This window comes from Fundulus heteroclitus, chromosome 14, assembly GCF_011125445.2.
Source record: "Fundulus heteroclitus isolate FHET01 chromosome 14, MU-UCD_Fhet_4.1, whole genome shotgun sequence".
Classification (NCBI taxonomy): Eukaryota; Metazoa; Chordata; class Actinopteri; order Cyprinodontiformes; family Fundulidae; genus Fundulus; species Fundulus heteroclitus.
The window spans coordinates 22,152,171-22,224,259 of NC_046374.1; the positions used below are offsets into that span (position 1 = coordinate 22,152,171).

The 72,089-nt window shown below is 41.6% G+C and overlaps 2 protein-coding genes and 1 long non-coding RNA gene across 4 annotated transcripts; 2 read left to right on the plus strand and 1 right to left on the minus strand.

Annotated features, from left to right (window-relative positions):
• Positions 1–1,269: 1,269 nt before the first annotated feature.
• ccdc149a (coiled-coil domain containing 149a) lies at positions 1,270–23,414 on the minus strand. Of its 2 annotated transcripts, XM_036146536.1 has the most exons (13): positions 23,258–23,414; positions 20,183–20,344; positions 20,025–20,063; positions 19,822–19,929; positions 19,622–19,738; positions 17,428–17,600; positions 14,411–14,483; positions 14,215–14,299; positions 13,522–13,666; positions 12,484–12,560; positions 10,750–10,782; positions 3,935–4,027; positions 1,270–2,054 (listed from the first exon to the last, which is right to left on the minus strand). In XM_036146536.1, exons 1-13 carry the CDS (start codon positions 23,306–23,308, stop codon positions 1,549–1,551), a joined length of 1,662 nt encoding a protein of 553 aa, XP_036002429.1. In that variant the 5' UTR covers positions 23,309–23,414; the 3' UTR covers positions 1,270–1,548. The 2 variants fall into 2 exon arrangements, with proteins under 2 accessions (XP_036002429.1, XP_036002430.1); XM_036146537.1 differs by lacking the exon at positions 10,750–10,782.
• Positions 23,415–28,393: 4,979 nt separating this feature from the next.
• Positions 28,394–38,157, plus strand: LOC118565714 (serine/threonine-protein kinase/endoribonuclease IRE2). Its single transcript, XM_036146538.1, has 7 exons — positions 28,394–28,474; positions 32,761–34,506; positions 34,609–34,772; positions 34,859–35,085; positions 36,060–36,189; positions 36,286–36,389; positions 36,696–38,157. The coding sequence occupies exons 2-7, from the start codon at positions 32,784–32,786 to the stop codon at positions 36,865–36,867; spliced, it is 2,520 nt and encodes an 839-aa protein (XP_036002431.1). The 5' UTR covers positions 28,394–28,474; positions 32,761–32,783; the 3' UTR covers positions 36,868–38,157.
• Positions 38,158–57,204: 19,047 nt separating this feature from the next.
• Positions 57,205–57,990, plus strand: LOC118565715. The gene is made up of 3 exons (XR_004932544.1): positions 57,205–57,325; positions 57,451–57,544; positions 57,887–57,990. It is a non-coding gene; the product is annotated as an uncharacterized LOC118565715 (long non-coding RNA).
• The last annotated feature ends 14,099 nt before the right edge of the window (positions 57,991–72,089 follow it).

Consider the following 72,089-nt stretch of genomic DNA (forward strand, 5'->3'; position numbering starts at 1 on the left):
TAATAAGTACAATAACTTAAAGCATTTGGACTAAATAAAAGGACACCTGGACTGGAAACCTCAGCTAAAGCAAACATTTCTTGTAGTTAATGTTTAAAAATGCGTGTGTCACCCTCATGTTAGGGGTATTGCAACTTGGCCCTTTTAAAAAAAGAAGCTATTTGTATCAAAAGCCCTGCATTTAGCTGCACCCACATTTCCACTTAGACCAGCTTTCCTTTCCTGAATAAAAAAAATCCCCACAGCATGATGCTGCCACCACCGTGGCTTCCTTTTTGCTTCTCTTCCACATAGGCCAGATTTATGAGAGTTCCCGACAATCTGTTTTTCTGCATGCAGTTTGCATGTTCTCCCTGTGCATGCGTGGGTTCTCTCCGGGTACTCCGGCTTCCTCCCACTCCAAAAGCTCGACTGTAATTGGTCGCTCTAAATTGACCTCATGTGTGAGCCTCTATGTTGCCTTGTGAGGAACGGGGATCCTGTCCCGGGTGTACCCTGCCTCTAGCCCAATGACCTCTAGAGAAAGGCACCAACAGATCAGCCTTTCACGTTATTATATTTTTAAAGCTGAGATATTGTGTATTTATTTATCATTGTATTTCTGAGACATTAAATGAGCCTTGCAATGGGTCCTTTCTTGGTTGCATGTGCCGACGACCCATGGGGTGCAGATGATGTTTAAGTATGTTTGGCTCAAGAGTGTTTTTTCATTTTTATTTATAAAACATGATACAAATGGGTGATTGCATGTGCAAAGTTTCTCTTTTGGGATAATAAAATGCTTATTCTATTCTTTTTCTCCAATGTGACAACAGAGTGTATTTTTTTTTTTTATATAATTTAGACAACCACCCCAATTTTACACCAACAGCACTAATGTATCCCAGCTTTCTGCACTGGAAATGAATGCAACCAACAACACAAGTTTTTTATTTTTTTGTGAATTTATAATAAATATTAAATGTTTTGACATGTAAGGCACATTTAGTCACATCCAAATACATCCCAAAAAAAATTAGGCAAGATTTAGATGAATAGACATTAAGTGAATTAAGGTGAAAACGACAAATTCAAAAGTATTCATCACACACATGTTACAAGTCTTGGTACACCACCAATTTAGATTCCCCCACCATTAAAAAAAAAATGCAGCATTGAGTTTATTGGCATAACTTAGCATTAGAAAGAGTAAAGCAAACAACTGGGATCTTCTCCGCACAGGGGAACGCAACAAGAGAACATAGGACACGCAAGTTTTGTTGTTTTTTTTTCCCTGCAGGGCACCGAGTTTGATTGGGAGACTTTCCGCTGTAGCGCAACAACAAGCTAGTCTAGATGCAGCGCGCACCCCTGGCTTTGTCAGCAGCATCCGGGGGGAGAAAAAAAAAAAAACGGTGTTTTCTCTGTTTTATTGACTGAAAGCGAGCTGCTCAGTGTGGAAGGAAGTTAATGAGCAGAGGCTAAAGCAGTGGGAACCCAACTAGGGATGATTAATGTAATCATCAATAACGACGACAGGAAGAGAAGTTCCCCCATCTTTTCATGACATTAGATCATGCCAGGCGCAGGCGGGCAGTGAACGTCCCACTCAGTGTTGCTCGGCCCCTCCGTGGCTTGACTCTTTGGAATCGGTGCTGAGGCTTCTTCGTGTTCAAGCGCATCATTAGACTCACTGTCCTGGCAGGGGAGCTCTGGATAGCCGACAGAAGCCTGCGCGATGGAAAGCCACTGCATCCTCGACTCAGTGGGACGGAGATCCAGAGCCAGAGCGGCTTCTTCTCCCTCCTCCACAGAGGACCCCAGCTCCTCGTCCTCCACGCCCTCCTCCTCCCGCCCCGCCTCCTCCACTGGACTCCGTCCATCCTCCGGCTCCGGATCGCCTCTCGCGGTCACGATTTCTCCCCCTCTGCCGTCCATCCCATCCGTCTCCGCGCCTGCGAGGGGATCCGGGCTGCTGAGCAGTGCAGGTGTGTCTTCCCTGCCGGCGCCATCTGTGCCAAGGTCACTGCCAGCGGTGCAGCATTCCCAAGATGATTCATGTGAACTTCTGTCATCTGACAGAAGTGGGAGAAGAAAAAAAATTGCGGTGATTGGTCATTGTAATTGCTCACTCGAGCGGCCGCCAAAGCCAAGATCAGAAAGCAAACCCTTTTTCCCTCATTTTGCCCTGATGGCGTTCAGGAGGGAGACCGTCTGCGCCGCAGACCAAGCGGCATCGCACATCAAAGCAACAGCAACGTACCGCATCTTATATAACCCGTTTCTACCTGGAAAACTGCAATTAAGCTTAACGCTAATTATAATTGTTTTATCATAGTTTCAGAACCAACTCTAATGTGCCAAACAATAAAAAAAGTAGGCAAATGGGGAAAAAAAAAATAAAGCTCTGTTAATGAATTACTAAGAGGTAGATGTACGAAGTTCGTTTAGTTTCATACAGCGCCTGACAAAAAACATCCAAAGCCACAAACATGTGGAAATTCTTTTGAGCTTTTATGGGACAAAACAACAGAAAATGGCTAATTGTGCAGTAGACAGTGAAGACTTCATGGCTTTCAAATATGATTTACAAACAATATTTGCATGTATTTGTATTCATTTACATTGAGAGCTGTCAGATGTTCTGATTTCCAACCTGATCCTGCTTTAAGGGAACTATCCGTGATCCCGCACAAATTCGAATAGAATAGTTTAGTTTGAACTGTAAGCCCCGCCCCCCAACTCTTTTTCCCATGAGAAACCCTCCTTCTCTCTCTCCTGGTCTCCTCCTAGTGAACATGCACAAGACTAAACATACGCCTTAAGCTTGTGCACAATCCTTTGAAGGAAACAAGCCTTCATCGAGGGACTTTTCTTTGTTTTCTTCAACATAAATAAACATCTTGAGTAAACTATATTTTCTTATGTGGATGGTCGACGCCCCTCGTTGTGGCATTGGCAGAGAAACGTTACGGGTTGTCCCCAATTCGCTGCTTATTCCTACTAAACAAAAAAAAGCCTAAACTCGCTCAATTGCGCAGTCAATTGTTATCATCCAAATTACATCTTTTAACTCATAATACGTCGTGTAAAAAAGCCTTTTTCTTAATCAGACACAAATTAATTCAGATATAGCTTCTACATCTGGTTGTCTGGATGCAAATGCACACCAAAATGTTCCGATTTGTATTTGCATAAAATCATAGAAACCCTTTCCTTTTTAATCATGAACAGCTTTGTGTTGGCTTAACACACAAAACCAGAACAAAACACACTGAAGTTTGTGAACGTAACGACACGAAATGGGGAAAAAAAAGTTCAACAGGCAGGAATAAATATGTAAGACACAGTATTTGACGGAAACAGGCTAAATATAGCAGGAGAGCCCCTGACAGGTGGAGCTGAAACAAGTGTGACGCCTCCGTCTGAGTAATAGCAACAGCTTAGTTCTGCTTCCTCCCCGAATATCTGCACACACTCTCTCTTAGGGGCTTACTGACCCATATTTGTGGATGTTCAGGCAAAAAGGTTAAAGACTTCACGCAGAGTCCCAGCCACATTTTCTACACACACACACACGGAGAGAGAGAGAGAGAGAGAGAGAGAGAGAGAGAGGCAGGGAAAAAAAAGGCAACATTACTGGAAGTGGCATCCATATTTATGGCCTCCTCTCCACCTTCTGTTAAAAAAAAAAAAAAAGAACATGGCAGAAGTTTCTGAATGTCAGTGGGCGAGAATTCGCTTCACATTTCCAAAATGCCATGGCATTTGGGCAGCTTGCACCAATAACGGGCTGAGAGGAACGGAGGCGGGAAGGGGAAGGACTCGGGTTAAACATGGCAGACAGAGAGGAGCGTCTCTCCACACTGTGGCTAATTGCTGTGCTAATTGAAGGAATCTGGGGTGCGGTGCGGGTCTCATCAGTAAAAAGGTACACACAGTTACACACATTTACCTTTGAGGGGCCGCGTGCTTGGCAGAGATGCGGCACGCGTTGGACGGAGCTCCGGCTGGAGGTTCTCATTTGGCACCGTGCTGTCCCTGCTTCCTGTAAGACGAGGTCCAAGACAGAAACATCCCCAACCCTCAGTTACTCTCGCATCCAAGGTGTTGGCAGAAGAAACACTAGCAGGGAGTGGATTTTAGGACATGATGGAATGGATGGACCACATTTAAGGCAACCCGCCTCCCAACAACAGCGTACAAACACTCACTCACGTATGCAGTGCAGTGCTCGCAGAAAGAGGATTTTCAGCTCCCTGTCATCCGTCTTCATTAGTGATGGCTGCACGCCTTTTAGGCTGACACCATATGCTCCTCGAAAGAGACTGTACGCCATAATCCAGACGTTATAAATATAAACACCCTTGTATACGCACATAAGCACGAGCACAGGCGCTTGTACGTGTGTAGGCCGTCGCTCTTGAGCTGGCAAAACTCTGACTACTTCTACTCTGTGGTATGAGGAGAAAAAAAACTGAGCAGAGTGGAAAACAATGGATGGCTGGAGTGGTACGATGCACAAGGATTATAAATGGTGAACAGGAATGGATGCTGTACTGTAATGCTAATGCAGCAGATGAATGCGAGGTCATGCGTGTTGAAACTGCGAGGCTCTGGAAATTGCTAGGCGGAAAAACACAGAAGAACAAAAACGCTGCAAGAAAAATTGCCTTTAATTTTTAGGGCTCTACTGTAAGACGTGTGTATAATTTAGAAACGAAAAACTTGTTTCTTCCTCTATGATTACGATATTTTTTTGTCACATTCTGCTCCAAAACACCAAGACGCATTTTTCTTGGCCCCACTTCCAAAAACTCAGCTCAGATCGGTTTAAAAATGTTGATCTGCAACTTTTTTTTTCTCTCCCTTTGTTTGAGTTGTGCCAACGTAGCCAGAAGGCAGGCATTATGCAAATCTGTTGCGTGTCGATGTAAACAAATAACGGGAGAAAAGCTAGGGCCACAAAACAAGGCGGCTCAGCTGCTCTGTCTTCTGAAGGACAGAATAACACCATTAACGGAGGGCTATGGGGTTTTTGTGACACATAGAAAAGAGAAAGAATCTCAAAAGCAAAATGTGACCTTTTAAAGTGACATCTTATAGGACAAAAATGCAAATTGCCAACAATGGTGAAAAACAATCGCTCCAGAGTTTAATTTGTCTCTTTTACTGCTGTAGCAATATGGGTGAGCGCTGATATTTTTTAGAGAACACTGTTTTCATGTCAGAATGTTGAATGAAAAATAAATAAATGAAACTGAATCCTTTAAATCTATTGAGACAAACAAGATAATTATGTTTGCTCACAATCTGACCTGGCTAGCTAGCCAATAGATAGATAGCTAGTTAGCTAGCTAGCCAGATAGATAGATAGATAGCTAGTTAGCCAGATAGATGGCTAGCTAGTTAGCTAGCTAGAAAAAAACGTTATTAAAAAATCCTTAAGGAAAATCAAAATATTCTGCATCTCCCTAGTCTGCAGTTTTTTAAATGTTTTTTGATTGGAAAGCATGAATTATTTACTTTAGGTGCCAAAAGGATTTCAGCAAATCAAGCAATTTTGACCACTTCTGGGTCAGTGTGGGTGTGATAAGATAACCTTAACGTGAGACTAGGGTGGCTAATCATGCTTCGCTGACAACAAAACCACACATTTGCACGGGGCCACACATCCTAAAGCTATCACCTCTGCTACCAGGTAACTCTCTCCTACACCAAAGATCCAGATATGCTGCCACCATGATAACGAACCGCCACAATCACAACAGTCATGGAAGACCCAAGCTCCATCACATGTAATGGTGAGCGCAACGCTTTCTTGATGCACCCAGGAAGACCTCTGCTCTACAGCTGTTTAGGCTGATTTTTAGCAATGTGGTGCAGCACTACGCTGTTACCTTAAGAGAGGAACAGACACTGGAACAATTAAAAATACAGCAGTTTAAAGCTAATAATAAGACTGTTCTTGTTTTTAGGCCATACATGCAACGTAGTCGTTTTAGGAGAGCCTTTTATTGAACTCTTGCCCTTTTACTTATTGTCATTGTTTATCTTTTTATTCTATTTTTTTTCATGATCTCCATGTGTTCTTTATTTAGCACTTACCTGTTTTACTATGTAGCACTTTGGGATTTGTATAAATATAAAGTGCATTACAAATCCAATGTATTAATATTAATATTATTATTATTATTATTATTATTATTATTATTAGCCTGAAGTTTCTATAGGAGGCAGGAGAATTTGCCTTATCAGACTAATGGTTTTCAACTACAGCAATTACCAAAAAGAAGTGGGTCTGTGGAAACCACTCTTTCCACGGAGCAACTGCGCCAGCTCCTGAAACTGTGGCCTACTTCACATATGAGTGTGCTATGGGATCTCCAGTTTCTGTTGCAAACCTGTACATGGAGGAGGTAGAAAAGAGAGCTTTAGCGTCCTTTTCAGGGACACCACCCAGCTGTTGGTTCAGCTATGTTGATGACACCTGGGTTAAAATTAAATCTCAGGAAGTCCAAAATTTCACCGATTACATCAACCCAGAAGATAAATATATAGAGTTCACATGAGAGGATATGAAAAAATACCAGGTTGGCTTTCCTGGACTGTGACGTCTCTGCCTCAGATGGAGGACAGTTAGAAACTGAGGTGTACCGCAAGCCCACCCACACAGACCAGTATTCTCGGTTTGACTCCCAGCACCCACTGGAGCACAAGTTAGGAGTCATCAGGACTCTGTATCACAGAGCAGACAATGCTCCCACAAACTCAGGAGCCATGGAGAAGGAGAAGTCCCACACAAAAAAGGCCCTAGAGCAATGTGTTTATCCCAACAGGGCTTTCCTCAGAGCAGACCAGAGACCTAAACAGGACTCCAGCCAGCGGGTGAAAAGGAAGACCCCAAACCGAGACCAGCAGTCACCCCCTACGTCGTGAGAATTTTAGAGAAACTGAGACGTTTATTTTATAAATATGACGCCCCTGTGGTTTTCAAACCCAAAAACACTTCAGGGCAAAGACCGCTTCAGCCCAAAGATCCAGTCCCGCGGCACAAACAGAGCAATGTGTTGTATACTGTTACGCTCCAGGAGGACTGTGACCAGGTATACATCGGGGGAAACGAAGCAGCCTCTGGCCGGTAGGATGGCCCAGCTCATCATCAGGCTAAGATCCTGCGGTCTGCACACATCTGCAGGTTGACGGTCACTCTTTCAGAGACGAAGATGTTCTCAACCTGGTCAGAGAGGAACGTTGGTTTGAACGGAGAGTAAAAGGCCATCATTTCTGTGAGGAGAAACCGCCCATCGTTAAATGGGGTGGTGGCCTCTGGGTCCAATCGTCACTGCATGAGCGTGACTCAGCCCCCCTGGGAACAATAGGTGGTCATCAGAGTGGTCAGGTGGCAGTCTTATGGTCCTCTTTTGCATGCGAACAACCAGTTCGTAACATTTAAACTTGTTAATTCACTATGCAAAAGTACTGCTTTTACGTCTAAGTTTACCTGTAACTCCTCAGACTGAAGAAGTCTGGGGAGGACATGTTTCAATAAAGAAGTCCCGTCCAGAGTACCTTTCCAATTGTACTTTTGTATCTGGATTATTAAGATGCATCAGGATAACACGCCATTTACTCATACCCTTAGCCAGCAACAAGGCTTATGCTGAAGTGAAACCACAAAAACACTGCAAAAAGAGAACTAAAAATAAGTAAAATATTCTTGAAATTAGTGTATTTGTCCTTGATTTGAGACGGTAATTAAGATTATCTGCCAATGGAATGAGTATTTTTACCCCTAAAATAAGATAATTAGATATACTGCACTTGAAATAAGATGATGGAGATGAATTGTTCCTATTTTAAGTGCAAAAATCTTATTCCATTGGCAAATAATCCTATTTACCTGGTCAAATCAAGGAAAAATACTCTCATTTCAAGAAAATTTTACTTATTTTTAGTTCTATTTTTGTAGTGAAGCCAGATTTACTAATACAGTAAAATGTTGAAAGCAAAAAAAAAAAAAAAAGGAAATAAAGAAGCCATTTCAGATACAAACATTGTCTAGAATGTTGTCCTTTGTAGCTATATAACATTTTTTTTGTCAAAATGTGTCACTGAAGCAGTTGGGAGTCCGTCATCAGGCTGAAATAAAGCTGTGGAGGCGCTATCTCTAGCCTCTAACCCTCCAAGGCTTTCCTTGGCAGTGTTACCGTTCAGCTTGCACTTATTTAGCATGAGGTTAGGGTGAACTGCGAGAGCCTATCAATCTCAACTCCATCTAACTCACTACATCGGTGTCATTGTTATTGTTTTCTGCTCCCTCTCATCCGTAGACAATGTAGTCCCATCCCGTGTTCTACGGGCTTCAGGTAGGCAGCCAAGGCCCTCCATCCTATCCCGTTTGCCTTTAATATCCATCAGCCCGACGTCCCATCACATCAAGGCCACAGACGCTCGCCTCTCTTTCTCTATATCCTTGTCTCCCTAACTGTGGTGGACAGCGTGCTCGTCAGGCACTCTGGGCCCTCGCCTACAAATTCCCTAATAACGGCACATTCCCCTAAATGTGTTTGTAATGTGGGCAATCATTTTCAGTAATGGATGCTTGTCACTTTTATGGCGGAGAGAATGACGGTCTCATGACAGCGCACCTCCATCCAGCCACAGCCCCTCCACCTTTCAGACTGGTTGGTGGACAGTGTAACACCGCCCTCCAGTGGAAAAAAGCAGGAAGTGTTGTTGTTTTTTTTCTTCTTGAGAAGCTGTTGGATCACCTGGATTTCAGCTGCGAACTCTATTTGGGATGCTTCTTTAGATATAATTGGCAATATTTTCAGTTTCTCAGGATTCGTTTACAAGAATTGAAAAGCTTTAGGTCTGACGTTTTTTTTTCCTCCACCAATTCAAATTCTTACCTATAAATCCTAAAAGATTATGTAGTTTTGACTTCAATTGAAAAATAATGCTTTTAATTTTATATATGACACCATAGTTTCCAAAAAGGCTATAAATGGTTTTCCTAGAACCGTTAAATGAAATCTAAATAACCTTTAAATTAACCTTAAAATACTTTACTGGGGTTTTATGTGATAGACCAACACAGAGCAGGGCATATGTGAAGTAAAAGAGGGAAATAATCTTTCCATCGGTCCATTGGCCGGGTCAAACGTGAGCAAGGCGTCAGCCGGCTAGTAAGGGCATATTTATATATGGATTAAGGGGGGAAAAAAATCTAAAATATTTATAATTCAAAACCTGAAAGGTGTGGCATGCCTTTGTATTCAGCACCCTGTGCTTTGATATCATTAAAATAAGATCGAGTGTAACCCGCTGCCTTCAAAAATCGCATTAGTGGGAAAAGAGTTCATCTGGGTGTTATTTAATCTATAAATCAGGCTGTTCTGTGAGGGCCTCAGAGGTTTTATTAGAGAACATTAGTGAACAAACAGCCCGATGAAGACCAAGGAACACAGCAGCTAGATCGGGGAGAAAGAAGTGAACGGGTTTGTAGCAGGGTCAGGTTAGGAAACAATACACAAGGTTGTAAAGCACATTTTATGCGGTATGCCTGGTCATCCACCTAAGGTAGCAGGTCTGGCAATTAAAGAATTATTTAGAATCGGCCAAGTGGCCCTCCGTTAACCATGGATGTGGCAGTACACTGCAAAAACGGATCTAAAAATAAGCAAAATGTTCTTAAACATAGTGTTTTTGTCCTTGATTTGAGCAGGTAAATCATCTGGCATCAAGATCATCTGCCAATGGAATGAGTATTTTGACCCCTAAATTAAGATAATTAGACATCCTGCACTTCAAATAAGATGATGGAGATGAATTGTTCCTATTTTAAGTGCAAAATTCTTATTCTATTGGCAGATCACCTTAATACCCTGCTCAAATAGAGGACAGATACACTAATTTTCAGAATATTTTACTTATTTTTAGATCCGTTTTTGCAGTGCAAGAAATCACACCCTGAATTAAAGATGTAAGAGGTCTTGTTCCCATTTTGCAACGATCCCTGTAGGGGGACACAGCAAACATGTGAAACGATGTATTCTGATCCAATGACACTAAAAGCTGAACTGTTTTTGAACTACATGCAAAACTGCTTTGTGGCAAGAAAACTAACCCTATAATGTGACCTTGAAGACATCACTGCCACAGTGAAACATGCTGGTGGCAGCATCATCCTGTGGGTATCATGGTCTTCTGCAGGAAAAGGAAGCTTGTCAGATTTATGGCTAAATACCGGGTCGTCCTGGAAAAAAAGCCTGAGAGGCTGCAAAAATCATGAAACTTTGGCCAAGGTCCACCTAACCCACCCCGATGTTTTGCAAAAAGATTTTAAAATCATGTATCCTTTTTTTCTGTACACATCTATGAACAACTCATCGTTGCCTATCACATAAAATCCCATAAAATGATATTATGGTCTGTGATTGGAAGGTGATATAATGAGGTAACAAGCAAAAATGGTAGCGGTAGGAATACTTTTGCCAGAACTCTTCCTCCCCCCCATCAGTAATGAGAGGAACAGGCCAGGTGGGACAGCACGATCGGCGTGTGTTGCTGAGGTGGTCCCCGTTGTGTCACTGCTATCATGAACAGACACATGAGCTTGTGGTCAATGGAGTCGACACATGGTAAAAGGTGGGCACGGGGTGGCATGTTTTCTGGGCGCCTGCCCAGATTTGTTCTGGCATGCTGACATACAGAGGAGGGGGGGGGGGGCATGGATGGGCTAAGTGGGGCAGAAGGAATACATACTCCCAATTCCCACAGATACGTGGTAGGTCAAGCCTGAGATGCAGCCAGAGGGGGGAGAGAGAGAGAGAGATACAGCGTTGGAAATACAAAATCTTAATGAGATATATATATATAAACACCAGATTTCCCACACTAAAAAAACGACAGGCAAACTAAAAACAGTAACTGAAATATAGTGAATAACTTCACTTTATGACAATGTGTTGTTTTGCTGGGAAAACCTACATTCAGTCGATCATTTAAATGTTATTCTGACCACCTGCCTAAATGTTTTTGGGAGACGATCAAACAGCAGCAGAGGATTTCAGCGTCTCGGCTGAACTGCGTTGGTATCATAAATGAGGCCTACGCCTTAAAGTGGTGATAATAGTACAACCAGACTTATAATATTATTAAAAAGCAGCAACCAAACCACCATCCTCATTGGCACCCCTGCTAAAGATGTGTAAAAAATAAAGCATATGTGTATTTTATGGCTGTGCATCATCTGCCAGTGAAAAACGTAGAAAAATCTACCTTTGAGTACATTTTCTTAAGGGGCAGGATCCTCTGCTTGATTTCTTTTATTTCAAACTTAAGTTACCACAATCCTTCTCAACTCTAATAAATTATTACAAAAGTTAAACTAACTGAAGCATTTCTTTAAAAAATATCTTCTGAACAAACAAGGCTAGATGAGAAGACAAGTTTACCCTGCTACCACACAAGGTGGGCTAGATGGTAGTTTAACAATTATTTCACCGTCATACATAAATCTATTTAATGAATTTTTAACAGAAGTGTCAATAAGTCTGGAGGGTGCTGTATTTTGCCCTGCCCCCTTACAAAAAGCATTCCCAAGATGAATGCCTTACCCTGAGAATAATGTCATAATATTAAGAGAATAAAGTAGTATTTTATAAGAACTTTAAACTGCATTTAAATGAGGAATATGCAGCAACTTGTAAAGTTACACTTTGGTAGCAGTTCTGCAAATAAGAAAATACTAAATCTTTTTAGCGCATCAGCATTGAATCATCTCACGACCACACAAGAGGTGTCTTGCGACCCCCAGGGGTGTCCCGATCCCCATTCTGGGAACCTAAATGGGGGTTGTTCTAGATGCATCATGTCGGTGCGAAATATGTAATATTTCAAACATATTATTTATGTTTTTGTAATATTTCAATAGGCTACAACTGCTCCATTTTGTCCATTCAAAAAGACACTTGAATGCTTCAATGCAGCGAGCCGAGTGGTGGAGTCAGCAGAGAGCAGCGTTACATTCATATAATTTCAGCTGCACTAAGAAAAGTTCTACGATAACCGCAATCACAACTTAAACCAAAAACTAAGTCTTGATGCTGAAAGTCTCTATTTTAAGTTCTCCATCGTCTGTGACGGCGACAGGCGATCAGCTGAAGTCGGGTCCAAACACAGGAACTGCCATACAACTGCGTTTGCTTATGGCGTGGTAGCGACTCGGTGCTGTCAGTCTTATTGAAGACGCACGAAGACGATGAAATCGATATTTAGACAGACCTGAAAGTGTATCTATAATACAAATCTTCAAAACTAAGTAGGAATTACAGTCATGTGACCCAGACTAGTGGCAAAAACCTTCAGTCTTGTTGCAACAGTTTAAAATAACGATAATGGACTGTTCTTATGCTCGCAGTAGGGGGATTATTTCAGGACTTTTAGTGCCGAGCACAGTCTATTCCCTTAATTATGCTTTTGTTTTTTCAAACCCACCTGGTAAACTCCACAAGCCCGAGACCTCCAAGGTCTTTAGCTTCCTTTCCAAGTCTGCAACTCTGTTTCCCAGGATCCTGAAGAACAGATACAAGAGGTGAGGTTCTATACACTCTTAGTCTGCGGCTGTGTTTGTCTTTGAGGAGGAGGACTGATCAAACAGCAAATATTGAACGTGTGTCAGGTGCGGTGCTGGAAGAAAAGCAGTCAGACGGATGCTTCATGCAGTCTGTGGGGGGGGGGTGGCTGCTAGGGCTTGAGAAAACGCTATTTATCGCGAGGCAGGGGGAGAATGATACAAGGGCTTCAACATTTTCTTACAAATAGAATCTGAAAAGAGGGGCTTGCCTTTGTTTGCAGCCCTCTTTACTGAAATACTGAGACATAAAATCCAGAAAACGCAATTTTAGGTTATAAGATAAATTTACTAAGCTTTATACGTCTCACGAAGCACCGCTCGAGCCATCACAGCATTACGCAGCCGAAAATCGTGTGAAACCATGTGAAACCGAACATTTTAACCTACGTGCAAAAACGTAAACACTGCATGTCATTCCCCATGTCGAAACTCGAGAGTGGCTGCATCGCGCTGCGGTGAAGCAGGAACGGGGAAGCTCAGGGGAGTTGATGCAGATCGTTATGGTCAAAGCATATTTGTGTGCTGGAGCTGCCCAGTCAAAGTTCAGAACATAAATTAGGAATCTGTAGCAGGAGATGGAAACTTTCTTTTAGGAAGTCTATTAAACCTGACCCAGTTTGAGGTGTTTGACCAATAGGGAAACGGAAAATAAAGTCTCCAGATGTGCAAAGATGCTGAAGACATAATCCAGAAGACTACCAGGTGTAACTGCAGCAATAATTGCTTCTTCAATACATATGAACGCATGCCAAACTCAGTTTTTTTACTTGTAAAACTGTAATATTGGTCAAAGTTTACTTCCACTTCAGCATCAGGCCCAATAAAACACATTAAAGTTCAAGACCACGAGACGAGCAGATGTGGGAAAAGCTGGAGGAAAGTGTCGCGAGGCGCCGCACCTGTTGGTGTGCCTCTGGTGCTGGATGACCAGATTCTTCTCGTGGATGGTTTCCAGCAGAGCGGTGGCGAGCGACTTCAGGTCGGCGATGGACTGAGGCGTGGCAGGCAAGCTGCAGCCCTGCTCCTCCAGGAGCATCTCCTGGACTAAAACAAAAATGGGATGGAGATGCATAAAAAGCAAAGTTTTTCCAAAACGGGGGAAGGAATAGCCTCAATCTACTAATAATGCATCGGGAAAACTTTTAAAAGTACAAATCAGAACGAGAGAGAAAGGGTGGGGGCAGCACGACAAGCGCGAGACGGAGACGGAGTGTTAGAAGCAGCTGTCTGCTAGGCGACACTTCCCCTAACTTTAGCTCCAGAACCCACTGTGCCGCTCCTGCCAGCGACTGTCACTCATCATGGCAGCCTCATTTCCCCGCCAGTGGCGCTCCGCACCGCTGAGAGCACAATTAAAAACACAGTTGGTGTCCGGGGCGGCGGCGTGAAGGATCGGCAGCGCACAAGTCGCTGAATAATTTAGCGAGAGCGCGGCGTGAGACGGGCGGAACTAGTTTCTCCCTGCTGACTGACAACGAAGACGTCGGCTCGGATTCGCCAGCCGGCTTTATCGGCCGGGTCCGATGCGTCTTTACGTGTCGCGTCCGCGCTAAAAAAAAAAAAAAGGGAGCGGGACAGTGGGCGTTTTTCACCTTGCTTGGCTGACAGCACTCCTGTCAGGGGAACGCTGTTTGATCGCCCGTGCGTGCCGGAGCTCTTCCTCCTCTCGAGGGCCGTCTGTGGGGAGAAGAGCAGACGACAAAAGCTTGAGGAGCCATTTGAATATATGCAGCGTCCAAAAAGGCGGTTTTTGGAGTTAACCCAGCAGCGGGTGGAAAAGAAGCTCGCCTTGTACTTCATGATGTTCGACTTGAGCAGGTTCACCTCCTCCTGAAGCTGCGAGAGCCGGTCATGTAAATACCTGCCGTGAAAGTGATTGAAAAGGCAATCAGTGTCAGAGCACAGATGGTTCGGAGGCGCTTTATATGCGAGGCGTGACAGTCCCGGGTCCTGAAGATGGACGTTAACCCTACTTTGATTTCATCTGGCTTTCAAAAAAGGCAACTTTTTGCGCAGTGGCGCAACGGCTTGGGTTACAAAGTTTTACGTCCACAAAACTCCACACCTTCTGGGGCCTTGGAGAAACCTCTGGTATCATTCCGAGCTTTCTCATCAGGTGGAGATAACCTAATGTGTCTGCTTTTATTTCAGAAGCAGGTTTTTAGCGATGCACACCACTTCTCAGTAGGGTTGAGGGTTAGGCCGTTCAGCAGGCAAATATAAGCCTGATCTGTCCGTCCACTGGGGAAGTTAAACTCGCCTCACCGTTGACAGTGACACACGTTTGGCCTTGGTGGTTTCTGGGCAATTCCTGCACACCCTAACCAGTATCATTGCTTAAAAAACTCAGACTGAAAATTGGCTTCTTCTTCAGGAATAGGCTTTGTTTCTCTTTTAAGTCGAAGAAGAGACTGGTAGCTGCAACGTTTTTACCCATTCTGGACTATGGTGACCTAATCTATATTAATGCCCCAGATCAAGTTTTAAAAATGTTAGACTCAATTTACCATGCCTCTCTACGATTTATCACAAATTGTAAGCCTCGCACACACCACTGTGAACTTTATATACGTGTGGGCTGGCCAGCATTAGAGACTCGTAGACTCACTCACTGGTATATGATCATTTATAAGGGTATTCTGCGTCTGCTCCCCTCATACCTCTGTGAGTACATTTAACCAAGAGCGGCTGGACTGTATTCTCTACGTTCTCAAGAGTCTCTGCTTCTGTCTGTACCTAGTATCCGCACTGAAGCTGGAAAGACAGCTTTTCAGTACTCTGCCCCCACAGCATGGAACAATCTTCAGAAAGACTGGAAGTTGAAGGATTTGATTCCGATCGGACATTTTAAACGATTGCTCAAAGGTTTGGAAATGAGATCTATGGTTTGTAACTGTTTTATGAAATTCTAATTTAGATAGATGTTATTGTAAACTGTAATGTAATCTTTTGCCGCTATCTTGGCCAGGACTCCCTTGAAAAAGAGATTGTTAATCTCAATGGGACTTTTCCTGGTTAAATAAAGGAATAAAAATAATAATAATAATAAATCATCATCTGAGGGTAACCGTTTATGTCAGATAGTTGTTATTGGGACACAACTAGCTGTTCCAAGAGGACAATGGTGCATAAATGTATCAAAAAATGGCCTCTTAATGGATAAAGCAGAAAAACTTTAAGGTTCAGCAAGTCAGCTTAAAATTTGAGCTTTAATAAAGCCCGACTCAGGCCATGAAACCAACCAACAGCTATGTCAAATAAGAAGAGCCAAAAGGGTTTCTCTGCAACTTACTGAAGACCGGTTCACACGGCAGGATTTTAAAATAGTCGGCCTGAGACACGCCACATGTAACGATAAAACACAGCACACCACACACGGACATATTTTACTCAGGATCAGATGTCAGACGGGAACTGTTGCAAAACCTCTCAAGATTAAACGTGAGTTCAGAGTAAATAAACATGGAGAGGACGAGGAAGGACAGTGGTGACAGAGAGAAAGCATTACAAAAAGAAAAGGTGTTGGTTGAAGGAGTGGAGACAGAGCGAATGGGGGGCTCTACGTTTGCTGCACTGTGATATGGAGGCGAGCTGTGTTTTTTTTTTCTCTGTGTTTCCCTCACCTCGCTTTCTGATTGGCTACATACCCGACGTTTCACCGAGCGGACAAGATCGCTCTTAACACACCACACACGGCAGGAATAGCTCTTAAAATAATCTTAAGAGACACGCCGATATTAGCGCCTCTTGGATGGGGAGAATTGGGGCAAAAATCATGCCGGGTCAACCAATCTTAAATGATACAGATACAAATGTTAGCGGGCTGCAACCAGCATATATATATATATATATATATATATATAAAAATGAAGTTGCTTGTAACCAAAAAAATAAATACATCCAAGCTGGCAAAAAAGGACCCCAACTTAGGACAACATTCAGTTTCATGGAGACCGCATGTAAATGTCTGACCAGAACTGAACATATAATTAGAAGACAGGATTTTTATAGTTTAGTAAAACATACATAAATATTTAACATTTTAGATTCTTTTGAATATGTTTTAATATAGTACTTTTTAAACTAGCTGAGGGAAATAATGTCTTTGAGCTTGGGGGAAAAAAAAAAGCAGCATGGTGTCTCTGGTACCTTCATCATTCAGCACAACAGTCCTTACTGGGTTCCTTATACTGGAACTTATATTTGAAGCCTTGCTCCCCTGAACTCTCCTATAAGAGGATTAGAACAGGTGGCATGACACATGTGATTTCAAACTTTTGGTAGGACCAGAGCACATGCAGTTAGCTTTGGGTGCTAACTGCGTAGCTTTTATTTGTTTAACAACCGGTCAAGGCGAATCTTATTCTCAACATGTTTCAGTGATAGAAATGATTAAATGTGAAAATATTCCGTTTAATTGCGATATTCTTATACTGATTTGAAGCTCACTTCTGGTTTAAATAAATAGATATTTCCCTTTACAGTCCCACAGAGGGGGGGGGGGGGGGGGGGGGTTGGTCCCTTAGGGAGCAGAGTGCTGCCAACGCTGAGTGGCGCCTGGGAAGCAACCTGCAGTCAAGAGCCTTGCTCAGAGTGACAGACAGTGAGTTTTGAACCGCTGACCTTTGGGGCCTCTCCGAGACGCCGCAAGGCCACCACTCCCACAGGGGGGCTACAGGGTAAACATTTACGATCATTGATGTTTTTCAGGTTTTGAGATCAGCAGCTTAACCCCAGAGGAAAGAACCCGCGTCTCTTATTCAGCGTGTCCGTTTGATGAGAGCCGTCCTCCGCTCTTCGCCCACCTGTTCTCCATGCACAGCGCGTCCACGTCAATGAGGCGCGACTCGTGGTTCCCCAAGACATGGTTGAGCTCGACGTTTAGCCGGTCGGCCTTCTCCCTGAAGACGCCGCGTTCCGCCTTGACGTCCTGCAGCTCGTCGCTCAGGGCTTTGATGCTGTGCTCCATCTCCTCCATCTACACACAAAAACGAGTCAGAAGAGGGGAAAAGCAGCTTCAAGCATGTCAAAGCACGGGTTGTCGAGAGTCCACGAGCAGCTTTTCCGTCAAGGGACGTTTGTCCACCACGCTGTTTATGTCTCGACCCTTTGAGAAAACTGAGGCTTTAAAGAGATTTTCTATTAACTACCTACAATCTAGTGAGGGTGTGTGCAACTCCAGTCCTCAGCTGAAGGCGTCTTCAGTGTTTCAGACGACTCTGGACGTTTCCAAAGCACATAGTAAATGATTTATTACCAGGACGTTACAGAACTTGTTGACGTAAGTCAGCTGAGGAGGAGGAGGGATGGACACTGGCTCTTCAGGACTGGAGTTAGGAAATGTGCCTATATGGCTCCAATTAACAACGTCTACCAGCAGGAAGCCTGAGTTGAATCTATGGCTACATTCACACTGCAGGCCTTGATACTCAATTCCGATTTTTTTGTGAAATTGGATTTTCCAAATATATGCGACTTGTATGTGTTCTCCTGTGTGAACTGCATTCATACAACTTAAGTGTCCCGCATGCGCAGTTGAGGACGCGATGACGTCACACGTAGCAAGCGTGCTCATTGTTTGCGGAAGTAAACATGGATCATAATCTTGCGTTCTTTAACGCAAGATACGCTGATACGCAGAGGCAACCTTTATGTGCACCTGTGAACGGCTCTCTTTAGCGCTCCTTACATAAAGACACACATCTTCGGCAGCCATAGCATTGAGTAAACGCGTTGCTGTGGGGCTGTATGGACTTGCAACAGGAGCTTGTTACCGCACAATAGTCAACCTCTTTGGCATAGCCAGGTCCACCGTTAGTGACGTTTGTCAAGTATCAGTGACGTGTAGGTCGGATAAACGTGACCTGGCCGTACAGACACAGGTCGCATTAGAAAAGATCAGATACGTATCGGATTCAGGACCACATATCCAAGCGACCTGGGTCGCATTTGAAAAAATCCGATTTGTGTTGTTCAGACTGTCATGAAAAGATCAGATACAGGTCGCATATGGTCACTTCAGGCTGCAGTGTGAACGTAGCCTATTTGATCTGGGGGTCATTATCAAATTGATGGAAGCAAGGTCCGTGAGGCAGACACCCTGTCTACTTTTAAGACTAATCTTAAAACTTTCCTTTTTGACAAAGCTTATAGTTAGAGTGGCTCATGTTACCCTGAGCTACCTCTGTAGTTATGCTGCTATAGGCTTAGGCTACTGGAGGACATCAGGGCCTATTTTTCTCACTCTACTGATTTCTCCAGTTCTCCAGTTTTGCATTACATTGAAATAACTGTTGTCATTTCAGCTTTTAACTTTTTGCTCTCTCTCTTTTTCTTCATAGTAGGTACACCTGGTCTGGCGTTCTGTTAGCTGTGACATCATCCAGAGAAGACAGATCACCCGCTACTACCATCTAATGTAGAACAGATTACTAGATCAATGTGTGCTTTTGTGCTTTTTTGTTTCTCTTGTTGTGTCTCTGCTCTGTCTTCTGTAACCCCCAGTCGGTCGAGGCAGATGACCGTTCATACTGAGCCCGGTTCTGCTGGAGGTTTTCCTTCCCGTTAATGGGGAATTTTTCTTCCCACTGTCGCTTCATGCTTGCTCGGTATGAGGGATTGCAGCAAAGCCATGTACAATGCAGACGACTCTCCCTGTGGCTCTACGGTTCCCCAGGAGTGAATGCTGCTTGTTGGGACTTTGATGCAATCAACTGGTTTCCTTATATAGGACATTTTTGACCAATCTGTATAATATGATTGATGTTGACTTTTTAAAGTGCCTTGAGATGACATGTTTCATGAATTGGCGCTATATAAATAAAATTGAATTGAATTGAAGGTCTAAAACAACTAAATGACGGTCAAATGCATGTATAGTCGAGATCTTTTATCCTGTGGTGCAATGGAGTGAGTCAGATACATGAGCGTGGAAAAAGAAGGTAAAATGAATCTATGTCAACGGCGCGAAATGATTTGAAGTCGAGGAAAACCCGTCACCTGTCGCCCTGCTCTTTCTAGCCGAGAGACCAGGTCCTCGCGTTCGTGCGCCGGAAAGTGGCGGACCCCCACCTCTTCGTCGCCCAGCCTCTGTCGGGTGATGGTCATCCTCAGCAGCTGCAGGAACACATTCATCTCAGTTCGTTCAAACCTGAGCGCCTGTTCACGTTCACACTGCCCGCGGAGCTGCGTGAGGGCACCTTGTTATCGCCCTGGGCCTCGGCCAGCCGCTGGCTGAGGTCCTTCGCCTCCTCGGCGAGCTGCCTCACCCGCTCCCTGGAGTCCCTCAGCAGCTGACCCAGGTTCACCTGAGGAAGGAGGAGAGGAGAACGGTGGAGCCACTTTGAGTCTCAACAGGTGGAAAACTAGCTTCCTATCATGTTACGCCCCCCATGGAGCTCACCTGGTTCCGTTTTTCTGGTGGCAATGAAGGGTCTCCGTCCTGAAAGGAGAAAAGTTTACCGATAACCAACATGAAATACATAAAAATATCTACCCGGCTCTGTTTTCTTTTTATCCAGAAAAGATTAATTGTTTTATCCTGCATGTTGAAGCGCTCACAATAAGCTCCCTGTACTTCTTCTTCAGCCCCTGGTGGCGCTCTCGCAGCTGATTGGCCATCAGCTTGTACTGGTCCCTCTCCTGCTGGCAGGTGTCCAGCTCTTTGGACAGGATGAGCAGCGCCTCCTTCTTACTCTCCAGCTTGCGTTTGCACACCAGAAACTACGACGAGGAGTCGACAGAGAACGGAATAAGTGGTGTTACAAAATACATCGCCGTTAACAAAGTGGGATCCAGGTAGCTGGACAATATAGGGGGGAAAAAAAGCATATCGATAAAATAGAAATCATATTGATCGATATTGATAATTATCAACAAATTCAACACATATATTTTAAGTGCAACCCTGGGCCTTTTATGCTGTTGCTTAGCGAGCTATTTTTAGGTAAAGAACAGAAAAACATTGAATTCAAACTCAACCCTTTATTCAACCAACTTTTTGGTTGAATAAAGGGCTCTGAACTCTTTGAAGGGGGCGGAGCTTGGTTCTTGGTTCTGTGTTTGTGATTGGTTAGGAGGATGTAATGACTATAATATTAACCTGCATGACTAGGATGCAAAACTGTTCTATTAAACTTTTTATTGACCCTGTTTTTTCCTATCATCGATATATACGTCTATCAATCAATATATATTGTTATCGAATTATCGTTCCAGGCCTAATATAGGCATGTCAAATGTAATAAATATCGTCATCGCAATCATCAGAACAAGTGTTGCAGTCAGTTGTCTTCCTGATATTGTGCAGCCCCACGAGCAACAGGTAGCGAGCATCGTCTGAAAGAGTCTTTGGGAATTAACGACAACGACGTCCTGCACCGACCTGACGCAGGAGATGAGAAAAGCGTTTTATCATTAGACCTTTGTGTGCCACCCGTTTGATGCTAAAATCATATATTGTGTCAGACTTTGTTATCTTAGTCATTTCTATATAGATTCAACTAAAAGAAACAAAGAAAAAAAGTGTCTTTGGTAAAAAACTAAATAAAAATGCATTCATCCCCTTATGTTAGGAGCCTGATGATTTATGAGGTGAGCAATTTAATATTATTATATTATTATTATTATTATTATTTCAACAGAGCTCCAAAAACATCAAACAGCTACTCATCATTAAATATAAAAATCTCACAACCTGGTTGCACATGTTAAAAGAATGGAGGGCAGACTGAGCACTTATGCACGGCACTACTAAACCATTAAGAGCAGCAAATAGCGCGGGTTTAAATTTGACTTCAGCATCTAGATTAGGCTCGGCGGAGCAGAGTAACCCTTATCCTGCTCCCAACCAAACCGCAGCTGAAGCTCAACCTGCAGAAGCAACGCAGTTTTCATTTTGTGGTCTTTGTAGCACCTTGCAGATCTTAAAGCTCCAAGCACAAACTTTAATGCATCTCATTAAGATGTTTTATGTTGGTTCAACACAAATTAATGTTATTATTAAGTGTAAGACAAATTATACATGGTTTAACATGTTATAAATCAAACTCTGATATATATTTTCACTCAAGAAGTAAATAGAATAGTCATCAAAAAAGGACTCGTCAGGGTAGTTTCCTCACGATATATGTATTTCTTAAGCAAAAGTACAAAAATATAGTTACTACGGTAAATGTAACTGAGTGAATGTGACTCGTAACGACCCACATCTGGTGATGCACGCCACTAATCTGGTATTTACCAAAGTGTGGGAAGTCCTGTTTGGAGGCACATGAAGGGGGTAGGGCTGAATAATTAATCGCATTTTCAATATAATCGCGATTTTAAAAAAAAAACGCAATTTCCAAATCGCAGAGGTCAGCAATCTTTGGCTATGTAACAATTAGTGAATCAGACCTTTAGGTGTCAGTAAAATGTTTAAAGTGGGTTTGCCTCCACATGGAAGGGAAGACAGTTGCAGCAGTGAGATAATATAATTTTATTACTTGTTTTAGAGTTTATATAATCATACATAGCATTAAGTACAGGTCAATCAGTTTAATACATAGACTTGTTTGTTGGTTGCACTTTATGTTCAACAAGGATTGATCAATTAAAAGCAATAGAAATATTAAAAGTTCTTGTTTAAAATAGTTCTTGTTTACAAACATCTTTATTTAGAGGCCATTTTTGTTGCTTGTGGTTAATGCTGAGAAAAGTCAAAATTGCAGTTTTGGTTGAAATATATCATAGGCAAAACGCAATCATCACTGCTCTGAGTTTAGATGCTGTGGGTCTTTTAGCAACTAATCCGCAATGTGAGGAAACAAATTAATTTGTTGTTTGTAAATGTTAAAAAGACATGATAAATTAAACTGGGGGAAAAAAATTGCACTATATCGCAAATAGATTATTTTCCCAAATTGTTCAGCCCTAGAAGGGGGCTCGCCAAACATGTCGAAGAAGGGGCTCCGGTCAGATGAGAGCAAAATGGACTGTTTATTTAGTCGTGTGGAGGAAATCTAGCACCGAACGTCCCCCTGAACGCACCACTCCCCACGGTGGTGGCAGCATTGTGCTGTGGGGAGGCTTCAGCAGGAATGAGAGTTAAAAGCGGATCAATTCCGGGGGGTGTGAACAAATGCACAACAACACCATTGTGTCAAAGATGTTGGAGAACAACGCATGATTTTCCTCCAACTCCACAAATGTGCGCTCCCGCGTTGGTCAATCACGTGACATCCCAATTAAACGCATCATAGGTCTGTGGTAGGAATAAGAGGTGCGATTACTTTTTAGAAAGCAACTAGCACTGTTGGTGCGGTAAAGCTTCCACTCCTATCATGTCCACGATCATGTAAACAGAAAGGTTGGTACTGCCGTGTCCACGCAGGCAGCATCGTGCCAGCATCCTGACGCCCAGGTGGGCCCACAGGTGGGTTCAACCTGGAAGGAGCTGCGGCTATGCTGCCATTAAATATCAGCCAATCAGAGCCCCGGCTAAAGCCACGGTGATGAGTCCATGCGTCGGCGGTGACTTTATGGGTCCGTCCATCAGACGCGCCGCTGCTGCTTCCATATGGACCAGGGCAGCGTCTGTTATCAAGTCCGCCCGCCTCACCAGCGGCGGTTCCCGGCGTTCATGGGTCCTCTTACCTCGCCGACCAGTCCCTGCCAGTCGCTCTCGCTCCTCTTGGAAGACTGCATCGTTGTAAAAATGTAAAAATGTCAGGAGGATACAGGCTGAACGCCGCCGCCTCACCTCACCTCGCCTCCTCCTCCTCCTGCTGCTTGGTTTGTTTATCCTGCAGCGTCACTTTAAGCCTCGGCTGCGTACGCGAAACCACTTCCGGTAGGGACTTTCAAATTAAAACCCATGAAAAAAAAACCGTCACTTTTGGTGAGTCCGTCAATAAAATAAAATAAATCAGTTTTTAAGAAATCAGTTTCTATAAACTATTCATAAATTAGCAGAAAAACGTCAGCAAAAACTAAAATAATAAAAAAAAAAAAATCCAAATATGATGATGATGAACTTTATTGTCCCAAAGGAAATTTGTCTTGGGTACAGACTCTGGCTTCTACATAGTCCAAACTATGTGTAACACTACATTCACACATAAAAACACTACTATAGAAACTCCATTATAAGAAAAATAAAGACATAAAAGAAGCAGGTTACATTACATTCACAATAAAAATAAATTAAATATATATATATTTTTTTTAATTTATAAATACCCTTCAATAAAGAATACATTCTAATATAAATGAATACATGGAAGAAGCATGTCAGTTTAGGTTAAAAATGTTGGATACCATTGCTTATTTCACTAATTACTGTTTGATACTGTTTATTGCTTTTATGGAAAGCGGAACAAATGAGTTCTTATAGCGGTTCAGTCTACAGGCAGGGACTCTAAGACGTCGACCTGAAGGAAGAAACTGATACTCTGAATAAAGAATATGAGTGGGGTCTGAGAATACTATTATTAAATATTAAATACTAATAAGCACAATATTAAAGGAATGTGGACCATATTAAACTCTAGAATCAATTATGGTTATAAACCAGTAAGTTACTCAAAATATTTCTCATTTAATAAAAATAATGATGATGGCATGAACTAAGTAGTTTATAGTTTTAAGCAATTAAGCTTTGGGCCTGAGCTGGTGGAGCAAATCCGTGATCCACCGCGTCTCATAGAAGACAGAACCTGAGCTCAATGTTCCTCACAGCACTGAGTGAGAAATAACTAATAAATAGTTATAAGTTATTTAACTGTCCTCTCTATTCCCCAGTGGGTTGAGGCAGATGACCGTTCATACTGAGCCTGGTTCTGCTGGAGGTTTTTCCTTCCTGTTAAAGGGGAGTTTTCCTCTCCACTGTCGCTTCATGCTTGCTCGGTATGAGAGATTGCTGCAAAGCCATGGACAATGCAGACGACTCTCCCCGTGGCTCTCAGGAAGAGCGGATGCTGCTTGTCAAGACTTGATGCAATATGCTGAGTTTCCTTAGAGAGGAAACTTTTTGAACAATCAGTATGATTTGACTGAATTGGACTTTGGAAAGTGCCTTGTGATGAAATGTGTTGTAAATTGGCGCAATATAAATAAATTCATTTGAAATTGTTTCTGAATGTACAATTAAGACATTCTCTGACTGTGTTGTTTATAAAAATGGGTACTGAGTGAATTTCTAAACCATCAATGTACATCTGCGACTTTTCATTTCATACCAGCACATTTCCAAACAAAATGAAGTTGGCAAAAGTCATACCTCAGTTTGGAACTGGTAATAAACGCCTCTTCACAAACCACAGACCTGTCTCACTACTACCTCAGTTCTCCAAAAATCTGGAAAATCTGTTTAATAACAGGCTAGATAGCAGGCTATAACTTGAAGGTCAAACTGAATTTTTGGACATTAAAAATTAGGCCTGTCTAGCCTATTGGGTCACTTATTTTGGATCAATTAATTTGCATCTCTGGTATTTTTCAGCATAAGTCCGGGAAGAGACAATTCATATCTTCTTTTTCTGCCCCTGAAAAGTATTTTTCTGGGTTCTACTTTTTGTGTTAACTGTTTTTTCAGGCTGGTTACCTGATGTTTGAGTCCTTTGGTGGTCTTTGAAACTTCAGCCATGAACAATTAGCATTTTCTGTTCTCCATGAAAATTTCTGCACAACATGTTTTGTCAATGTTATAACCAAGCCTTAGATCCACACCCACTTTTTTATTCTCTGTAATGCTCTCGTTGGACATCACAGTATGCTCCATTTGACACTTTTGATACGTGTCACTATATTCACAAGGACAGTATGCAAACCCTCTTCTGATGTTAATCTACCTAACCTTCTTGGATCTGGTGAGCAGGTCATCTGGTAATTATTGTTGCCCTGAAGACTCGCCTCATTTAAATTTTTGTGGTATCTCCATAACTAATAATTTCACTATCAACGGAAACCTCTTTTCAGAAAAAAAAATATGTCAGCAGTACAAACCTTAATTATTCTGATTTATTCATTTAGAACAGAGATAATTACTGGTTGTGGATAATGCAGATTTTAGCCAACTATTTTTAATTATGATCTGAGTTGTCTTTTTTAGAAGAAACATATTGAACTGACACTTACAAATGCCTTTTAGCTTTAACAATAAGAATATTTTGTCTTTTTCTAGCACCGTAAATAAATAAAAAGTATTTATTGCATTTTTTTGGAAATCGGATATTCCCATCAGAAACTATGTCATGAAAAACAACATTTTAAAAACACTTCTCATTGTTTTGGTTTTGAAGTACAATATATTTACCAGAAACAATGTTTTTTTAAGTTATTTCTGGGGTAAAAAAAAAATAAAAACAAGCGATTTGTTTTAAAACAATGTGTGATAGAAATACATTTTTCATATCTGTGGTTGAAAGTAGATTACTTTATTTTGACATATTTATAATATATATTAAAAACACAACATGTCTGGCTTTGAAGACAAACGACAAAATGAACCACATTGATTCACCCGTGATTTACACACGTTGTGACTCTAGGGGGCGCTGTTTCCCATGTGTATTTACCTTGCCCATTCTGTGGGAACAGATGCAGAGCATTAGTGGACAAAGCCCAGAAACACAACTATCTCCTGTTATGATTTTACACTACAAAGAGAAGTGGGACAAACAAATATAACTGAGGTATGCTCCTGTTTTCTGATGCCAGCCATTTACCTAGTCATCTGTACTTTAATTCAATACTACTGATGCAAGTAGTGGATATATTGTATACTAGTGCCCATTGACTGGTATGACAGCATTGTTATTGTGTTGTGGGTAATAATAAGTTCAGACAGAAATGTGACAGACTGGAACCATACTCAACCACAGAACCCTGATTTGACAGACTGTCTCTTCTTTCGACTCATAATGAGATTTTCTCTGTGTTGATCAATCTCACAGCAAACTGATGTCTGGCCTGGAGGTAGAACGGGATCAAGATTGTGTGATAATGCAGTCACATATATTTTAGGTTATAAGGATGTTTGATGCTAAATTGTGCTTTAAAATTTTAAATAAAGTTACAAAGTTGTTTTCTCAGCACACTGCAGTGGCTGCCTGATAATCATTGTGTATACGAGGGTCAAAATACATAACAGTTGTTCAATTTGATGACTCTAGACATATAAAAAAGGGTTAAATTCAACCAGAATTTTTAGAAATTTGAATCCATTTTGGCGCACCAAAGTGGTGTTGTTTAATTTGATGTTCTCTGTTTATATTTGCACAGTATCTAAAATGATAATAAACAAACCAGAAACTTACAACAAAACCTCATGAAATTGAGGTAAGATCTTAAGATGTTTGACAAGAGACCTGTCCAGGATGTCCTGGTGATTACTGGAGATGGATAGATGGATGATGGAAGAATGGGTGGGAAGATGTTTATAAGACACCCCCCTGTTTTGCTGAAGATCGCAGGTTCATTCCTTGATGATTATATGCATATTAAGAGGCTAATGTAAAAGCCAAAATTTAGCATGTAAACCTGTATTTAATACGTTCCTGGCGGGATTTCTGTAAGTGGTGAAGTTGAACAGACAACACCTACCTGTTTTCTTTTCTCGCATATATATTTTTTTCTCTCGCTGCAGATGAGAAAATATGTAGGTGCAGACCTGAGCTACCATCAGGGTACACCTGCAGTGTGACAGATTTCCTACTGTGTTTTATCAGATCTACGGCTAACAACAGGGATGCAGCACTGTTATAACACTTTTATAAACACTCTTTGTACATTTCTTTAGGATAGCTTGACAGACGACGGACGGGTTTTGATGCCATATTTGGTCATAAATTAAAAAAAAAAAACTGTGTATGGCCCGGTTTACACCATGGGCGTGCACCCAGTAGGGAGGAGGAACACAGACATAATGCATATGGGGAGGAGCATAGACATTATAAACGTAGACGCCTCATTGGGCGCAGCGCAGGTTTGTACATCAGCGTCACCGCCATATTGTATGTGGCAGAAAGTAGTGAATGTCTATGTTCCCTGTGTATATGTTTTAAGTATTCAGACTGAAAGATATAGATGGAGCTTACATATACTTGTAAAAAACATATATATAGAAACTAATTGATAGAGATTGGTAGCCAAATTGGCTTTTGATCGATGGGCATATAAAGATTTTGAAGTATTCTAAATAAATAGGTGTGTTTATATATAAGTATATAAGTATTTTATATATATATATATATATATATTTATATATATATATATATATATATATATATATATATATATATATATATATATATAATACTTATATATAAACACACCTAATTTTGGGGGGTATTAAAGAGATAAAATTACTAATATGAGAAAAAAGTCATAGGAGAATAAAGTAAACAAAAGTGACAGAAAAGTGGTAATATAATGCGAAAAACGTGATATTATGACAATTAAGAGGGAGCATTTCCAGAATACTCACAGTTTGCAAAACTATCTTAGTCCTGGAGTAATAGGGCCAGGTTAGATTCTTTTAATTATTTTTTATTTTTTACGAGAATAAAGTCAGGAGAATGAAGCCAAAGGGATACAAAAATAAACTCGTAATATTACAAAAATAAAAAATATTACGAATATAAAGTATATTCTAATATTAAAGTCCCTCTGATACTGTTTAAGTGACTGAGTCTAACTGCAGATTTGCCACATTCAACATGGCGGACGCTCTGACGCATCCGCAGCAGAGGCAGAACCCGCCCAACGATGCGTCTACTGGGCAGGAGTGACTGAAACCAGAACGGCATTTACTGACAGATTTAAAGACTGGAGGCAGATTTGAGCTTTAGTGCAAGACAGACGTCGGAACTGGTAAGTGTAACTTTACCTACAGACTTGTATCAATGGAGTTGGGGAAATTAAATTTGCTTGCTTGACTAATTGTGCCAGTAACTAATTTAAAAGTTACGCCTATGTTTGCCAAAGCAGAGAGCAGGTCTGGGTGTTTCGTCAAGGCTTAAATCAAAAAGATTTTGCTTGCCGATAAGGCTTTTCCGGTGAAAAAAAAAAAAAAAAAATCATGCCTGCCGTCTGCCGAGATCTGCATGCCCATTCGCGGGAACGCGCAGCGCTCTTCACAACTTCTGTTGCGTTTTCCCGCCACAGGCTGCCAGTTTCCTCATCTGGACTAGTAGGCTCACACGTGTCGTCGTGACAGGGGATACAAATTCTGGCGCGGATAACTCGTTTGGCACGACACCTTTCCTTGGGAGTGTCTGCGCGTATAGGGCCGTGGCGCGTCTTCACCGTGGAGAAGAGTCTCAGTCTTAATGTAATGTAATAATATGACAAATATTTAGATCTTTGATCGACATCTAGTGAAGTTTTGCTCGACTCAGCATCTGTCTTCAAAGCAGAAGTTGTTGACCAGAAATATTTCTCCCACTTGCCACTTCCGTTGTTCCCTGTTGGAAAATGCTTTTGACAAAAAGCGCTTCTACACTTTGTTTACGGTCGGGATTTAATTCCATTGTGCATTCAAGAGTCATACGACTGTCTCTGTTGAAATAGCAACAAATGCATTTATTTTCACTGTGCAACCGTTGTCTTACATCATACTATTTTTTAAATAAGTTTCCATTTGTCTCGTGAAATGATAAAATATATCCCATAAACTCCAGTCACCTCAATATTTGGTACTTTTTGGAATGCTGTGTAATGCAATTTATGTCAGAAAATAACAACATGGTCTTACATTAAGAATAATTTTATGCACACCCTACCCCTCCCCCACTTCCTCCTTTTGTTTGTCTGGCAAAACTTCAAAATATGGTTAGTTTTGTATAGTAATGTTATAATGTTCTAGGTTCCTTTGAATAATAAAAGTTCCACTTAAATCAAACTTTATTTCAGTTGGTGTTTATACTGCCATGGCAACAACCTTTTTACAGAGGTTAAAAATAGGACATAAGAAGAAACACACTACACTAGAAATGATCCGGAGAGAGGCGACTAGGTAAAGGCGAGGGAGTGGGTGTATAAGCCTCAAATCTGCAAGAAGTCAAAATAGGGGAAGACGTTGTAAATGACATCAAACAGATTGCTTCTTGGATTCAATATTTTTGTTTTGTTTTTGTCAGATCATTTGAAGAGTTATTAGTTCCCTTCTCATTGAAATTACTGAGTCTGAAGTATCAGCCTTTATAAATAAATTATCTAAGTTATTCTAAAGATATTTTCCACGTTGATGCTTCTTTTCTATAAAAAAAATACTAGAACCTCTAACTCATTTGATAAATCCTCCAGATGATTGGAAACAGTAGAGAGTAATACCTGTTTTTAAGTCAGGAAAGTAAACTAGGCTTGTAACTAGTTAGTATTTTGTTTTCCAAGGTGTTAGAAAAGATTGTAACAAACCAGATAATGTCTTTCTTTTACAGCTCTATGACATACTGCAATCACTGCAATTTGATTGCTGTCGACAATATTCTACCACGACTGCTAGTAGATTTTCTTTTGTATGCAGATTATGCAGTTGTGTATGTAAGTTGAAAAAAAACATTCACTACGTTACTACACAAGTTACAACAATGCTAAAAATGTTTAGAGTTCAAAGCATCGGGTCTAACTCTTAATTTAAGTGAAACAGTATCAAATTTTTTTTCTCTCTAGGGCTTGTCCTTAATTGCATATAAAAATCCTTGGTCAAGATAAAGCTGAGCGATATGGGAAAAAATACATTTATCATGATTATTGTATATCTCAGTAGCGATTTAAATGATGATATACCACAATTAAGCACATTCTCAGCTATTCTCCGAAAAATATGAAAAATAATATCATTGCTTACTTTATTCCAACGTTGTTTTGGGGATGACATTTACCGAACTGTCACAAATGAGGAAAAATATATTTTAGTGCTGCAATATATATGCATCAAATCACAACAGATAAGGCGGTAGAGCTACAGTAGCATTCTAATTTTTTCAAAATCATACAGGTATTAAAACTGGATTATCGAAATAAAGTAAATTTTACATTTTTTAAAGTGCACTAATGTTTCTGAAGTTGAAATAACAACAAGCAATGCAAATAGAGAACAGTAGGAGAACTCAGCAGAGTGAGAAAAATAGACCCTAATGCCCTATAGCAGCATAACTACAGAGATTGCTCAGTATAAACTTAGCCACTCTAGCTATAAGCTTTGTCAAAAAGGAAAGTTTAAGCCTAGTCTTAAAAGTAGACAGGGTGTCTGCCTTACAGACCAAAACTGGGAGGTGGTTCCACAGGAGAGGAGCCTGATAACTAAAATATGTGCCTCCCATTCTACTTTTAGAGACTCTAGGAATAACCATTAGACCTGCAGTCTGAGAGCGAAGTGCTCTGTTAGGAACATATGGGGTACTGGCAGACATACACTGTAAAATATTTTCAGTCGTTGTACTCATATAGCTCAATCTGTACAATAAAACTACAGGGTTTAAAAGTTCACAGCTCATGATATTTGATATCACTTTACGGCCCGATGCTCGGATGTGATCTGACTGCTCACACTGTACATCCAAAAACCACACGTCGAACTCAGCGCCATAGAGAGATGGCGCTTGTCAGAGTTGTTTATCCGGAAGCCAAAGAACAGTAGGTAGAAGAAAAAGAAGAATATGTCAATGCTCAGTTATATATGAGGCTCACTAGAACGAAACATGCTGCCTTGGCAATTCTACGAGTTGCTCTTTTATAGTTTGATACCATGCCACATGTAGCGCTGCCATGCCTCTCTCCACGATATGTTTATGTCTGAGAAGATGAAGAAGAATGTCATTGTTTGCACACAGTGCGCGAGGTTGTTGGTAACTGGCTCACTCATATACGGCTATGTCACCCTTCTCCTCCACAGGTTAGTTGTCAAGGTATAATGCACCACACTGTAAAACCTCCTTTTCTATCTTGGCCTGGCATGCGTCATATAAGCAACGCAACTTGACTTGATAGAAGTGTTTGCCACTGGGCATAACATACCTTGGGTCAAGGACTTTCTTAATGTCTCTGAAGCTCTCCTCAATGTCATACATGGGGATCTTGCCTTTACATATCAGAATCAGAAATACTTTAATACTCCCAGAGGGAAATTGCTGTTTCAGTACAACCGCCATCACAAATATCCAATGCGAGATGGCAACTGTGATTTTTTTTTTATAGCCCTGGGAAGTTTTCTCATATTGCGTGGCTTGTGCTAGCGACTCCGTTATCTTTGGCTGGCTCAAGTTGTTCTTTCCGTAAGTTGCTTTACCTCGCACTTTTCGGATTTGCATAAATTCTTGTTTGTGGTGTCGGGTGGGGGAACAGCCTTGTAGCATTTTTTGCAAATGACCATTTTGTGCTCGTGTCCGACTTCTTAGACCCAAAATGTAACCAAATCACAGACCTACCCACTCTTTTTTGGTGAAAGTTTCTTCTTCGGCTGCCTGCGTAGCTGTTTCTGTTTCTTGCGCGACCCCAGGTATGGCACTTCAGCCTTATGCGTCTCCAACTCATGAGTTAACTAACGTAAAGCATGTCGCAAACCCGCGTGTGAGTTAAATACCATAAATATCCTCGTTACGCAAAACCACAAGACAGAACTTATTTTTTATTCTTGTTTATCACTTATATAAACTGAGTATAGGCGAAGTGACAACACTTATATGTTTGTCGTCATCTATTTTATAAAATATTTGTGTAAATACATGATAAAATGGTGTTATAAATATAACAGTATAGCCACTTTTCTATCGTCCCGACGAAATGTATTGTTATATCAACCACCACTAGGTCAAGACGTGCAGATTGAGGAGGTCAAATCTCTTGGTCTAATTTCAGACAAGCACCTAACAATTAAAAGTCATATCAAAAAGGTTGTAAAATATGCAAAAGAAAATTTTGATCGTTTTAGAATGAAAGGAAATTATTTAACTGCGGCTGTCTGCCTTCCAGACAGCTGCTGTCTTCTACCACAAGAGGTGGATGGATGGACACCTCAGAGACAAAATGTAACAGCTTTCAGTGTGTAAAATTAAAACATTTTTGTTACATGTTAGCAGTCAAGATCTTTGCATTCAAGTTTGTAACAAATTTTACTTTTTAACAAAAAGTTTTTCACCCTTCTCTCACTTCCACAGGTTCATTGAATTGATGACATAACATGATGCCCAAACTGGAGACGGATCCTTTAATACAGTGCATAGTTGAAAACAATCCTGAGCAACTTAAGGAATTGCTGAAAAGCAACTACATTAATGGGTTATATCCCCTCAGTGGTGAGACAGATCAGGTTTCACCTTTAATTGCTTCTATTATTTACCAAAAATATGACATTTTCACATACCTTGTGTATCAAGGTGCAGATCCAAATCTACCTTCTAAAAATGGCTGGACGCCTTTGCATTTTGCCTCACAAAGGGAGGTGCCACTGATTTTTGTGGAAACACTGCTGGGAAAAAATGCAGATCCAAACAGAAGGGGACCTAAGGACCACACACCGCTGGCTATAGCTGCCCTCAGTGAAAGGCAGGATGTTATAGACCTACTCTTTGTTTACTTCAAATTAAAAGGAAATTACTCTGAAATAGAAAAGTTTTTGGAACTGGAACTTGCAATGCACAGCAAAGAACCTCAAGAAGTCTTTGGAGCCTTTCAAGATCACATGCTAGAAGAGCATCCTGAGACTCATTTGACCATAGTTGAATTACTCTTCACATTTACTGGGAACAATGAAGTCGAATTTAAAGAAAGAAGTATTGAATGGCTCAGCGAAGCCAGTAATTCACATAGCTACGTTGCAAGTGCGATCAGTCGCTTTGACAACATTCCAGAGGTGGAAGTGTTAAAGACGATTAAATGTTTGCATGCTGTTTTCTGTACAATGGAAAAAATACCAGTAGAGCTAGCCACAGACATAATTTCCAAACTTGGGGACAGGCTTCACATCATAGAAAGAGTCAGTACTCTGGTGGCAGTTCAACAAACGCTAAATGTGATAACACAAAAAACAGAAGACATCATTGGCTGGGCTTATGACTTCATCGACTTCCTCTGTAAAACCGGCGATGCTTTGGAAAACAAAATATATTCCTGTGGCTATAACTGCGCCGTATCTGAAGCAGAGGGCTTAAGACATTTGATGAATTCAATGTTTCAAAATATATTACCACCTCCTGCAGACACAGTAACTAATGACAAACCAAAAGAAGATGCCAGAGAATCTGAGCCAAGCTTGCACTATGAGGACGACAGCTTCACTGAGCCTGTGAAAAAGAAAGTAAAGATGGAAAGGCCTGAGAAACAAGAAGATCCCGGTGATGAAACAGGAAGGGTTCCTAACATGAGATCAAAATTAAACTCACAACAGTCTGCTTTAAGGCCCCTCAATTCTTCAAGATCTCAGAAGTGGCAGCCAGTCAGCATCAGGTGGAAGGATAAACTAGAGAAGCTTGCTGACACAGATGAAACCAAAGTGACCAAAGTTCGAAACATTAGTTATGTGAACGATGCCGAGTTCATCATAGCAAAGGGGAGTGATGGTACTGAAGTCTTCTTGGGACTGAGAGATGATGGCACAGAAGTTGCAATCAAAAGAATGTCTAAAAGCAACTATAAAACACTGAAGAACGAGAAAGGAATCCTGCAGCTGCCGTCCGTGGATCATCCGTCCATTGTGCGATATATAGACTTTGCAGAGGACGAAAACTTTGGATACCTTTTTCTTCAGCTTTACGAATACACCTTGGAGGAAAGTATCAGCAGCCTCAAAGATCCGAACATGGGAAAAAAACTTGTACGGGAGGCTCTTGAAAGTTTGAAGGTACTGCACTGCCATAACCCTCAAATTCTGCACAGAGACCTCAAACCACACAATGTTTTAACTGGTAAGACACGTTCAGTTCCTCTAAAATTAATTAAGCAAAGTTGGCAGTAGGTGAAGCAAAGTTGGCAGGTCATGTTGTTCTACATGCTTTTTTTTCCTGCAGATATTCAAGGGAAGGCAAGATTAGCTGACTTTGGGATCAGCAGATGCTTATCCAAAGATGAAACAACTTACCTCACGGCCAAGGGAGGAACAAGGTGCTGGATGGCCAGAGAGACACTAGAGGAGGAACCTGCTGTGCCCTACAAGTCAAAGACTGATGTACAGGTAAGCTTTTCCTGCAATACTAACTTGTCTGTTGGCCACTTGTGTAATCATAAGAGCACTGACCATGTTTTTTTATTATTATAAAGGTGGCAGGGATGCTGATATATTACATCCTTTCTGGGGGACAACATCCGTTCATAATGGGCAAACGATTTCAGTGTGATTCCAACATTTATGAAGGGAAGTACTGTTTGGACCACGTGACGGACATGTTGGCTAGAGATCTCATCGAGTGGATGATCAACAAAGAACCAGAAAACCGACCTGAAGTGGATCAATGTTTAAATCATCCATTTTTCTGGGACAGTGAAAAGTAAGGAAGAAAACACAGATATTCATGGGCTATTGTAACATATTTTTAGATTATGTTTTTTGTCTGGTGCTTATTAATTTTTTAGTTTTATCTAATTATTGATGCTTCTTTTTGAAATCAGGCCATCAGTTGTAGTTAGTCAAAAGCTGAGATTATTTTTCTTGACAACACCACTGTGACTCAGCGATAATTATCTAGGTATCTTGGGATAACAAAAATAATATTCTCATGAAATTTGCCTGGGGCAAAAATTGCTCCATTTTCTTTTTCATTTTGTCTTTAATTCAATTTAATCCTCCAAAATTTAAGAGTTTAAGATTAGTTGATCCCTCTTTGATCATGTACAGAGCTGTCTGTGGATACACGAACAGACAAGCCACAGTGTGTTAAAGCATTGCATATTTCATAAACTGTACAATCCACCATTACGCCTGAGCTGGGATACACCTATTACAAGTCGCCAGTCCATCACAGGACAACATAGACTCACAACCATATACGCACACAGGCTTGTGCTGCACAATGGCTGCTGGAAAGGACCCTTTAGATGTGCACCAGAGCAAGCAAAGAAGAGGAGGAATAGGGTTATATAAAGCAATTTTTTGTCCCAGAAGGGATTTTTTTCTCTGAATAAATGACAGTTGTTTGTTTCCCATAAAAAAATGATTTTCAGGTTCATGGACTGCTAGTCCTAAAATGCTGCCTATAATATAATTATTGAAAATTATGCAGCATTAACAGAGATTAATGAACATGTTTTAAATTACGAATGGCTGGCCTATCTACCTATGTATGCACACAAAGCTTGTATCGTTATCATGAAAAAACAACTTATGTTGTCCTGAGATAAGAAAATTGTCATCTTATAACAATGAGCTAATTTAAAGTTGTCTTGAGGAAACAAAAGAAAAAGAAAAAAATGTTTTTTTGTGGTTTGAAATTTTCCCACTTTCTGGATCTCTCTTGTTTTCCAGGCGAATGGAATACTTGAAAAAGGTTGGAAACAGGAATGAGATTGTATATGATCGCACAGCTGACCAGAAACTGATACTTTCACTGGAGCGATGTGCTGAAAACCGATCCTTCAAACAGTGGAAAGATAAGGTGACTTCAAAGTGATTACATGTAGCTTCACTATCCCAAAATTAAGGATTTTGGGATAGCAATTGTTGGTGTGTTTGTGTTTTGTTTTCATTATAGTTTGACAAAACGCTGGTGCAAGACATGGAAAAGAAAAGGAGAAGCTCCTACAGTGAAAACACGGTGGGATTACTGCGCTTCATCCGCAACCTTTGTGAGCACCGGTAGGTTTTATTGACAGACTAGTCCACCAACATTGGTTTATCATTAGCAATGCAAGGGTTTTAATGTTTTTTAACATTTTACCAGGATGTTCTCACACTATTTTCACACAGATTTATTCTGTTTTAGTGTGCCAGGAAAAAAGATGAGAATATATACACTTTTCTTGTTTTATTTAAAAATTATTACACTGTTACAAAAGTAAGTTATATTTCGGCTAAATTATCACTATAACAAATATCTTTTTTTTTTTTGCAAAAGTTGTGAGAGTTACATGTTTAACTCCTTTTTCTTCCCCCCATTAACAGTTACAAAGAGGCTTCTACAATCAACATCTTGGCTTTATTTCCTGATCTCTTCGAATGTGTTTACACATTTGCAAAAAGCCGACGCTGGAATGAAGAGGCACCTTTAAAGGAGATGTTCCCGCCTCCAGTAAAAGCTCGGCACGATGGAGGAAGTGTACCAGTTCAAGAGTGAAACCACGATTTCAAGGAAAGCGATGTCCATCCAGAGGGAATGAATCAAAAGGACCAAAGACAAACTGACCAGCAGTGAAAAAGTACCAAAGTTTTAATTAATGCTACTATTTGGATCTTTGATGTGCTCTGCTGTGAGAGCATAAGGAAAATTCATGGTTTTTATTTATTTTTTTATTTTTATGGATGATCAAATCATGTCTTTGTTGAAATTTCAACATAAGATGACTTGTAAAAATATAGATAAAAATCAATTGATTTTAAATGTAATCTTTTAGTAAATGCTGTCTGGTCCTTAACCTGAACCATGGTTTTAATGTTGGCCCCTCATTCAGTCTGGCACCCCTTTGGTTAAATACCAGCTTGATATATGTCATGGAGAAATGTCAGAAGTTACTATTTCATGCATTTTGGACCTTTTCAACTTTATTTCTTGGGGTAGTGACTCAACTTTTTGTCTGCAATGGACCAAATACTGACCATATTGTTTTATCAGAGTTTGATCATTAAGTGCAAAAGGTCTTCTTTGACATGCTGAGAGAAATTCTTTTAATATTCGCTGTTTTATTCCAAGTCTATCACTATGCAAAGCATTAATAATTAGGATTTGATATGTTCTGAACAACATACAAAGCTTTATCTTAATTGGAAAAATTGCTGGTGTTCTGTAGCGTGTCCTCACCTGTAGACAATAAATGTTAAAAGCATTGTCAAAATCAGCAGCAGTTTTAGTTTCTGTAAGAGGCAACTAATTTACCATATATGTGGATTTTTCATTTTCTTTTCTGTCCTTAAATAAGCTTATCTTTAGTATTAAATAACTGAATGGTAAACAAGTATATTTTTTGATCCCACTTTGTTCAGTTTTCTTTTCCAGTGGGGATTACTTCCCAACTATTACAGGTGTAGCCGGGGCATTCTGTCCCAGAAGCATAGTGCTGCACACTCTCCCTCCTGCCATATATGGAGGAGGGCACTTTAAACGTCTTTATTTGACTAGACACTGGAGGGACTGAAGTAAGGTTGGAGATGTTTGTAAATCAGTCATTTGACAATCCGAGGACATGGTGCAGATTGCAGCGGATCACACTGCTTGTGCCATTTAACTTTATTATACGTTAAGAACTAAAATGGGCCTAAAAGCACAGAGGTCCTCTAAACACCAACATTTTGAGTCTATTTAAATTGTTACCTGAAACATCAGTTGGTTAAGTTTGATCCAGCTTTTCTTTAGCTTTCTTTATTATGTTGGGGCAGTGTGTTTTTCTGCTTTTTCTGTTCCAATGTACTGTTCAACACTCTGGTCTTATTTCTGAAATGTTCTGTTTACTATAAATAAACTTCCATTGCCAAGTTTCTTTCAATTCATTTATATCGCACCAATGCTTAACAAATGTCATCTCAAAGCACCTTTCAAGATACACTGATAGCAGTCTAATCAAGAAATGAAAGAATACAGAACATTTAGATAGGCAGATTCAAAATCAGTCACATAGATTGCAGTTCAGCCTCGGTTAACACCGGGTAACAAATTCTAGTTTTAATGGAAATAGATTTTAAAAAGTAAAATGAGGAAGTCCAGCTGTTTTGTAAGAAGGCATTTAATTTGTATCAATCCCCATTTTCTGAGTAAGCATGAAGAAAAGAATTACTCACATATGTGAACGTAAGCAGATCCCAGCTCAGTGTCAGGGCCCACAACCAACTTGAAGCAGTAAAGGACAAAGCATAAAACCATGGAAACAATGATCCAGGAGTACTTTCTATTAGAGCTGCATGATATACCTGTGATGATCCAAAGTTGTTTTTGTTTTATAGAAATCGTCTTCCTTAGTTTCCTGCCTTTGCCACTCCCATGTCCATGGCTGGTTCTAGACAGGGGCCAGGCTCCCTGTAGAACTGGTCAGGGTCCCTGTTATAGGCAGTGGGCCAGAATCTGTACGGTGACTTTTCGTATGAACTGTCAGGGGGCAACTTTCTTCCACCGGGATAAGTTGCTACACATAGCAGTGATCTCAAAACAGCAATGTTCCCACATTTTCACTTGCGCATTAATAAGTTATAGCCGATTAAAAATATAAACTGTTGCGCTCCGGTCCAAGAGGTCACGTAATCCGATTTTTGCTGCTCAGCCAATCAGATCGCTGTATTGTCAGCTGAGCGACTTCAACTAGTTCATCATGGCTGCACACTTAAGATGTTTGTATGAATATGTTTCCAGACGAAGAAAGTCTAATAATAGCATTTTCTGGTGCCAGTTAGCAGAAATCTTGATGGCAAGGAAAAAGAAATAGCCCAGACCATCCATCCATTTTTTGACATGCTTATCGCTGCTGGGATCGTGAGGGGTGCCGGTGTTGTGCGAAACTCAGTTCTCCTGTGAAAATCTGTACCCCTCCCGTGTCGGGAGCGCGCATTGCAGCCGTTTTCACGGCGCTTCTAATTGATTTCTCAGTAAAAACAACATATAATCATGTCAAGGTTGTAACTTTCATTTTAATCGGCAGCATGTGTCATGTGTCGACTGACACATGGCATTTTGAACTATAAACATCAAGAGGGTCAGTGTACAGTCCTGGTTTTTAAATACATTACAGAAATAAAAAATTGTTAAATAAATTGCTGAGTGTGTACATATTGCACAGTGTCATTATTTTACATTATTATTTTTTTTCCCCCCAACAGTTTTTTCCCCACATGCACTGATAAGCATGTGGGAGTTCAGGGTGGTTATCGCCTTAGGAAAGGAGCTGTTTTTGAGTCTGTTTGTTCCGGTCCTAATGCACCTGTAGCGCCTCCCTGGGGGCAACAGGTCAAACAGTTCAAAGCCAGGGTGGGAGCTGTCTTTACTGATAGTTGTGGCTCTGCTGAGCAGTGGGTGGTGTACATGCCCATCGGGGGAGAAGGCAGCGATTGATCTTTTGGGCTGACTTGACCACTTTTTGGAGCCTCTCCATGTCTGCATGCAGACTGCCATACTGTATGGTCAGGGGCGCCTGCAGAATTTTATTGGAGGCTACGTACTAAACCATCACCACACCTGACCCACACAAGTGCAATTAACATGCTCGCAATGCGTGTGGCTCATGAATTATGCGCAGAACGCACAGCTTGCACCACAGCTTTGATTCAGCAAAATCACATTGATAGATCAAAATTGATTTTTTACTTACATTTTAATAACAAATTTTACTTAAATGTTATTAATAACAAATTAACAACTTAAATTTTGAACACAAATAATGAATAATTATTCTGAATATATTTTAACACTGAAAGTACAAGCGTAGACCATTAAAATTTGTAATTCTTTGTAATTCTAATCCAATAACACATTTATTTCCATAAATGGCATAGGTTTTAGGGTAGTTTTACTCTTGTCGGCCCAAAATACATAAGGAGTGTATTTTTTCTGTAAAAATGTAATATCTTGGGTTCATGTTTGTGAAATGAAAGTCAAGTAAATGTAAAACTTGATTAGTTTTGTTTCCTCTGAGGAAAAAAAACGCTGGTTAGTCTCAAGTGACACTTTTATTTTTCAGGTTATGGCAAAGCCGGAGGGGACGAGCACCAAGCAGAGCTCTCCCTCTGCTGGTCTCGCCTGTGCTGGCCCAGAAGATGATGCTTGTGATTTCTGCTGCAAGACCAGCAGAAACCTCACCTGGCACCTCAGTAGAGTTCCTGTGCTGAAGATGCACCAGTTGGTCTCTGTTACAGTCCCACTAGACAAAAGGATGTGCAAGGAGCACAACAAGCTGATGGAGGTTTATTGTCAGACTGACAAAAGCTGTATCTGCTATCTATGCACCATAGATAAACACAGGGGCCACCGTACTGTTTCAGCTAAAGCAGAAAGGGTGGCAGAGCAAGTAGGAACAGACACTCGGTGCGCAAGCAATGGTGGCTGTGAAGTGTTAAGAGATGTTAAAAGTTTAACTCTTTACATCAGCAAATGTTTCTTAATTTTAATCTGAATTTTAACTGTTATTTTTAGACGCATCTGATTGTGAATGAAACCAATGTCCAGAAGAGTCTCCAGGAAAGAGAACATGAGCTGAAAGAGTTGGTCCATTTTCGCATATTTTCACTGCTGTTTTGACAGTTCTTAGGGTGATGGCAGTGAGGACTTTCAACCTAAAAGACTTGAAGCTCATCACCCTAAGCTTTTTCTATGATCTTTACCTTGTAGCCCAGATTCTCTATCAGAGCAACTGTTAGTCTTTTGTTTATGTTCACATATCATGCCAGGCCACTAGGGGGCTCTGGAGGATAGCCTACGGTTTCCTGGTTCGTTGTTGGTGTTTACATGGCGGCGTTGCCTGTACGTATGTTGGAGTAAAAAGAAAATAAAAGTTTTCCTGGACTCATCTTAAAGTGGAGTTATCTTTGGATTAACACTGGTAGCAGAGGATGGTTAGTAACTACAGAGTTCCTCCAACATTTGAAGAAGGAAAGTCCTATGAAAGCTGGAAGAATGAAGTCAATATGTGGACGAGAGTTACCGACTTGGAAAAAAAGAAACAAGCTCTCGCAGTCGCCCTGGCGCTATCCGGGAGGGCGCGAGACACGGCGATGGAAATTCCGGTAGATGATTTAAATAAAGACACTGGAATGGTCACGTTGTTGAATAAATTGGATGATTTGTTCCTAAAAGAGGAAAGGGACATGATCTACGAAGCATATGCAGAGTTTGATCGGATCAAAAAAGATGCAAGCACATCCATGGTGGATTTTATTATTGACTTTGAACAGCGTTATTTGCGCATGAAAAAATACAACATGGAGCTACCCGATGCAGTTCTGGCATTTAAGCTTTTGGATACTTCATGCTTGGATGTGACAGACAGGCAGTTAGCTTTAACAGCATGCTCAGACGTGACATTTGCTTCAATGAATCCGCTTTAAAAAGAATATTTGGTGATAAGAAAAAAGGTGGATCAGCAGAGAGCATCAACCAGGAGTCAGTATTTGCAACAGAACAAAGACAAAGGGGCAGGACTTGGCGGCCCAACCCATGGCAAAAGACTCCACAGCCTGGCACCAACCCATTGGACAGGTATGGAAAACGATCTAAATGTGCTGTGTGTCAAAGTACGTATCACTGGGCCAAAGATTGTCCGCATAAAGCAGAAAGTGTAAAAATCACTGAAGAAAACACAGATGTGGAAGAATGTAATATTACTCTGTACACCAAAGAATCACCAACAGATGCAGAGATATTCATGACTGAATGTTTTGGCTCAGCAATTATAGACACTGCTTGCACTAGAACAGTTTGTGGACAAGAATGGCTGGATAACTACAGAACTACGTTGCAGCAAAAAGGGGTCAAGACTATGAGAGAAACAGAAACGAAAAGCCGCAGGCCATTCAAGTTTGGAGATGGAAAAATAGTCTACTCCATCAAAAAGGTAAAGATACCAGCCAAGATTGGCAACACACAGTGTAACATCGAAACTGAAGTTGTTCCTGTCAACATTCCACTGCTTTTGAGTAAAACGTCATTAAAGAGAGCAAAAACAGTTCTGGATATGGAAAGAGACAGAGCAGTGATGTTTAACCAGCCTGTGCAATTGGACTTCACCAGTTCTGGACACTACTGTGTGAACATTGTGGATAAAGAAAGTAAAAGTCCTATTCACCCTGAGCAAATATTGGTGGAGGAAGAAATACTGGCTATAACAGATAAAATGAACCCAAGTGAGAAGATCAAAGTTCTGGAGAAACTTCATAAACAGTTTGGACATGCTTCTGCTGACAAGCTGCAACAGCTTTTGAACAATTCTGGCAACAAAGACACAGAATGTTACAGTCTCCTGCAAAACATTATAAACCAGTGTGCAGCCTGTCAGAAATACCGCAAGACCAAACCTAAGCCCGCTGTTGGTCTGCCGCTAGCGTCAACATATAATGAGACTGTAGCTGTAGATCTACATGAGCTTGAACCTGGAGTGTGGTATTTACACATTATTGACCAGTTTACCCGTTTCAGTGCTGGTAGTGTTTTGACCAGCAAAAGGTCCTCTGAGATCATCAAACATCTTATTCATGACTGGATTAGTGTACATGGACCACCACAAAAGTTATTCAGCGACAATGGTGGTGAGTTTAATAACGAAGAACTGAGAGACATGGCTGAGAACTTTAATATTGAAGTCAAGACAACACCTGCTTACAGTCCCTGGAGCAATGGACTGTTAGAACGACACAATCAAACTCTGACTGAGATCATAATGAAAGTAAAAACAAGTACTGGGTGCGACTGGAGCACAGCCATGGACTGGGCCCTAATGGCAAAGAACTGTATGCAAAGCGTCCATGGATACAGCCCACATCAACTAGTGTTTGGACAGAATCCCAACCTACCTTCAGTGTTAATAGATAAAGCCCCAGCTTTAGAAGGAACCACTAAAAGTGAATGGGTGGCCAAGCACATTTCTGCCCTATATGCTGCAAGAAGAGCTTTTACAGAAGCAGAGTATTCAGAAAGAATATGCAGAGCTCTAAAGAAACAGCTGCGACCCACAGACGAACAATACGGACTTGGAGACAAAGTCTTCTACAAACGAGTGGACAGCCCAGAATGGAAAGGACCAGGAGTGGTTATTGGGCAGGATGGTGCAGTTGTTTTTGTTAGACATGGAGGCACCTGTGTCAGAGTGCACCGACTTAGGTTGAGAAAGGTTACTCATGAGGATGAAGGATCTCAGACCACTTGTGATGAAAACATTCAAGGACAACCTACAATGGACATTAATGAAGAAGAGACAGAAGGAAATCTTGGACATACAAGCACAGAGACACAGCATGCAGACATGGACAGAGACGCTGTGGATATGGAAAGACAGCACACGACAAACGTAAGACAACAGATTGACAGCATCAACATTAAGCCTGGTCAGATTGTGACATTCACTAATGAAAAGGGTGTATCACACACAGCAAAGGTGTTGGGACGAGCTGGTAAAACAACCGGAAAATACAAGAACTGGTTTAACCTGGAACAACTTGAGCCTACAGAGGGGGCTGGTAACTGTAAATCAGCTGATCTATCACAGTTGGAAAACCTCTGTATTCAGCCTAATGTTGCTGAAATGGATACACATGAGGATATTTTCCTGAGCAAAGATATTTCACTGGATGAAGCAAAAGAGGATGAAATAAAAAGCTGGAAACAAAACCAAGTGTTTGAAGAAGTTGAGGACAAAGGTCAAAAGTGCATCTCCACTCGCTGGGTGTGCACTATGAAAGAAGGTGAAAATGGATTAGTACCAAAAGCAAGGCTTGTTGCACGAGGATTTGAGGAACTACAAGTTTCTGACTTACAAAAGGACTCACCTACCTGTGCCTCAGAGTCACTGAGACTCCTAGTGGCAGTGATATGTCAAAAACAGTGGAAACTTCACTCCATGGACATTAAATCTGCTTTCCTACAAGGAATGGAACTGTGCAGAGACATTTTCATCAAACCACCTCCGGAGGCTCATAGCACAGGTGTGCTTTGGAAACTGAGAAAGTGTGTGTATGGTCTGGCAGATGCTTCATTGTATTGGTACAACAGAGTAAAGAGCATCATGTTAGAAGCAGGGGGTGTTGTGTCTAAGGTTGATCCTGCAGTTTTCTACTGGCCTGATGAGAACAACAATGTTATGGGTGTTCTTGCTTGTCATGTTGATGATTTTATATGGGGAGGATCCCAATTCTTTTCAGAGTCAGTCATACCAAACCTTAGATCACGGTTTAATGTTGGTCATGAAGCTCATGATACCTTCTCCCATGTAGGTGTGGACCTTGTTACTTTGGGTACCAAGGTAAAAATACATCAAAAGACATACATTCAAAACCTGCAACCTATCAACCTCTCACCCTCTAGAGCAGCAGAGTCAGCTTCCCCCCTCACTGAGGAGGAGAGAGAGCAGCTCAGGTCAAAGATAGGCCAACTGTTGTGGGTGGCATGACAGAGCAGGCCTGATGTCATGTTTGATGCAAGTCATTTGGCATCTAGTCTCAAACAGGCCACAGTACAGACCATATGTGAGGCAAACAGAGTTGTGTGTAAACTCAAAGCCAAGTCAGTTGAACTGAATTTTCAGCATCTTGGAGAAAACAGTAACTTAAAGATAGTTATGTTTACTGATGCGTCTTTTGGAAACCTTTCAGATGGAGGTACTCAGGGTGGGCATCTCATTGTCTTGATGGGTGACAATGGTCGATTCTCTCCCATTTCATGGCAATCAAAAAGGATTAAGAGAATTGTCAGAAGCACACTTGCAGGTGAAACATTGGCAATGTCAGAGGGGATTGATAATGCTATTTTTATCTCCACACTGTTTTCTGAACTAAGTGCTGGTAGTACCACGCATCCTTTGCCAATAACATGTGTCACTGATAACTTCTCTCTTGTAGATGCACTTAAGTCAACTAAGTTTGTTGCTGAGAAAAGGCTACGCCTGGAAATCAGTTCTATTAAAGAACAGATCCAAACTAAAAGAGTTCATCAGGTTTTGTGGTCACAAACAAAAGAACAGCTCGCTGACTGTTTGACAAAGAAGGGAGCATCCACAACGTTGTTACTTAAGGCTCTTTATGAAGGCTGTTGGACTGTATCATAAATTTAACAAGAAGCTGTGTTGTTCAACTATGTTGTAAAAAAAAGGAATGTTGGCTTCACAGTAGCACTAAATAGCTGTGCTTTGCTATGTGTTGTTTTCATGCATACATTCTTTATTTGATTCATTCATTTGTTTAAGTATTTATTTATTTTTTTTAAAGAAGAGAGTGAGATTGTTAGTCTTTTGTTTATGTTCACATATCATGCCAGGCCACTAGGGGGCTCTGGAGGATAGCCTACGGTTTCCTGGTTCGTTGTTGGTGTTTACATGGCGGCGTTGCCTGTACGTATGTTGGAGTAAAAAGAAAATAAAAGTTTTCCTGGACTCATCTTAAAGTGGAGTTATCTTTGGATTAACACAACAAATCAGAACTTGTTAATGGATCACTTTAATCCTTTGACAAGAATATGAATAATTCTTTGCACAACTGTTGTGAAAGGGGGTGAAATCCATATGAAAACACTTTTTTAGCTGTTTCTTACTTGCTCACACCTGTTATTGCCGTGCTTAATAATATACCTTCTTTATGCTTATCTTTTTATAAACAGAGTTGTAGCCAGAACGCAGTGGAGGACATTGACAACATTGTATATATGCTGATTTCCGCCATAAAAAAAAAAAAATCACGCTTTGGCAAAGCAGATGATCAGTGTGAGACAGAAAGAGGCTCTTTCTGAGGCTCAAGAGCTGCAGCTCCAGTTAGAGGAGGTGATAACCAAGCTGGGGAAACAAAAAGAGGACCTTCATAAGCTTTCTCTTACCAGCGATCACATTCATTTCATTCAGGTACCAGAATCTTCATAATCAGTATTGTATTTATTGTCATTATGCATACAGGGTGCACAATAACAACACCATTTTATTTGGGAACTCACAGCTTCCACAGCTTAAAGAAGTAATAGCACCTAATTAGATAACGGCCAAACCAGTTGTGAGTTTAATAGGGTAGCATCTGAATTGTCGTTTTTAATGTATGAGAGTTCATTTGTTTGACTTGGTGCAGTACTCTTCAAGATCTACATTACTTTGGCAGGAGTTCTCTGTAGGAAATAGTGTCATAAGAAAACCCTGGATTATTGTAGACCTCGGTCTATCGACTGATTTAGCCATTGGGGTCTCAATAGTAGCTAATGGCCAGTCTATAACCATTGGCTTTCACTCCTGGCCTGCTGCCATTAGGCCTGCTTGCCTGTCTCCAGGCGTCACTCTGCTGTAGCCCGCCGATTCAGGTATCCAAGCCCTCCCGAAACAAATTACAGCCACCGTGTAAATTAAATGGCAGCTAGGCATTACATTGACCCAAGACAACCAACAGAGGGTGGTATAGGCTTTTAAATTTGACTTTTGGAGGCGGCAAAGGATTATGGAGATAAAGCAGAGACAGCTTGCAGTGACATTGAAAAGAAATTTGGCATTGTAAAATTAGACATTGAAAAGTCAAACATTGTTAGGAAGTAAAAATTTATGACGATATACTCAGTTTATGCTACAGCTTTTATTCAATAATTTAAGAAACACAATGTGTCCATATAATCTCTGTTATGTTGTGTGTCTCTGCACATCATCACTAATTAAGGAGGGCCACGATGAGCAAAACATTCCAGGGCTATTTTTTGGTCTCAGGCCTGAACAGCCAGATGGTTTCCTTACTCATAAAAAGGTTCTGCAAATTAACCTGTTCAATGCATTCTCACCACAGAGAGACAGACAATCCTAAATAAGAAGGGCTGAAAAGTGTAGCAGACAGACCCCCCCCCCCTCCTTAGGCACAACATCAATTTATTTCATTTTCAACAGCTCATGCAGCATATTGACAGAAGCGTGGCTACAAAGGGATGAATATATCCTGTTTTATTGTAGTTTTATAGATTAATTTAGGGATAGGTGCCCTTTTTGACTTGAGCACCTGTGCCCAAAAATGTGTGCATATTGTGACCAGATCCAATTGGGACAGCAAAAGACTTGACGCTTGGAAAACGAGACCTGTATTTACCTGTACATCTTTTTGTATGCCTTCTCAATGACAATCAAAGCTCACACCATCTGTTAACTTCTAAAGCATAAACTGGTTCCTAAATTGCATATTTTCTCTTTAGATGAGTTAAAAGTGCTGCCCCTAGGTGATATCTGATTTCCTTTTTGAATGTCCTTTGAATTTGAATTTGAATTTCCTTTTTGAATAGACCAATGATTATCTTCCTGCAGGCTTTCCCAGTCCTCTCCACTTCATGCGAGTCTCCAGCCTGGCCAACCAGTGCTGTTGTTCGCCCTCGTGAGTCAATGGAAGCAGTCTCTCGGTTTATAAGCAACCTGAAAGATATGATGGAGGATCTTCTGAATGACATCTGGTCCCATTTTTTTGCAAAAGGTACATGAGATGTATAAGAATCTTATATTATATATAGATGGTCTCTTTAGGACTGTGTGGAATTAAGGATGACTTTTTTTCTTTTTCTTCAGATGTTCCTATATTTTTACATGATTTTAGGGTTTAGTTTTTTAACCATTTATTTTAAAACTCTGATTTGATTTTCACATAGATCAAGTGATTTTACTTTATTTATCTTTTTGCGTTCATTTTTGAATGTATTTTTTCATGTCTTAAACATTGTTAGCCAAAGTTTTAAGGAGCCATTGTGGGTTGGGGGCTGCAGGTTTCAGACCCTTGGCCTACTATACTGTACTATATTTTACAGGTAAAACACTGTACAGCTTTACCTGACTGTGGCCAGTTCATTTTCTATGCACAATAAAATGCTGTTGTATGTATAACTCAGATATAAAAAGAAAAGGTTTGTTGACGAACTGGTTCACTTTAATGAAGTGGGGGAATCATGATGGCAAAACTAAAGTTTCACTTTCCAGTTGTCAGCCTTAAAGGTTTGTTTGAGATTGTTTTGGGTGAGGCTGTGTAGATTAGTTGTTTCTAGAGGGCAGGTCCGGAAATAAGGCAAGTCAAAGCTAGGCAAATATATTTGTATAGCACATTTCAGTACAGAGACAATGCAAAGTTCTTTACATGATTCAAATATAGGAAAATAAAATATAATAAAAGCAAGTAGGAATGAAATGTAGAAACAAAATTAAACATGGGAGAATAGAAACTAAAAGCAAACATTGAAAACAGTTGGATTACAAAGTGTACTAATGATGTTTTAGTAAAAAAGTTTAACTAGAACAGTTGAAGGCAATCCTAAATAAATGTGTTTTTTTTTTATCTTGATTTAAAGGAACTCAGGCTTTCAGCACTTTTACAGTTTTCTGGAAGTTTGTTCCAGATAAGTGGAGCATAGGAAATAAATGCTGCTTCTCCATGTTTAGTTCTGGTTATAGATATGCAGAGAAGGCTGGAGTCAGAAGACCTTAGTGGTCTGGAGGGTTGATACACTGATAACAAGTCTGTGATGCATTTAGGTGCTAAGCCATTCAGGGATTTATAGACTAACAGATGTATTTTAAAGTCTATTCTCTGAGATACAGGGAGCCAGTGTAAGGACTTTAGAACTGGGGTTATGTGCTCTACTTTCTTAGTCTTAGTGAGGACGTGGGCAGCAGCGTTCTGGATCAGCTGCAGCTGTCTGGTCCATTTTTTAGGCAGACCTGTGAAAACACTGTTGCAGAAATAAATTTGACTGAAGATAAACGCATGGATTAGTTTTTCCAGAATAGATTTGTCAGGGTTCAGTTTTGATTTGGGTTTTTATTTACTAATTTTCAGTTCTTCCTCCTGTCTTGGTTTAGTTAGGTTCTGGCTTTTGTTTTGGTTAGTTCAGTTTCCTCCTACCACTCCCACTCAGCCTTCCCTTCACTCCTGCTGCAGTTAGTCACGCCTGCCAGCCACTAATTAGCCAGACTCACTTCACCTGCCAGCCTCACTACTTAAGCCTCACTCTGCTGTCACTTCTTTGCCGGTCTGTCATCATTCTACACCCTCTCCATGCCTGTTTGCCTTTTGAAACCTCGCCACCTCTGCTTCTCATTCAAGGTTAGTTCTGTTACCATGCTCTGATTGACTCGATGCCGAACTGTGGACTCCTGCTGCTGCACTCTGGCTAGCAGTGGCGCAAAAAGTGGGTATGCACTATATGCAGCGCATAGGGGCGCAGCACCAAGGGGGTGCCAAAGTGATGGTAAAAAAAAAAAAAAAAGTTTTGCTATTTTCTATATGTAGCTGCTATTGTGCTTTTCTTAATCATTTCTGAATTTCCTCAATGTTTTAAATAACATTTTAGAACAAAACATGTTAGAGTAGACGCCCTATGTCATAAGATTCCACCGTAGAATTTTGACACAAGAGGGAGCGGGGAGAAGCATCCCGCTGCAGCCTGCGGGAAGGCGGGGCTTGATGTCAGGTCCCGCCTTCCCGCAGGCTGCGCCGTGAGCGCTGAGCGAGCAGATAGAATAGAGTAGTGAGTTCAGTTGTCTATGGAAAATGGATAAATCAAGAAAGCTGTCGGGGGCGAAAAATAGAAAAAGGGAGATGGCATGTCAAGGGATGCGACAGCAGTTATACAAGTGGATGGTGAAAGGCAACAGGTAGGAATTAAAGTTTGACGGCTGTGCTTGGAGGCTTGCAAATAATTTTATTCACGTTAAGAGACTAGCTGGCGATTACTAACGTAGCAGCCAAATGGGGGTTCACCGCAGGAATCTGCTTAGGCGAGACGGAGAATTGGGGGGGAGGGGGGCACAAGTTTTGCGCGGACGGGGGGGGCGGACGGACTACGACGACAAGTTTTGCGCGGACCGACTGGGGGGGTTGTTGCAGGCGCGAACGCAAAAACAAAGAACCGCGTGTTAACGTCAAATAAACATGGAAGCATATCGAGTTAGTTTTTATTTTGGAATTTTAGAATGAAAGATAGCGCTGCGGGAAACACGTGTAAGGTAGCAGGTACAATACAGGACAAGAATCTGGAAAACAGATACATAAACTGGTTTATCATGGAATCATTAATATATTTTGTTTTACTATTAGCTGTTGATGTATATAACTAATGCAATGACTTTGGTTTACCATGGAATCATGCATAGATTTGCTACCGTTACTTAGGCTTGTATATTCATACAATATTAATATATATGAACAGACTAGCTAGTGTTTGCTAACAGTGGGAATGTAGCAGCCAAATGGGGGTTTACAGCTAGCTTCTAGCTTAATGCAAAACCAATGTTGCTGCGCTGACATAGTGGAAAATATAAGGTAGCATGTACAATAAATGACAAGAATCCAGAAAACATAACTTATGCAGTGACTCATGCATAAATAATATGCAATAAAGATTTATTTTTACCATTAGCTGTTCATGTTAGCTGTGCTGTCAGACATGTAGGCTGCTTTACATTTGTTGGGTGACATGGAAGCTGTAATTACAGGGTCACATCTCTCTCTCTAAAGGTCTGTGCTAAGGCTATCCATATTTCTACTTTTTAAAATCCAAAATGTGAATGTAATTTCAACAGCAGCAAAACCTTACTGCATAATAGTTGTCTTATCTGATGCCATCACTTGGCTGATTTAGAATTGAATTAAGGCTGCTATATTTAACAGTGAGTTCATTTCATTCAGGTGTGAGGATGGTGGATCAGGAAAGACAGAGGAAGGCAGGTAGGTCTAACATTAGGTGGAAGTGTAGGGTGAGCCACTTGATACCAACAGACTGATTTCTTACATATCATTAATATGGAAAAAACTAATAATGGAAAATCTATTACAAATTGTTTATTTGACAACATGTCTTAGTGGAGAAGAACACAGGCAAGGAGAGAATGAGACAGACATGAAGTCGGTGATGGCATCAAGTATAGATGAGACCAGTGAGGACATCAGGTAGGAGTTCTATTCTTTAGACCACACAAAACTAAATGTCCAGTATGGTTTAAAGTTATGTTGACCAACCTATTTACTGTGTCCTTTTTTGGGGGTAAATAGTGCAGACAGAGATAGAGAGCCACTCACCACTGAGAAGGAATTGGAGGAGAATGTGAAAACGAGAGGTGAAGATGAGGTGGAAGAGTATGTGGAACAGAGAGGTGAAAAGGAGGACTCAGAAGATCCATCTGACTGGCCACCACCACACCAAATTGGGGACTCATTTAGGCAGCGTATGGTTGAGAATGGCCCACAGGAATGTCCTGATGGGCCGTATCCAAGATCAGACAAGAGTAGAAGGTGTTTTTCCAAAGCATACTGTTTTCGTTTAATGTCCAATGGAGAAAAAGTGCAGCGGGATTGGTTACTGTACTCTAAAAGTACGGATAAAGTGTATTGTTTTGCATGTAAGCTTTTTGGAGGAGCTAAAGTTGTTGACATGCGCTTTGTTGTGGAGTACAATAACTGGCAGTGTCTTTCAAAAACACTGCAGCACCATGAAACCAGTGGTTATCACATAACTGCTTATCTGTTGTGGAAAGAATTAGCCTCCCGCTTACGCCTTGGTAAAACTATTGACAGAACATTGCAAAGAGCCATAGATGATGAAAAGGCACACTGGAGAAGTGTGTTAGTGAGAGTGATCGACTGCATACTCTTCCTTGCAGAAAGGAACTTGCCACTGAGGGGGAAGAATGCTAAATTAGGAGATCCTAAAAATGGAAATTTCCTGGGTTTACTTGAAGTCATAGCACGATATGATGTCACACTAGCAGAGCATCTTAGAAAGGTAGCATCTAAAGAAACCACAGGATATCTTACCTGGTGCACTCACAATGAATTTTTAGATTCAATTTCAGAATGTGTACTTGCTCAAATTTGTGCCCAGGTTAAAGCCTCCAAGTACTTTGCAGTGGAGTTGGATTGTACACCTGACATTTCAAAGCAGGAGCAGGCCTCAGTAATAATCCGGTACGTCCATACAGACGACAACAAGAATGCCACCATCAATGAGTCTTTTGTTGGCTTCACAGTCGTGAAGGACACAACTGGTAAAGGCCTCACAGAAACACTGACTGGGGTGCTGGATAACCTGGGGTTGGAGTTTGCTAACTGTAGGGGGCAGAGTTATGACAATGGCTCAAATATGAGGGGTATACACAAGGGTGTGCAAACATTGGTGCAGCAGAAGTATCCAGAGGCACTATTTATCCCCTGCTGTAGCCACAGTCTGAACCTTCTGTTATGTGATGCTGCATCATCAAACAGAATGTGTCTAAACCTTTTTGGCACTCTCCAAAGACTGTACACCATTTTTTTGGGTTCGGTGAAGAGGTGGGATATTTTGAAAGAATTTGTGGACATTACTCTGAAGCCTCTGAGTGATACCAGGTGGGAAGCAAAATTAGACTCCGTCAAAGTTGTACGTTTCCAGTTAGGGGGGATTCTTGATGCTTTGGAAAAGCTTGAGGAAGTGGAAAAAGATGGCAAAACTGTCTCAGAGGCAAAGTCGCTCTCTGGCGAGATTGTCAGCATGGAGTTCCTCATGTGCCTCTTGGTTTGGTATGATCTATTGTCAGAGATCACCTATGTCAGCAAGGCAATGCAAGCAGTGAACATCTCGATGGACACCGCCATTAGAATGATAGATTCTCTTAAAGAATTCTTGCATAAGTACAGAGTGGAGGGCTTTCAAAAATCCCTTGATGTTGCACGCAGAATAGCCATTGAGATGGATGCTTCCCCTGAGTTTAGAGAGAGACGTTTCAGAAAGCAAAAGAGATTTCATGGTGATGATTCCAGCACTGGCCATTATGAACAGGAACCCGAGACCCATTTTAGGTGCATGGTGTTCAATGTGATTGTTGACACAATAATTCAGGAGTTGTCTGATAGATTCAGCAATCTTCACCTTGTGTCCGAAAAGTTTAAATTCATCTTTAAAATTGAACACATGACAAAAGCTGAGTTGGAGGAATCAGTGACAACATATGCGCTGGCTACCAATGATGTTTCAAGAGATATCATTCAGGAAATTTACCCAGCGAGCCGTCTACTTAGAGGTCATGAAAAGGCTCTGGATAAATGAAATTTCCTCCTACAGGAGAACCTTGATTTGGTTTTTCCAAATCTAACAGTAGCCCTGAGAGTTTTCCTGACAATGCCTTTGACAGTTGCCTCTGCGGAGAGATCGTTCAGCAAGCTAAAGCTGATAAAGACATACCTTCGTTCCAACATGAGTAATGATCGCTTAACCCAATTAGCAGTAATTTCAATTGAAAACAGTGTGGCACGAACTATTTCATTTGATGCAATACTAGATAAATGGGCAAGTGCAAAGGCACGCCATGTTACAATTTAGTAGGATCTAAAGAGGGCTCTAGAATCTGGTAGCAACATTGTTACATTGAGCTACATTATAATTTACAGAGAGGGTTCTAAAGGATCTTTGTTTGTAGGCTTACTTTTGCATTTTAAGGCATGCATTAAGTTGCATTGGTTATAATGATAATGTTAATGTTTGTCAATTTGCAACTGTTTATTATGTGTTAACATTGTTAATAATATACCATATAATTATTATTATGGTAGGCCTACAGTGGCTGATATACTTTAAAATAAACCTTTATTATTTAAAGACCATACATGATGATGTCCGGCACTTATTTTATTTATTTATTTTAATCCGGGGGGGGGGGGGGGGGGGGGGGCGCCAAAACTGATGCTGCATACCCCTCTTATACTGGGTAGTTGCGCCCCGGCTGGCTAGTGATGGAGAGATGAAGCCTCATGAGGCATTGAACCACTTGAGCCAACTGGTTCGAGAAAGGTTTCATTTCTTGGAGCTTCGTGTGCACACAACACCACCTATCTTGGCGAGGCGGCTGCCTCGCCAAGATAGTGCTGCGGGAAACACTGCTGTGGGGTTTCAAAAGCTGTCAAACCCCACGCCAAAATCTGAGCCACTTCCCGAAGCAGTCACGTGGTACAGCCGGGCAGCGAGGCTTTGGACGTCATCGTTTTCGGCTCCTCCCCTAAATGAAGCAAGCTTCGATACGCGCTTTACGGAAACGCCCCCTCCATTACTCAACACACACCTCGAAGCCTCGGTACATCACGTAACATCACTAGCTCTGGCTGACTCGGTGCCGAACTGTGGACTCCAGCTGTGGATTTCAGCCGTGCTGTGGATCCGTTACAAGTATTCCGTCGTTCACATCATGCCTGTCTGTCCCTGTCCTTCCGTCTTGGTCTCCGCCCTGAACCTGTCAGCCAGCTCCTGCATCCTTCATCTCCGCCTGATAACAGACTCTGGTTCATCATGTCATCACGCATTCTTTCAATAACCTCTCTAAAGACCAGCTCTGTGTGTGCGTGCTATGTCCGGGTTCATCCATAAACTAATCATGACAACAAGCGGTTGGCAAACAACTTTTGGTGCATTACTGCCACCAACTGAAATGGAGTGTGGATCGGGATGACCTAATCTAATCTACTACCACTACTACTAATAATAATAATAATAAAGAAGAAATAAATCACTAAATCATTTTTATCAAATTAGTCTTTTTGAGAAATCTCAACAATAAAGAATAACCCTCTGATTTAGTGTCCATGTCTAAAAGATATTTTATGTTTAACTTTAATTTACTGATTTGTAATCTATTTATCAATTCATTCCTCTCAATATCATATTTACTGCAAAATAATATAACATGCTCCACTGTTTCTACAAAACAAAAATTACACTTTCCTGTATCATGAATTCCCATTTTAAATAACATGCTATTTAACCCTGTATGACCAAAACGTAATCTTGACATTATTGTTTCTTCCCTTCTATTCCTTGATGTTATCCTCATTAATCCCACTTTTCTTTGAATATTATAAAACCATCTTCCATTTCTTTCTTCTTACCACTGTTTCTGCCACCTTGCTCTAATCCTTTTCTTAATCACTGACAACACAGACAAAATTACATAAGGATTGAAAGATATGAGGTGGATTAGGAAAAAAGCACTATGAACATTATTATTATTAGTATTATTATTTAATTGTAATAATAAAATAAATCACAAAACCCGAAAGGTCAACGGTTTCATGATACATCAAGCTTAGGGACTGGCTAATATACAGCAGGTGTAAAAAGACCATATTCTGGCTGCCGTGCTTGCTGTTCTCTTATGAAGAAAAGATCAAGTAGTGCACTATATTCAATAGATGGGTTTAAAATATCCAGTATAAAATACAGAGATTTCCAGGGCATGAAGTACACAGTTAAGTTGACTCTTTTTAAAAATTAAAAAAAGCAGTTCTCCATTCTTAAAAAAGAAGTTTTATAATACCGGTAAGAACTTAAAACTATTAAGTGATTATTTTGACATTTGGGTCTGTTTCAATTGATTCATTCATACAGGTCTATCTAGAAACAAAATGTTTTTTAAAAGCGGACCACTGGAATAGACTTAGGAAAGGGGAGTTTTGGTGTCAGCAGACAGAATTCCTGGTCAGCAGGATTTTCCAGGTATCATTTTTGTCATGTTTCGGACGTATTTGGCCCACATGCAGAGAAACTTGGGAGGACAATGAGCAGTTCAGATATTTTATTTAACAGATGCTGAGTCGGCCGAACACAGGATCCTAATGGATCAGAGTCCGAGGCAGGACGGAGCCGGTGCGGCGATCACAAGGCACGGAGACCAGACGGGGGGGTGGAGCGGAGGCGAGAACTCAGCGTTGTCAGCTCTGATGGTGGTCGGTGACTAAGCGACGGTGAGCGGCAGGAGCGAGGATGGGGTCCGAGCAGCGCCTGAGGTGGTCGTGGACAGCCGGGGGAACCAGATGAGTCTGATCAGACTTGGTCTGATCAGGGAGACTCCAGGAATTAACCGATGAGCGATTCCGGGCAGGACAGGCACTTGGGAGCCATGGAGGGAAATCAAAACATGAGCAACCACTGAGGCTAACACTCTGGCATCCACCGGCTGTCTGAGCGCTGCTCTTATGCTCCAGCGCTGACACGCAGAACGAGCCGCAGGTGTGCGCGCCCCGCCCACCAGTCAGCTGCAGTCACCTGTGGAGAGAGCAGAGGGGACAGCGCCAGCAGAGAACTGCATGGCGCTGCCAGCTGAGTTCTGACCATTTTTTTCTTGAAACGTTTCTGTGCACTGTACTTTTAACCACACAACGTAGCATAGCCTATATTTTGCTGCATAAGCCTCTTGCTCTACTGGCATATTCTTCTTTTTATTTTGTTTAGTTACATCAAATACAGTATCTCTCTTCCATAGTTTAAATGCCTTTTCATTTTGTTTGGTTGCTGTTTTACTTTTTGCTCATTTTGACATTTTTATTTATCTATTTGCACATTTATGGTCATTTACTTGAGTTCATTTATTTGATGTAATGTTCATTATAAATCATATATTATTACTTTTGCAAAGGTTCATGGCTCCAGTGTCTTAATCACTGATGACACCAATGTTGCCATATTTCCTGGAAATGATGGTCACTTCAGCACCATTGACATCATAGTAAGGGGGCATTATGAAGTGCATGGAGAGAGTGACGCTGTGGGTGAGCCATCCAGTGTGCCTGGACCACTGAACCCTGCCCCCTTCGCCTTTCGCCGGCCATCTAGTGCTGCTGCTGGTTTAGGTCTAACTGCAAGGCCTTCTCCAAGAGCACCCGTGACAAAGACATTCCAAAGGTGACAAAACTTTAACACATCATGAGTATCTGTCTGTCTGTCTGTCTAAATTTCAAACATATTGTAATCTTCAGGACCATCTTTGTTGTCGATCTTGTGGAAGGCATATTGGAAACAAGCAACACCCTGACAGTTCGATTTTCGGAATTTGAGGCATCTGCCATGGGCATCACAAGTAAATTAAATGATGCCCTTGATCATGAGGACTCATTCATCCTTACCGATGGTCAGGGAAAACAGAATTTGGATACAGAAGGAATCAGAGGTAAATTAATAAATAAAGGAGCATGTATAACTCTCTGATTTTAACTAAAATACTTTTGCATTATTTTATTTCTGAAAAATGTGATATATTTTATATAATACAAAATCAACTATTTTCCTTTTAAGGAGCCGCTTTTTGGAAACAAAATGCTAGGAAGGTGTGTGCTGTGAAGGAAGGAGATTTGCAGCTGTTACAAGGAAACAAAAAAAGAAGACTGAGGTATTTAAAATTGATTTGTTAGTCATCGATGGTATAGTATGAATGTTCTTAATTAACCGCTTAAGAGGATGTTTTTTTGTGAGAATTTAAGCCAACATAAGCCATTCAAGTCTGTAATTTGCATGGCATGAGATAGGATCACAATGATTATATTAACGTGTAGAATGTTTAATTATAAGGTATGAATTGGTTTGACAGGTCATTGGAAGCTGCAATGGTAGAGTTATTGTATTTAGAGTGGTCGATTTGAAGTAACACAGGCAACAGGAATACAAAGCTGGTAACAATAATTGCTATTTTTACCAAGTAGGTTATAACTTGTATATTCTGCCTGCTTTTCAGTCGGCGAGATGATAATGGTCTAGGTGCAGTGTACGATACAATTGAAGAGGTGGTCCTGGCAGCACAGGGTCTTTGGGAGGTGTCAACTACAATTAAGAAGCTGCCACATCTGGCAAGTTCCAACCGAAGAACAACAGTGTCCTTGACTGAGGCTGAAGCAGCTGCTGTTAAAGATGCCTTTTCCTGTGTTGTCTGCAAGGGTAAATAAAACGTTTTGTCTTCTGCAGGCAGGAGTCAGTATAACTCGTACCCAGGTTCATGAAGAGAATTTTTGTATTTTTCTTTTCTCTTTTTCTTTGATCCACTGTATGAAGATTCACTGTATATAACTGATGCACCTTTCCTACTTTTGCACCTTCTCTTATGAGCCGATGTGGCAAGTGAATTTCTCCAATGTGAGATCAATAAAGCCTATCTTATCTTAGACCTCAATGCAAAAAATAATGTAACCACATGCAGTTACTGAATTTAAAATATATATATTTCCGAATCAAATTTGCAGGTCCAGTGGTCGAGCCCATGGTGTCTTCGTGTTGCCATAGCATTGTTGGCTGCAGGAGCTGCATTGAACAATGGCAGCAATATTCTGCATTTTGCCCAAAATGCCGAGCAGATGATTTTGGTAAAAATGTACAAAAACTTACTGGACTGTCTGATGCACTGGACAACATACTGTACCAGTAAAACTGTACAGCATTTAGTTTTGTTCATGCTGTTCTTCATCTTTCTGTTTTCATCTCTTGGAACATTTATTGATGCATTCAAAGCACTTTTGACTGTTTACAGATGTCTATGCAACTTCAAAGCGTTATTTTATTTTGCCAAAACTGTCTTTCAGTTTTAAGACAGTGCCTTAAATTTGCACTATTTTATATTGTATATTTGTGCACTGTTTTTAAAGTACAAATGTAAAAACACTAGAAATTAGGACTCTGTTGCTGTGACGTTGAGTTTTGAGTTCAACTTCAAACTACATCCTAAGCTTTTGTATTTTTTCTATACCTTTGTAATTCTAAAAAGGTTGAATAAAACAGTTGAAAGAAATAGTTTCCCAAAATTATTTAACAGAAATCATGGCAGCTTTGTAACATATGAATAACTACAGAGTTGTTAAGTAAAAAAACTAAATTATTTGCTTTTCCAGTAATTCAAGCGGACCACAGGCTGTGAGAACACAACTAAATTTCATTTTTTCAGACATATCTTGTGGTCACATTCATTAAACAGATTAAAGCATCTTGAAAAGGAGTATCATCATTGTTTACCACATGAGAGAGATGTCAGGGTAGTTCTCTGCAAAGATCTGCTCTGCATGGCATCTGCCTTCTTCAGATGAAAATGGATCAGCTCCACATACAGAGTCCCAAGTTAGTGAGGATCCCAAGTCTTGCTCATACAGGTTTCCCACAACAGAAGCACATGGCAGCAGCTCCTCGGACACTTTAGCCAGGCAGCCATCTGCTGCTAGTTCATTGGGTATTCCACGACCTAAAACATGTAATCAAAATTGGTTGAATTGGAAAAAAATAAGCAATAATTCTATAGTGAAAATAATCACCTAAGCATATCTTGTGTGAATTCCATGAACACACAACTCTGTCAAGTCCAATTTGGCTTACTTGACATGTCAGATTTGAGATGCAGAATCTAGTGAGGTTATCCTTCATGTTCACAACCTCTTGGTCCAGCAGGTGCACCAGAGCCCGTTTAAGTGGGTAGTTCACGTGATTTTCAACTCTGGCCATAACCTCTCCACTCGAACGTTCTGTTGATAAAGTCCATGATGTTTTTAGGTTAAAGGTAAATACAAAAGCAGGAAATGTAACACATAATTGATTTTTCTTTTAAGATCAGAATTATCTTAATATTCTAAGTATGTGTGTGACACAATAAATCATGTCAAAGCACAGATGGGATTATACAAAAGTAAACTAAAACAAAAACTTGAACAAAACGTGAATAAAGATTAACAATAAAAACATACAGCACACCATGGAAAGGTAATTGCACATGTACAGTTCCACTGGGTTTATAGGAGTGTTCAATCATGTTTAATATTTAAAGGGAACAATGCATGAACCACAAATAATTCCTTTAACTTATCGCCCTTGCTGATGACCTGAGTGAAGTTGGCCCCCCCCACCCTCTTCAAATCAGACAAAATTGGTGCCAAACGTTTGTGCTACGTTTGTGCAGCAAAAATTTTCTTTTGTGCCGCTATCATTTTAAAGATATAAACAAATGTTTTAGAGGTAATCAAAGGTCAACCAGCCCCCCCCCCCCCCACCTTCTTCAAATCAAATGAAATTGGTGTCAATCAACAAACGAAAACTTTTGCTGCACAAACGTAGCACAAACGTTTGGCACCAATTTTGTCTGATTTGAAGAGGGTGGGGGGGCCAACTTCACTCAGGTTTGTTGATGTGGTTTGGAGGAAGGTGGCCTGCTGAGATTGTGTCTGTATGTTGACAGTCTCTCCTGCATGTAAAGACACAGGTAGAACTCCCTGCCGTGATCAACCCGGACTTGGTCCCACATGCCATGGTTCACTACTGCAGATCTGACATAAAAAAAATGTTACATCACTGCATTGAATTTAAGTAATTCACCGACTGTACATGTTTTAAAGGTAATAGACAATTATGACAATAGTATTTGTGAATATATTCACCTGTATACATCCTCGTAAATCACAAGGTTATTTTTGATGGGCATGGTTGAATGTGCAACAATTTTGCTGCTGTAGCCATCAACAGCAAACAAATGTGTAACTCCAAACATCCCAAGCTTTTCATTTTGGTCTAAATCAGGGGTCTCAGACTCATGGCCCGCTGTCCAACTGCGGCCCTCGGGACGATAGTTTGTGGTCCCCGCCTTAATATGAAAGTTTAATGTCAGTGCGGCCCGCGGGTTTGATATGATTGGCACTTTTCAGTGTTGTGTGTGGAGCTGAATGAACTTACTAATCACGGTAGAGTATATTGCTCTCAGGGGCAGGACATCCGCCAGGTGTATTTGCATTTTCTATTTGTCATTTGCATGCGGCACATGCGCAATTTCTGTGGTTACTCCCGCTTCAGTGTCCAGTCTAGACCCGGAAGTTGCTGCTCAGTGTAACGTAATTAAGGCTAGGGCCTGACTACAGCCAAATATAGGCAATCAGAAAGGTTGTCTGAAGAGCCCGTGTGTGAATAAAACACAGACAGGGAGTAAGTTTAAGTTATTGTATTCAAATGTATATTTTTGCATATATTTAGGAAGGCATTCAATATTTTCCTATAAGCATACACCACAGGAAAACAAAAAAATAAACTCTAACACCCAAGAGTTTTTGTTCTGTTCAAGTCCGTTTTTTTTTTAAATGCAGAGTGAATAATGTTTCAATCAGTAATCTGACTTTTTAGTCCATGATTGATCCAGAGCAATAGGTCCGAAAATTTGAAGTAGTTTGGTTCACTAAAGTCCTACCGCCAAGCTGCGGTGATCCGGTAGCTCGCCATCATGGGTTGAAATGGGGTGGGGAAAAAAACCTGACCCAAATAATGTCATAAATATAAACAGAAATTAGCATTTATACAGGGTTAAACTGCTAACCAAAACTGAACATTCATAAAAAAAGCTTTATTCCATATAGCATTTGTCATGTTTTGTATAATGTATTTGGCCCGAATGCAGAACATACTCGGTTACACAGGACACAGTTTTAAGTTACAGAAAACTAACAAATGCACAGGAGGTTCTGTCACACGGTGGTGGCGACAGAACCTCCTGTTTCAACTTGTAATGCTGCTGTTGAAGATGTTTTAAAAGCTCCAGTACATATTGTTAAAGCCTGATGTTGAATAATATTTAACTTATGGAGGTTTGTATCTGCTGCTGAGTTATAGACTATACATCCATAGTCAAGTACTGACCCGATTAACCCAGTATAAATTGCTTTTAATGATTTTCTATCAGCTCCCCACTCTGTTCCAACTAAACACCTCATTATATTTAGTACCTTTCTACATTTATCGATTATTTTCTTAATGTGCACACCCCATGTCATTCTATCATCAAACCACATCCCAAGAAATTTTAATTGTTTAACTCTTTCCAAATCCTGACCATATAATTTTAAGTTAGCTTTTCCATCAACTCTTTTCCTTATAAATGGGGATTCAAATTTTCTGTAGAGAAAACTAAAATAATGTTTTTTACATGACCATTTTTCTACAACTGCAATTGCTCCCTGAAGTTTCTTTACAATAAATTCTAAATTTCTTCCCCTTTTTCACATTGCTCCATCATCTGCAAATAATGAGAATCCCATTCCACCCTCTATTTCTTTAAACGTATCATTAACCAGTGTGCGACTTGCAAAAAAAAAAAAAAAAGAGGGGGGGGATCATTTCCTCGATTAATCACATAATGTCGATAGGTAACTCGAGATTAATTGCAAATTAATTGTATGTTTTATCCTTTTATTTCTGAAAGTGTAATAGCCTGTTTGGGTATTTTAATATACAATTTTGCAATAAATGACACTAATAAAATGCATGCTTGTACAAAAAATATTTCTATTTTGTTATTTTTCAAGCACTTTTGAGAATTGGAATGAAAACATCCTAGTGACAAATGTTAAACTCTGGACTATGATGGCTATATGACTAATCATGACGCCCTGATGTTTACACAGAATAAATTTGTAAATAAATACCATGCCAATCTATTTTTTTGCCTCTTAGAACAAAGATAGACATGGTATTAGGCATTAATAAAAATTTTACATTTCAATAAAGTCATAAGTTATATTGTTCGTTTTGTCACTCTCTCTCACACACACACACACACACACACACACACACACACACACACACACACACACACCTAATTCTGAGCTTTCATACCAACAATAACTTCTTTGAATATTTTTGCTTGCTGTTTATATCCATATTTATACAGTTTAAGCCTGGAAAAAGGTTTTAAATTTCCAGGTCATTCCAGTCTTACACTTTGCTTGCAACTGGGCAGGAGCTTAATACCCTGAAAGAAACTGTTTAGCAACTGTTTAGTAACTCCAGGTCCTTCGTTTGGCAACGTAATTCAGCCTTAGTTTGTCAAATACAGAGAAAACAAATTAATAAGCATTAAAGTATGGTTTATGAGTTGGGTTTCTGCAATTTAATCAACGTGTAAAAGCTCATCTTCAGAACCAATGTCTGATAACATGGTGATCTGCACCATGTAATCTACTTTCAGCAGTTATCACCGGCCATTGCACTGTAAACTGCAGAAAATACGTGCAGAGTTGCTCTGTCTGCCTTTACTACCGTCGGCTCCTATGGCGGAGGGATATTACAGCTGGATACAAAGTGTCTAGTGAAGGCAGGTCTCTTAATAACCACTGTTTCGTCACTTATTTTAAAGCCCAAATAAGCGATTTCACTTTCAGAAACGTGCCCAAAAAAAAGCAACCCGTGACTTATAAAATTTACAAGCGCCTTTAGAATAAAACGAGTCTAAAGTCGCATGAAATTAACAGTCTGTGCAACAGTGAGCGCGGGTCTGTTTTGCTACAGTTCTCTAGCTCTCTTGAAAGTACGGAAAGCGCCGAGGGTAAAAGAAACACAGTCCGGGAGCGCGGTGGGAAAAACATTAGGAAACGGTGTGTTTTGACGCGCGATTAACGGCGAAAAAAAAAACAAAATGTCGGCGTTGTGGTCTTACGCGTTAAAACTGACAGCCCTAATTTATATAAATTTTTAAATTCAGACCAGAGGGGGGGAGGAATGTATCCCTCCCAGGGATAAAACATGAATGACCAGAGGGGGGGACGTCACAAGCAGAGGGGGGGTAAATCCTCCCCATCCCCTCCGGCAAATCGCACCCAGTCATTAACTATCACTGAAAATAAAAATGGACTTACTACACTTCCCTGTGTAGTAAGTCCACTTCCCTCATCTATGGTCACGAGCTTTGGGTCGTGACCGAAAGAACGAGATCCCGGATACAAGCGGCTGAAATGAGTTTTCTCCGTAGTGTGTCTGGGCTCTCCCTTAGAGATAGGGTGAGGAGCTCAGTCATCCGGGGAGGACTCAGAGTAGAGCCGCTGCTCCTCCACGTCGAGAGGAGCCAGTTGAGGTGGCTCGGGCATCTGGTCAGGATGCCTCCTGGACGCCTCCCTGGAGAGGTGTTCCGGGCACGTCCCACCGGGAGGAGACCCAGGGGAAGACCCAGGACACGCTGGAGAGACTATGTCTCCCGGCTGGCCTGGGAACGCCTTGGGATTCCTCCTGAGGAGCTGGCCCAAGTGGCCGGGGAGAGGGACGTCTGGGCCTCCCTACTGAAGCTGCTACCCCCGCGACCCGACCCCGGATAAGCGGAAGACAACGGACGGACGGACTTACTACACTTCCCTGTGGTGTCCCGTTTTCTATTTTCCAAAACTCTCAGAATAATCCTTCCCTATCCTCACTTGTATTTGTCTTTCTTCTAGAAATTTTTTAACCCATCTAAACATATGACCATTTTTACCCATTTTTCTAATTTTAATTAATAAGCCTTCCCTCCACATCATATCATATGCTCTCTCAATGTCAAAAAATACTGCCACAACATTCTTTATTCACCTGTGCCTTTCGGATTTCATGCTCTAAGCATAAAACTGGATCCATTGTACCTCTACCTGTCCTGAAACCACTCTGATAAGCCGATATAAGTCCCTTGCTCTCCATATAATATATTAATCTTTCATTTATCATTCTCTCCATTATTTTACATAAGTTGGACGTTAAAGCTATCGGCCGATAATTTCCTGGTTTTGTCTCATTTTTCCCTGGTTTTCTAATTGGAACAAAAACTCTTTGGCAATTCCCCATCTTCCCATACCCTATTATACATCCATCCATTTTCCAAACCACTTAATCCCTCATGGGGTGGCAGGGGGGTGCTGGTGCCTATCTCCAGCGTTCACTGGGCGAGAGGCGGGGTACACCCTGGACAGGTGTCCAGGGTGTACCCTGTCACAGAGAGACAAACAGGACAAACAACCATTCACACCTAAGGACAATTTGGAGAAGCCAATTAACTTAACAGTCATGTTTTTGGACTGTGGGAGGAAGCCGGAGTACCCGGAGAGAACCCACGCATGCACAGGGAGAACATGCAAACTCCATGCAGAAAGACCCAGGGGTGTACTCGAACCCAGGACCTTCTTGCTGCAAGGCAACAGCGCTACCCACTACGCCACTGTGCAGTCCACCCTATTATACATTTCTAATAAAAGTAATAAAATAAAAGTTTCACTTAAATTACTAATCATAACATAATAAATTTGATCTTTTCCTGGAGCTGATAATTTATATTTTTTAAAAGCCCTATTCAGTTCTGTTATTTTAAAAGACATGTTCAACGGTTCGTTTGTATCTTCTATTTGCTGTAATAAATCCTTGTTCTCTAAAATAGTCTTTTCTCTTCCTTTTTTTCCTTCTTCACTAATATTTTCAGAGCTATGAATTTTAACAAAAGTATTTACTAACATTTTTGCCTTTTCTCCGTCGGTAACTGCTGTTATTTCTCCATCATCCAATATTGGATATCCACTCACTCTTTTAATCCCATTCGTCCTTTTAATTGTTGCCCACAACTTAGAAATATCGGTCTCCCTTCCTACTGAATTACATAAACTCCTCCAATACTCTCTTTTTGCATTTTTAAACATTCTTCTTACATTTGCTTGTAATTTCTTGTAGTTATTCAGATTCTGAAAGTTGTAATTTCTTTTTAATAATTTGAAAGCTTTATTTTGTTTCTTGATAATCTCCTTACATTCTGATGGCCACCAGGGCACCAACCTTCTTTCCCTTGCCCCACCTTTCTTCCTTATAGCCTGATTAGCAGCTTCTAAAATAGCATTACATATAGAAAAATGTATTTCATCAATACTACTGCTGCACTTTTAACATTTTCATTTCACTACTGTTCCTAAATGTTTCCCAATCTGCTGACTTAAAACACCATTTCTTTACCCCTTTTATACAATACCTTTCTATATTTAACTTTATTTCAATCATAATAGGATAATGATCACTTCCTTTGTTTTATTAATTATTTGCCATAAACAAACACCTGCTATAGAATTTGAAACTAATGTTAAATCAATTGCTGACTCTGTATTATCTCTAAAATTAATTCTTGTTCCACTTCCATCATTTAGACAAATCAAATTTTTAACATCCATTATTTCTTCTATTATATCCCCATTTTGATCATTATGATGACACCATAGTGTACTTTGCCAATTAAAGTACCCACACCATATAACCTTACCCTCTAAATACAACCCAAGTTCCTCCATTAAATCTATTGAAAGTCTTTTACATGGATTATAGAAGTTGATTATTTTAAATGGCCCAGTTACTGTCCAAATTTCTGTAACAATGTATTTTAACTCTCTTCCTTTAGCCAGTAGTCTAAAATGAATTCCCTGTTTTATGAATATTATACACCCTCCTCGAGATCCTCCCTCTCTGTCTCTTCTAATGCTTTCATATCATTTTAGAACAAAATCAAGATTTGGTTTAAGCCAAGTTTCCTGAATACATAAAATATCTAGATCTTCTTTAAATTCTCTAACAAATCCTTTAAACTCTTGTCCGTTTGCAATAAGGCTTCTAGCGTTTCATTGTAAGATGTTCAGTTTTTTTCTTCCTGTCCTCCTGCCTTTCCTTCCGCCCGTAGTCTCTTATTTATGTGCTCCCAAGATATGTCCTTTATACCAAAAAACCTCTCTGCCCCTTTCACAATTATTTAGATTTTTTCTGTTTTTTGCTTAACTTCATCTGTACAATTAATGACATATGCAATGAACAACAATATCTTTTCAACTGTTAGCACATTTTCAGTTCCACCCTGTCTTTGTTCTGGTGTTGGATTTGGTTGAACTTTCCTTATCACTTCTTTTGGCTTCACTCTTTTAGCAGCTTCTGCATAACTTATATTATTGGTGACTTTAACTTGTTCGATTTCCATTGCTTTTCTTCTGACCTCACATCCTCCATAAGTCACTCTGTGTTGCCCTCCGCAATTACAACAAGTATCCTTCCCATTTTTACATTCATCATAGCTATGCTCTCCTCCACACTTTGGACATCTTTGTTTTCCCCTACATGCTGCTGCGATGTGTCCATATCTCTGGCATTTATAGCATCTGAGAGGGGGAGGGATATATGGCCTCACAGGAAAGCACATACACCCAACTTTTACCCTTTCAGGAACAACATTTGTTTGAAACTCCAACATTACTGACAGACTTTCCACTCTTTCACCTTCAACTGTTCTTATCAATCTTTTACTTTTGCTTACTTCTCCTCCATAAATACTTCGTCTGAACCGTCCGTCCGTCCGTTGTCTTCCGCTTATCCGGGGTCGGGTCGCGGGGGTAGCAGCTTCAGTAGGGAGGCCCAGACGTCCCTCTCCCCAGCCACTTGGGCCAGCTCCTCAGGAGGAATCCCAAGGCGTTCCCAGGCCAGCCGGGAGACATAGTCCCTCCAGCGTGTCCTGGGCCTTCCCCTGGGTCTCCTCCCGGTGGGACGTGCCCGGAACACCTCTCCAGGGAGGCGTCCAGGAGGCATCCTGACCAGATGCCCGAGCCACCTCAACTGGCTCCTCTCGACGTGGAGGAGCAGCGGCTCTACTCTGAGTCCTCCCCGGATGACTGAGCTCCTCACCCTATCTCTAAGGGAGAGCCCAGACACACTACGGAGAAAACTCATTTCAGCCGCTTGTATCCGGGATCTCGTTCTTTCGGTCACGACCCAAAGCTCGTGACCATAGATGAGGGTAGGAACGTAGATCGACCGGTAAATCGAGAGCTTCGCCTTTTGGCTCAGCTCTCTCTTCACCACAACGGATCGGTACAGCGCCCGCTTCACAGCAGACGCTGCACCAATCCGCCTGTCGATCTCCCGCTCCATCTTCCCCTCATTCGTGAACAAGACCCCAAGATACTTGAACTCCTCCACTAGGGGCAGGACATCCTCCCCAACCCGGAGAAGGCACTCTACCCTTTTCCGGTTCAAGACCATGGTCTCGGATTTGGAGGCACTGATCCTCATCCCGGCCGCTTCGCACTCGGCTGCGAACCGCTCCAGTGAGAGCTGTAGATCACGCCCTGATGAAGCCAACAGGACCACGTCATCCGCGAATAGCAGAGACGCAATCCTAAGGCCACCAAAGCGGATCCCCTCAACACCTTGGCTGCGCCTAGAAATTCTGTCCATAAAAGTTATGAACAGAATCGGTGACAAAGGGCAGCCTTGGCGGAGTCCAACTCTCACCGGAAACGAGTCCGACTTACTGCCGGCAATGCGGACCAGACTCTGACACCGGTCGTACAGAGACCTGACAGCCCTTATTAAAGGGTCCGGTACTCCATACTCCCGGAGTACCCCCCACAGGATCCCCCGGGGGACACGGTCGAATGCCTTCTCCAGATCCACAAAGCACATGTAGACTGGTTGGGCAAACTCCCATGCCCCTTCAAGAATCCTGCTGAGGGTGTAGAGCTGGTCCAGTGTTCCACGGCCAGGACGAAAACCACACTGCTCTTCCTGAATCCGAGATTCGACTATCCGACGGACCCTCCTTTCCAGAACCCCTGAATAGACCTTACCAGGGAGGCTTAAGAGTGTGATTCCTCTGTAGTTGGAACACACCCTCCGGTCCCCCTTTTTAAATAGGGGGACCACCACCCCAGTCTGCCAATCCAGGGGAACTGCCCCCGATGTCCACGCAATGTTGCAGAGCCGCGTTAACCAACACAGCCCCACAACATCCAGAGCCTTAAGGTACTCAGGGCGAATCTCATCCACCCCCGGAGCCTTGCCACCGAGGAGCTTTTTAACAACCTCGGCAACCTCAGCACCAGAGATGGGAGAACCCGACCCAGAGTCCTCAGGCTCTGCTTCCTCAATGGAAGACGTGTTGGTGGGATTAAGGAGGTCTTCGAAGTATTCCGCCCACCGACGCACGACGTCCCGAGTCGAGGTCAGCAGCACACCACCCCCACTGTAAACAGTGTTGGTACTGCACTGCTTCCCCCTCCTGAGACGCCGGATGGTGGACCAGAATCGCTTCGAAGCCGTACGGAAGTCTTTCTCCATGGCCTCTCCGAACTCTTCCCACGCCCGAGTTTTTGCCTCGGCGACCAGCCGAGCCGCCTGCCGCTTCGACTGCCGGTACACATCAGCTGCTTCCGGAGTCCCACAGGCCAAAAAAGCCCGGTAGGACTCCTTCTTCAGCTTGACGGCTTCCCTCACCGCTGGTGTCCACCAGCGGGTTCGAGGGTTGCCGCCACGACATGCACCGACAACCTTGCGGCCACAGCTCCGACTAGCCGCCTCAGCAATAGAGGCGTGGAACATGGTCCATTCAGACTCAATGTCCCCCGCCTCCCTCGGGACGTGTTTAAAGTTCTCCCGGAGGTGGGAGTTAAAGCTCCGCCTCACAGGGGACTCCGCCAGACGTTCCCAGCAAACCCTCACAGTACGTTTGGGCCTGCCCGGTCGGACCGGCTTCCTCCCCCGCCATCGGAGCCAACTCACCACCAGGTAGTGGTCGGTGGAGAGCTCCGCCCCTCTCTTCACCCGAGTGTCCAAGACATGCGGCCGCAGGTCAGATGAAACGACAACAAAGTCGATCATTGAACTGCGACCTAGGGTGTCCTGGTGCCAAGAGCACATATGGACACCCTTATGCTTGAACATGGTGTTTGTGATGGACAATCCATGACGAGCACAGAAGTCCAACAACAAAACACCACTCGGGTTCAGATCAGGTGGGCCATTCCTCCCAACCACGCCCCTCCAGGTCCCACTGTCATTGCCCACGTGAGCGTTGAAGTCCCCCAGCAAAACGAGGGAGTCCCCAGGAGGGGCACTCTCCAGTACCCCTTCCAAGGACTCCAAAAAGGGTGGGTAATCTGAACTGCTGTTTGGCGCATAAGCGCAAACAACAGTCAGAACCCGTCCCCCCACACGGATGCGGAGGGAGGCCACCCTCTCGTTCACCGGGGAAAACCCCAACGTGCAGGCACCGAGATGGGGGGCAACAAGTATGCCAACCCCAGCTCGGCGCCTCTCACCATGGGCAACTCCAGAGTGGAAGAATGTCCAGCCCCTCTCAAGGAGACTGGTTCCGGAGCCAGAGCGGTGCGTCGAGGTGAGTCCGACTATCTCTAGTCGGAACCTCTCAACCTCGCGCACAAGCTCCGGCTCCTTCCCCACCAGAGAGGTGACATTCCACGTCCCAAGAGCCAGCTTCTGCAGCCGAGGATCGGAACGCCAAGGTCCCCGCCTTCCACTGCTACCCGTTACACATTGCACCCGACCCCTTTGGCCCCTCCAACAGGTGGTGAGCCCATCGGAAGGGGGACCCATGTCACCTCTTCGGGCTGAGCCCGGCCGGGCTCCATGGGCAAAAGCCCGGCCACCAGACGCTCGCCAACGTGCCCCACCTCCAGGCCTGGCTCCAGAGTGGGGCCCCGGTGACCCGCGTCCGGGCGAGGGAACACGAGATCCAACAATTGTACTCATCATAAGGGGAGTTTTGGGCTGCGCTTTGTCTGGTCCCTCACCTAGGACCTGTCTGCCTTGGGTGACCCTGCTAGGGGCTTAAAGCCCCTGACAGCATAGCTCCTAGGATCACTGGGACACTCAAACCCCTCCACCACGGTAAGGTGGCAGCCCAGGGAGGGGGTAAGGTGGCAGCCCAGGGAGGGGGTAAGGTGGCAGCCCAGGGAGGGGGTAAGGTGGCAGCCCAGGGAGGGGCACATCAGCTGCTTCCGGAGTCTAGAAAAGTTCGTCTGAACTTTTCTAGATTTTCCTCCACTGGAATACCTGTAATCACCCCTCTTATTACTTTATCCTCTACCAAACTCTTTACCTGAGTAATCATTTTTTTTTACAAATACTTTGTGAGCTCATTACTTTATTTTTCTGTTCTTCATTCCTCACTGTAACCAACAGATTCCCATCTCTAAGGATCTAAGCAAATATCAGCTCTCCAAACTTCTTTTTTAATTATCTCGACAGTGCGAACAGACTGAGATGAATACCTTCATCCTCCTTTCTAAACTTTATTATTAGTTTAGCTTCCTCCCGAACTATTCTCTTACATACATTATTTTCATCCAAACTGTTTCCTTCCAGACTCCATTTGCTACTTTGCGTCTCTGACACATTTCCTTCTCTTCTCTCTCTTCCCGACCCTCTACTACCACGCACTGGAGTCCAGTTACCTAAATCCATTTCATCATCTCCTTCATCCTCAACCTGAGACGCCAGTCACAAACCAGTTTTTACCAACCTCACACGTTCAGCAACTTTGTGTCGATTCAAATTGTCGACTCAATTCAAATTCGCTCCAAGCCACCTCCTACCTCCTGCTGTTCGAGTTAGTGTAGTTCTTATAGTGCCGCCGAACGCTGCTGAACGAGCTACAGGTGTGCGCACCCCGCCCATCTGTTAACTGCAGACACCTGCGGAGAGAGCAGAGAAGGCAGAACCGGCAGAAACTGCACGGCTCTGCCTGCTGAGTCCTGACAGTATTTTATCAGGACTTATTCAAATGAATTCAAATCACGAAACGTTGGTTTCGATAAGTGCAAAGCTTTTGTTTTTAATCTTATCAATATAATGTACTTTTTGAAAGAACGCACACTCTTCAACTTTTTTGTTAGCATGTTAGCTAGTGTATGTCTGATATCGGGTTCACAGAGGAGACGTTAGAAGCAGCTAAACATAAGTGAATTAAATAAAAGTGCTTTGACTTGGCCTGGAGCCCAATTGTAGTGCTAATTTGTAACATTTCTCCACCGCTATAGTTCTGTTGTATGTGAGTTAACGTGTTAGCTTAGTTTAAGGAAGGGGGGCATGTGTCAGCCGCGCGCTTTGGTGTCCGTTATGCTATGTTAAAGCTATGTTACCCAGTAACGTAGCATAATCAGCTGCTTGTAGCTGACACCCCACCCAGGTCAAAAACTTCGGTAAATAGCCTGAATGGTAAGTGCCTCGTTTGTGCAGGTTTGTGCTGTTAAAATTATCGTTTGTGCTGCTGTCGTTTCGGAGATATTATAAGTTTCAATTTTAGCCGATGACGTCACCGTCTCTCGCAGGTGCAAAAAAAAAAAAAAAAAAAAAAAATTCAAAGGACTTTTTTTAAA

Bases quoted from the DNA above. Each gene is read 5' to 3' on its own strand.
- LOC118565714 (XM_036146538.1), top strand. From the start codon at position 32,784: ATGATGCCCAAACTGGAGACGGATCCTTTAATACAGTGCATAGTTGAA. The intron at 34,507-34,608 runs GTAAGACACGTT...TTTTTCCTGCAG, and splicing joins ACCACACAATGTTTTAACTG to ATATTCAAGGGAAGGCAAGA. The intron at 34,773-34,858 runs GTAAGCTTTTCC...ATTATTATAAAG, and splicing joins AGTCAAAGACTGATGTACAG to GTGGCAGGGATGCTGATATA.
- ccdc149a (XM_036146536.1), bottom strand. From the start codon at position 23,308: ATGCAGTCTTCCAAGAGGAGCGAGAGCGACTGGCAGGGACTGGTCGGC. The intron at 17,601-19,621 runs GTGACGGGTTTT...TTTTGTGTGTAG, and splicing joins TAGAAAGAGCAGGGCGACAG to ATGGAGGAGATGGAGCACAG. The intron at 14,484-17,427 runs GTGGGCGAAGAG...CTTTCACGGCAG, and splicing joins GCGCTGTGCATGGAGAACAG to GTATTTACATGACCGGCTCT.